The sequence below is a fragment of the Mobula birostris genome, chromosome 11, assembly GCF_030028105.1.
Source record: "Mobula birostris isolate sMobBir1 chromosome 11, sMobBir1.hap1, whole genome shotgun sequence".
In the NCBI taxonomy this organism is placed as follows: domain Eukaryota; kingdom Metazoa; phylum Chordata; class Chondrichthyes; order Myliobatiformes; family Myliobatidae; genus Mobula; species Mobula birostris.
The window spans coordinates 11,091,286-11,163,374 of NC_092380.1; the positions used below are offsets into that span (position 1 = coordinate 11,091,286).

The window sequence follows — 72,089 nt, forward strand, 5'->3', positions numbered from 1 at the left end:
TCTCTGAACTCTCTCCAATATCAGTATATCCTTTCAAAAATAAGGAACCCAAAACTGCACACAATACTCCAAGTGTGGTCTCACGAGTGGCTAAAAGGGCCTCATATTATTGTATTACAGACACAAGAAATTCTGCAGATGCTGGAAATTCTGAGAAACGCCAAATGCTGGAGATACTCAGCAGGTCAGGCAGCATCAATGGAGAGAGATAAACAATCAATGTTTTGGTCTGAGACTGCAACTGTTTATTCCCCTCCATAGAGGCTGGCTGACCTGCTGAGTTCCTCCAACATTTTATGTGTGTTAACCAACAAAGTAATTTCTGAGAGGTAGTCACTGCACAGCAAGATTCCACAAAAAGCATTGTGGAAGTCGCCAGGCGGTTTGTGATGTTGGTTGAATGATATATTGTATATTGGTTGACAATGCAGCCTTTCATCTGAGCGTGTGCCACCCCCTCAGTATTGCTCTGGGAACACTAACCAGAATTACGTTATTTTTCTGAAATGGGGTTCCCAAGAGTTGAGGAGAGACAAACAGACAGACAGACAGACATATAAAGGCAGAGAGAGACACACAGAGATGCAGAGAGACAGAGATACAGGGAGACAGAGACAAAAGAAGCTGCAGAAGGTTGTAAATCTAGTCGGCTCCATCTTGGGTACTAGCCTGCAAAGTACCCAGGATCTTCAGGGAGCGGTGTCTCAGGAAGGCAGCATCCATTATTAAGGACCTCCAGCACCCAAGACTTGCCTTTTTCTCATTGTTACCATCAGGAAGGAGGTGCAGAAGCCTGAAGGCACACACTCAGTGATTCAGGAACAGCTTCTTCCCCTCTGCCATCCGATTCCTAAATGGACGTTGAACCCTTGGACACTACCTCATTTTTTAAAAAATATACAGTATTTCTGTTTTTTGCACATTTTTAATCTATTCAATATACGTATACTGTAATTGATTTACTTATTTATTTATCATTAATTTTGAATATTTTATGTATTATTATTTTTTCTCTCTCTGCTAGATTATGTATTGCATTGAACTGCCACTGCTAAGTTAACAAATTTCACGTCACATGCTGGTGATAATAAACCTGATTCTGATTTTGATTCAGAGAGACAGAGATACAGGGAGATAGACAGAGAGAGAGAGAGAGAGAGAGAGAGAGAGAGATACACACACAGACAGAGAGACACAAAGAGACACATAGAGTCAGAGAGAGAGACAGACAGACAGACAAGAGACACACACACACACACACACACACACAGAGATACATAGAGAGAGACACACAGACAGACATAAAGAGAGACACATAGAGACAGAGAGAGAGAAAGAGAGACACACACACAGAGACAGAGAGACATAAAGAGACACATAGAGTCAGAGAGAGACAGACAGACAGACAGACAGACACACAGACATAGACACATAGAGCCAGAGAGAGGTAGACACAGAGAGACAGAGAGAGAGAGATACAGACACACACACACACACACACACACACACACACACACACACGCAGAGACAGAGAGAGAAAGACACAGAGAGACAAAGACATGGAGACACAGAAAGACAGAGAGAGAGAGAGACAGACAGACAGACAGAGACACGGAGACACAGACAGACAGACAGACAGACAGAAACATGGAGACAGAGAGAGAGAGACAGACAGACAGACAGACAGAGACACGGAGACACAGAGAGACAGACAGACAGACAGAAACACAGAGACACAGAGAGACAGAGGGAGGTCATCAGTCACCCGTATACCCGGATCCTGTGTTAACCTCGGTTTGTGTTCTCCCCACAAGCTCATCAGTCCCCACAGTTTCTACTGCTCACCTGCACTGTCGGGAAAACTTACAGTGGTCAGTTAAAGTTCAAAGTAAATTTATTATCAAAGCACATGTATGCCATCGTACACAACACTGAGATTCCTTTTCTTGTGGGCAAACTCAATAAATCTAGGAAACATAACAGAATCAATGAAAGACCACACCCAACAGGACAGGCAGCGTGCAAAAGACAACAATCTGTGCAAATACAAGAGAAAAATAAGAAATAATAATAATAAATAAATAAGCAATAAGTATTGAGAACATGAGATGAAGAGTCCTTGAAAGTGAGGCCATGGGTTGTGGGAACAGTTCAGTGATGGGACGAGTGAAGTTGAGTGAAGTTATCCCCCTCTGGTTCAAGAGCCTGGTGATTGAGGGGTAAGAACTGTTCCTGAACCTGCTGTTGTGAGCTCTGAGGCTCCTGTACCTCCTTCCCGATGGCAGCAGCGAGAAAAGAGTATGAGCTGGGTGGTTGTGGTTCCTGATGATGTTCCCTTTGGGATACAGACAGAAACCAGAGTAGCAGAGGAAACCCATATGGTCACAGGGAAAATGTGGGAGCTGGACAGATTAGAATGGGCAAAGAAGTGGCAGATGGCAAACAGTGTAAGGAAGGTATGATCATGTGTTTTGGTGAAAAGAATAAAGGTGTAGACTATTTTCTAAATGGAGAGCAAATTCAGAAAGCAGGGATTTGGGAGTCCTCGTGCAGGATTCCCTAAAGATTAAATTGCAGGTTGAGTCGATGGTAAGGAAGACAAATGCAATATCAGCATTCATTTTGAGCGGACTAGAATATGAAAGCAAGGATGTAATGCTGAGGCTTTATAAGACATTGGCCAGACTGCAGCTGGATATTGCGAGTAGATTTGGGCCCCTTCTCTAGGCAAAGATGTGCTGGCTTCGTCGAGGGTCCAGAGAATGATCCTGGGAATGAAAGGGTTAATGTGCGATGAGCTCTGGGTCTGTACTCGCTGGAGTTTAGAAGGATGAGGGGGAATCTTATTGAGACCTGCCAGATATTGAAGGGCCTGGACAGAATGGACGTGGAAAGGATATTTCCGATAGTGAGGGAGTCTAGGACCAGAGGGCACAGTCTCAGAATTGAGGGACATTCCTCTAGAACAGAGATGAGGAGGAATTTCTTCAGCCAGGGGCGGTGAACCCATGGAATTCATTGCCGCAGACATCTGTGGAGGCCGAGTCATTGGGTATATTCAAAGTGGTGGTTAATAGGCTCTCAGTAAGGAAGGGCACCAGAGGTTTTGGGGAGAAAGCAACTGAATGGGGTTGAGAGGGGTTATCAACCAGCTATGATTGAATGATGGCACAGACTCTATGGGCTGAATGGCCTATGTCTTATGGTATGAGAAAGATGAGGGAAGATAGCGACACTGGGGTGGTGAGAGGTAGTCTTTAAAGGCCTTTCTCTGTGCCTTTCTCCCTCAGGTCCTCATACTGCGTCTCATAAATGGAATATCTATCGTTAATCCCTCATTATACAAGAAAGTTCTGCTCCCTGTGTAAAACAGTACTACAGAAGTCTTTGCTGCATTTATTATTGACTTTGTCTACTTGATCCCTGCTGTTAGAGACTCGTAGGAGGGAAAACATTCTCTTTATTTACACCCTTTCACAATCTTTAAGGTCAGTCCATTCCTCAGCCTTCTCTCGCTCAAGAAAAGAAGCCCAGTATTTCCTAAACACAAGGGATTCTGAAGATGCTGGAAGTCTTAAGCAACACACACAACATGCTGGTCAGGTAGCTTCAGGGAAATAAACAGTCGGTGTTTCGGGCTGAGACCCTGCAGAGGAAGGGGGAAGATGAAGGGACGGGGGCTTTTGAGAGTGAAGCTTCAAGCAGGAGTGTTTAGAAAGGGCTAACTTAAACAATGGGTAAATAAAAGTGTAGACATGTCATAAAGGGCTTAGCTTTAAGGTGAGGTGGAGGGAGTTTAAGAGAGATGTGTGGGGCAAGTTATTTTTATACTCAGAGTGTTTGGTGCTGGAACATGTTGCCAGGTATGGTGGTGGAATCAGGATTTTGGCTTTGACCTTGGTTCCTCATATGTAACCACCAGCCTACGCCTTTCCCCAGGCCCAAATCCCACAACTTCCCCGTGGTCAGTCCTTCCTTGCCATTCAATGCAAGAGCTCAGAGAGTCTGGGAATTTCGTCTCGGGTCCTGTAATATGGATGTGTGAGGCCCCTGGCAAAGTGAGGCAGCTGAAACTGACACCAGAAACTTCATCAGGGTCCTACCACGAAGATACCTCAGCAGCCTAGTAAACCCTTCTGATGTTATTTGCTTTTTCATCTTTCTGCAATCATCCATTGAGCCTCCAAAGGATTCATTCTTTCCAAACACGGTCAGATGTTTGTAATGTTATTAAAGAGTGAGATTTCAATCTCATCTGGAATTAAACACAAGAGATTCTGCAGATGCTGGAAATCCAGAGCAACTCACACAAAGTGCATGACCTGCTGCATCTAGGGAGAAAAAAAACAGTCCAGTCCAGTTAATTTAAGACTACACATGAATTAGAATTAGATGTACCCACACCGTAGTTACAACGTTTTACAAAGTAAACATAAGTATTTCACTTAAATACAGTGTACAAACAGCATATACACATTTACACGTTCCCACTACTAAAGAAATGGAATATTTCGCCATGTATGGCAGGAAATTCATCATAAAGCCAACTTGAGCCCATCACACAAAATGCTGGCAGAACACAGCAGGCTGGGCAGCATCTATACGAAGAGGTACAGTCTACGTTTCGGGCCGAGACCCTTCGTCAGGACTAACTGAAAGAAGAGATAGTAAGAGATTTGAAAGTGGGAGGGGGAGGGGGAGATCTGAAATGATAGGAGAAGACAGGAGGGGGAGGGATGGAGCCAAGAGCTGGAAAGTTGATTAGCAAAAGGGATACCAGGCTCGAGAAGGGAGAGACAATAGACAATAGGTGCAGGAGTAGGCCATTCGGCCCTTCGAGCCAGCACCACCATTCACTGTGATCATGGCTGATCATCCACAATCAGTATCCAGTTCCTGCCTTCTCCCCATAACCTTTGATTCCGCTATCTTTAACAGCTCTATCCATCTCTTTCTTGAAAACATCCAGAAACTTGGCCTCCACAGCCTCCACAGAGAGGATCATGGGACGGGAGGCCTAGGGAGAAAGAAAGGGAGAGAGGGAGAAAAAAGAGAGAGAAAGAAGGGGGGGGGGGAAAGAGAATAAATAAATAAATAAATAAATAAATAAGGGATGGGGTAAGAAGGGGAGGAGGGACTTTAACGGAGATTAGAGAAGTCAGTGTTCATGCCATCAGGTTGGAGGCTACCCAGATGGAATATAAGGTGTTGTTCCTCCAACCTGAGTGTGGGTTCATCTTGACAGTAGAGGAGGCCGTGGATGGACATATCAGAATGTGAATGGGATGTGGAATTAAAATGTGTGGCCATTGGGAGATCCTGCTTTCTCTGGCCGACAGAGCGTAGGTGTCCAGCGAAACAGTCTCCCAGTCTGCGTCGGGTCTCGCAAATATATAGAAGGCCGCACCGGGAGCACCGGACGCAGTATATCACCCCAGCCGACTCACAGGCGAAATATCACCTCACCTGGAAGGACTGTCTGGGGCCCTGAATGGTGGTAAGGGAGGAAGTGTAAGGGCACATGTAGCACTTGTTCCACTTACAAGGATAAGTGCTGGGAGGGAGATCAGTGGGGAGGGATGGGGCAGGATGAATGGACAAGGGAGTCGCGTAGGGAGCGATCCCTGCGGAAAGCAGAAAGGGGGAGGGAGGGAAAAATGTGCTTGGTGCTGGGATCCCATTGGAGGTGGCGGAAGTTACAGAGAATTATATGTTGGATCCGGAGGCTGGTGGGGTGGTAGGTGAGAACAAGGGGAACCCTATTCCTAGTGGGGTGGCGGGAGGATGGGGTGAGAGCAGATGTGCGTGAAATGGGGGAGATGCATTTGAGAGCAGAATTGATGGTGGAGGAAGGGAAGCCCCTTTCTTTAAAAAAGGACGACATCTCTGGAGGAGACACTACACTGTGCTTAAAGTGAACAACTTTTAAATTGTGTCAATTGAGTGAGTTTGCATTCAAAAGGCAGTGACTTTTGTCAATGATAGTTGACAAGAAATAGGCAGCAAGACATTCGGAACTGCTTTGCTCACTGCAGTGCCAAGCATTCATGTCTGGAGATGCCAGACATGGCTGGGAGTGAAAAATGAAACCATTTTGCCACTTCAAGTTAGGAACTACAAAGAATTTGAAGGTATCGGCAATAACCTTGAATGTTACAATGAAAACGAAGATTTGGAGGATGCAATTGTCGAAAGCATTGTATGAAGGCAGTCCATTATCTGCAGTTGGTGTCTGTGCTGAATTTGTTCACTTACAGTGAATTAAAAGAACACGGCAGAGTACACTGCATGAATTCGTCAGTTGATATCTATTTAGAACCTATACACAGTCTTATAGTACTGTAGTAGTATTGATAGTGATCTAATTTGTTCTGTATTTCATTTAAATATTAAATTTATTACTCAGTTAAATGCTAGTTTCTTTTTTTATACCTTTTTAACTATTTTCATGAAACTTTGGCTAATTGAGGCAGCCACTTAATTGGGCCAAAATGTATTGGTCCCGATGTTTCCCAATTAACTGGAATCCTCCATATATACATTACTTAGTGAATTTTCCAGTAGTTATGGTGCAATTGCTTCTGAACTTTTCAATATCAAGAGTCACGTCACTGAATCTGACTATTTCATTGGCTAATTGTTATCACTGCAATATTGCTTTTTTAGTCTCAACTGGTTTTTGTGGAAGACATCTGCAATTTCTTTTGTTTTCATGGCTCCTCTAATTTTGTTCCTCGTTTGTCTTGAAATAGTTAATAAAAGAGATTTAAGAAACAAGTTTTTTGCCTCATTCTTAACTTCCAAAGAACCTCTGGAAATGGAAGAGTGGAATGAGGAATTGGAAAGGGAATGACCCCTTAGGAAAGCTATATGAGCAGGGCAGGAACCTTGTGTTTAGTGGTGGGATCTTGTTGAAGGTGAAGAGAATCGTGAAAGATGACTATTGAACAGAGAGTCTCCTGGCAGTAGATGAGGACCAGGGTAGTTCTGTCCTTGTGGTGGGTCAGGGCAAGAAAGCAAGAGCAGAGAGTGCAGACAGTAGCCGAGCTGTTGCCAAGAGCTCTGCCACATATGAGAGTGGCAGAAAAGAAGGGTTAAGGAAGTGAAAAGGATAGAAGGGGTTAATGTTACAAGAAAGGTTAAGATTGTGGACTTCAGGAAGAGGAAGTTGAAGGAACACACACCAGTCCTCATTAAGTGGAAATGGTGAGCACTTTCAATGTCCTAGGTGTCATTATCTCTGAGGCTCTATCCTTGGCTGATTGTGCCATTACAAAGAAGGCATGCCAGTGGCAATATTTCATTAGGAATTTGAGGAAATTTGGCAAGGCACCAAAGACTCTAACAAATTTCTACAGTTGTACCATGGAGATCATTCTAACTGGTTACATCACTGTCTGGTATGGAGGAGCTACTTCACAGACTAGTAAAAACTGCAGAAGTTATAAACTCAACTAGCTCCATCACGGGGCCTAGCCTCCACGGCATCGAGGACATCTTCAAAAGGCAATGCCTCAGAAAGGTGGCACCCATCAGTAAGGATCCCCATCACCCTCTTCTCATTGTTACTATCAGGGAGGAGGTACAGGATCCTGAAGATTGAGTGATTGAGTCACCTGGTACTGTACTCGCTGGAATTCAGAAGAATGAGGGAAGATCTTATAGAAACAAAATGATGGAAGGGATAGATAAGATAGAGGCAAGAACGTTGCTTCCACTGCTAAGTGAGACTAGAACCAGGCAACATAGCCTCAAGATTCGGGGGAGTAGCTTTAGGATGGAGACGAGGAGGAACAGCTTTTCCCAAAGAGTGATGAATCTGTGGAATTCTCTGCCCAAAGAAGCAGTGGAGGTTACCTCAGCAAAGACAAGGTTGGATAGATTTTTACATAGTAGGGGAATTAAGGATTATGGGGGAAAGGGAGTGAGGCAGAGATGAGTCCATGGTCAGATTGGCCATGATCTTATTGAATGGTGGAGCAGGCTCGACGGGCCAGATGGTCGACTACTTCTCCTATTTCTTATGTTCTAAGATACACACTCAACACTTTAGAAGCAGGTTCCTCTGCTCCATCATTATATTTCTGTATGGTCCATGAACCCATGAACACAACCACACTATTTTTGCGCAGCCTATGTATATAAGTTTGTTACTGTACTTTACAATGCATTCTCTGTATTGCACGGTACTGCTGCTGCAAAACAACATATTTTATGACGAAAATCAGTGACAGTAAACCTGATTCTGATGCAAAGTTTGGAATCGTGGGGACTAAGTTGCAGCAGGGAAGGAGGTGAAAGTATAATGAAGCTAGAGGGAAGAGGAGAAGATGTCCAGGAACCAGGAGGAAATCGAAAGGGTTAGTGAAGAAGGGATTAATAAATGAGGGGGAATAAACAGCGTTATGCTTCAACTGTAGAGATTTGAAGCAACAGTCTGAGGAGAGTGTTAACATGAAGCATAAGAGTGAAGGGGTTAAGCACCATGAGGACTGGGCGGCCTGCTGCCTATTTCACAGCCAGCGGGCCTGCGGTTTCCTTTAAGTCGCAGTAAAATTTTATTGTAACTATAACCTTGAAACTCACCATGTTATTTTCAGCTGACTCTCTTTCCACCTTCTAATCAGAAAGAAAAGTCAAACTTCTCATTTAAGACAACAAAAAAAAACACTCAGGAATTTGTTTCTGGACATGGCCAGTACTACATTTGCCAGGTGTAAGAATTGGCCACACAGGTCAAGGCCTCAGGCTTAGGCTCTTGCAAAAGGCAGTACTGAGGGAGTGTCTCACTGTAGGAGGGACAGTACTGAGGGAGTGTCTCACTGTAGGAGGGACAGTACTGAGGGAGTGTCTCACTGTCGGAGGGACAATACTGAGGGAGTGTCTCACTGTCAGAGGGACAGTACTGAGGGAGTGTCTCACTGTCAGAGGGACGGTACTGAGGGACTGTCTCACCGTCGGAGGGACGGGACTGAGGGAGTGTCCCACTGTCTGAGGGATGGGACCGAGGGAGTGTCTCACTGTCAGAGGGACGGTACTGAGGGACTGTCTCACCGTCGGAGGGACGGGACCGAGGGAGTGTCCCACTGTCTGAGGGATGGGACCGAGGGAGTGTCTCACTGTCAGAGGGACAGTACTGAGGGAATGTCTCACTGTTGGAGGGACAGGACTGAGGGAGTGGCTCACTGTCAGAGGGACAGTGCTGAGGGAATGTCTCACTGTCGGAGGGACAGTACTGAGGGAGTGTCTCACTGTCAGAGGGACAGTGCTGAGGGAATGTCTCACTGTCGGAGGGACAGGACTGAGGGAGTGCCTCGCTGTTGGAGGGACAAGACCAAGGGAGTGTCCCGCTGTCGGGGGGACAGGATCGAGGGAGTGCTTCACCGTCAGAGGGACAGTACTGAGGGAGTGCCACACTGTCAGAGAGACATTCATTAGTAAAAATTTTAAAAATTGGGTCCTTTGGATTTCTTGCTCTGTGGCTGCCTGTAAGCAGACAAATCTCAAGGTTGTATTATTTATACATTCTTAGATAATAAATGAACTTTGAACCTTGGTAGTCAGATGCTGTTAGGACAGTGAAGAAACACGGAGAGTACTGTGAATAGTTTCCTTCCTGTGCTTCCGGACACTTCCATCTGTTAACAACAGCTACCAGCCACCACAGACTGAGTGCACTTATTTATAAACAGTCGAGCTCATCCCCAAGCCATGAAGATTTCAACACCACTGCAATAAGAGCCACACATTCACATAGTCCCTTTGGACCAATGAATCTGCCCCAACCATCAAGTAACCTCACAATTAAACTCTTGTATCATATTATCTACCTACACTGCACATGTAGCTGTTACACTCAATTCTGCTTTTGGTCGTTGCTTCAGCTTGCTCTGCCTCAGTGCACTGTGAAATGATATAACGTGTACACACAGTGTGCAAGACAAGCATTTCACTGTATCTTCGTAAAGAAGACAACTATACTCAGTAGCCACTTTATTAGATACCTCCTGTACCTACCAAAGTGGCCTCTGAAGGGTAAGTTCGTGGTCTTCTGCTTCAAGGTTTGATGTGTTGTGTGTTCAGAGATGCTCTTCCAGACACCACTGTTGTAACATGTAGTTATTTGAGTTACTGTCACTACCCTGTCATCTTCAACCAGTTCAGCCATTCTCCTCTGACCTCTCTCATGAAGAAAGCATTTTTGCCCACAGCACGGCTGCTCACTGAATTTTTTTTTTGTATGTTTCAAACTCTAGAGACTGCTGTGCATGAAAAATTCCAGGGGATCAACAGCTTCTGACATACACAAGCCACCCCATCTGGCACCAACAGCCATTCCACAGTCAAAGTCACTTAGATCACATTTCTTCCCCATTCTGATGTTTTGTCTGAAAAACAACTGAGCCTCTCGACCATGTCCGCATGCCTTTATGCAGTGAGTTGCTGTCACATGATTGGATGATTAGATATTTGCATTAATGAGCAGGTATACCCAATAAAGTGTACCCAATAAAGTGGCCACTGAGTGTGAAAACCAATACCAATACTGTGTGCACATTTACTTACCAGTTAATCCTCCCACATTCTCAACAGCTCATCCAGATTCTCTCTTTCACACTCGGGGCAACTTACAGTGGTCAGTTAACCTACCAATCCGCATGTCGTTGGGAAGTTGGTGGGGGGGGGGGGGTACCAGAGCACCCAGAGGAAACCCTCACGGAAACTAGAAGAACGTGACAGCTCAAAACGGACAGTGCCCAAGGTCGGGATTGAACCCAGGCTGATGCAGCTCTGCTTGCTGCAAGGTTGTGCTGACAAACCCGGCTTCTGTCACACTTGGAGAAGTGGTTCTGTTTTAAACCCTCTGGGAGCCAGTGATGTCCCCCCTGCCTGCTCACCTTCAAAGTAATCCCAATGGATATTCTGCTTCCACTGGAGTTAACAGATTGGAAGCTCAAGACTTTCTCTATGTGAACGTGTGTGCATGTGCGTGCGTGTGCGCGCGTGTGTGCATGTGCTTGTGTGTGTGCACACATATGCGGGTACGTAGGTACCGAGCAAAATCTTAGGCATGCTATATTTTTTTATATTGTTTCAGATGGTATGTCCTCCACAAAACCCTGATCTCAATGTCATCGAGGCTGTCTGGGACTCCCTGGAAAGAGAAAAGCAAGTGAGACAGCCAAAGTCTGCCGAAGAACTACAGCCAGTTCTCCAAGATGCCTGGATTAAACTACCAGCCAATTTTCTTCCTAAACTGCATGACAGTGTGCTTATGAGACTTGATGCAGTTTTAAAGGCAAAGTGTGGTCACACCAAATATTGATTCGATTTAGTTTTTCACTGTTTACTCCTCTTAGAGTAATTTTTTTGATAGCTAGAAACTTTTCATTTCATTATTTTTGAAAGCATCTTCACTTTACAGAATTTTATTTTACATGTGCCTAAAACTTTTGCACAGTACTGTATGTGTTTTGATAATAAATTTACTTTGAACATCCCAAAGAGCCTCATGGGTTTTGTGATAACTGTTGTAATGTTGGCATCACAATGGGGAAAAAACTCCAGCAAAGTCCAGCGTGGTGATGGGCAGTTCATCCGAATAAAATGATGCTGAGTGAGGGAAAAAATTAATAATCCCAGAAAATCTCTCCCTCTCAACTATTTTGTTCAAAATACTTGAGAGAGTAGTTGGATACTATACCTGTACACTGAACAATTGCAAGTACGCGCGCGCACACACACACACACACACACACACACACACACGATGTTTTATGCACCATTCTTTGTAAACTCTAGAGATTGTTGTGTGTGTGTGAAAATCTCAAGGTCTCAGTAGTTTCTGAGATACTCAAACCACGCTGTCTGGCACCAGGAATCATTCTACAATCTAAGTCACTTAGATCACATTTCTTCCCCATTCTGATGTTTAGTCTGAACAACAACCAAATTTCTTGACCATGTTTACATGCTTTTAAGCATTGAGTTGCTGCCACATGATTGGCTGATTAGATATTTGCCTTAACAAGCAGGTGTACAGGTGTACCTTAATAAAGTGGCTATTAAGCGTATGATTGAAGAGAGGTTGTCAGACTGCACTTGGAGTATTGTGAGCAGTTTTGGGCCTCTTATCTAAGAAAAGAGAGAATGATCCCAGGAATGAAAGGGTTAACACGTTAGGAGAGTTTGATAACTATGGGCTTGTACTCACTGGAGTTTAGAAGAATGAGGAGAGATCTTATTGAACCTTACTGAATGTTGAAAGGTCTGGATAAAGTGGGTGTGGAGAGGATGTTTCCTATCGTGTGGCACTCTAGGACCCAAGGGCACAGGCTCAGAATTGAAGGATAGTTGTTTAGAACAAGATGAGGAAAAATTTCTTTAGCCAGAGAGTAGTAAATCTGTGGAATTGATTGCTGTGCGGGCCAAGTCATTGGGTAAAGGCAGAGGATGATAGGTTCTTGATTAGCAAGGGTGTTGAGGGTTACTGGGAGAAGACAGGAGAATGGGGTTGAGAGGGATGCTAAGTCAGCCGTGATGGAATGGTGGCAGAGACTCAATGGACTGAAAGGCCTCATTCTACTCCTGTGTCTTATAGTTTCATGGTAAAGGCTGATTTATACTTGTGCGTCAACTCGACGCTGTAACCCACGCAAGTGACTTACGCGCGTTGTGAGCATTTATACTTGTGCGTTGGTGTGTCTGCGTCGCTCTGCAATTCGCACACGTCACACATGCGCACACACCTGCCCACGCAAGACTTCACGGTCATGGTAGTCTTTCTCGGGGTAACAAGAAGCGAGCGTCTTTTTTCGTAAAAGCGAAACCATGTCCTCCATAATTTCAGGGGTCTGTAAAGCTTTATGGAAAGCATTGCAGCCAGAGTTCCTTCCCTGCCCTTCAGTCGCCCAATGGGAAGCTATTGCAGCGTAGGATGAAATGCGATGCTACCAAGCGGACCAATCACAGCTGTTGCGTTCTGTGTTGCCGCGATGCGTAGTTACATTTTGGGAGAAGTGCGCGTCAGGCTACGGCGTAGGGATCCGCGTAGGCTCTGCGTAGGGTTCACGGTGACGCCGTACCTACGGTGTCGAGTTGACGCAGAAGTATAAATCAGCCTTAAGGGATCAAAGGAGCAACATGTCTTTGCTGAGCACGAACCCACAAGCAACAAATCAGGGATTTGTTTTATATTTACAGGGTGTGCCCATTGCTGGCAAGATCGCTGTTGACTCTCAAACCTGTTTTGCCCTGGACAAATTTCTGGTGAGTCACCTTTTGGAATAGCTTGTGTTTTAATCTGATAGTTGTTTATCCAAGTGAATGTCTTGCGATAGGCTCTCTCGGAAGCCATATATATAAATATCGTGGTTCTGCTGTCACACGTGGGAGCCTGAGGGGTCTATGATGGAAGACTTACCTCACCAACGGATCGCTGGTGACCCAGAGAAGTTTCTGCATCACTCTCCCAATTTCACTCTCACCCTGACTGGATCCTTCATCTTTACTCCAGAATTATGTAATCCACCGAAGTTAAAATCTCCAACTGCCATGGTGGGATTTGAACTCATGGCTTGAGATTGTTCAACCACATGCACCGTTTCGAGATTCAAGATTGCTTAATGTCATTTCCAGTACACAAGTGTAAGGGAGAACAAGGTATTTGTTACTCCGGATCCAAAGCAGCACAGAAAAAACCACAAGAAGATAAAAAACACAATAATTAAAAAAAGAACACAATAAATATAAATCCATGAGATAGCTTATATACATACTGTAGATGGGATCCATGACTACCTCGCTTCTTTCTTATTTCTATTTTTGCACTCCTTATTTAATTTAACTACTTTATATACAGTATATATATTTACTGTAATTCATGTTTTTTCTCTATTTTTGTGTATTACATTGTACCGCTGCCGCAAAGACAACAATTTTCACAACATACGCCGGTGATATTAACCCTGATTCTGATTGTGTGTCCGTAAAGTGACGTTAGGCACAGGAGTGTCTGTACGTAAGGAAACTCTGACAGGAAATGACAAAGTAGTAGTGATGGGTGGGGGGGGGGTGGAGGAATGGGTTAATGGGTGGAGGTGTCGATCAGCCTTACTGCTTGGGGAAAGTAACTGTTTTCGAGTCTGGTGGTCCTGACGTGGATGCTTCATAGCCTCCTCCCTGATGGGAGTGGGACAAACTGGGCAAGTAGTCAGTGTTTATGGATATTAGATGAAAACTGAATATTAGATCAATAGATCTTTACTCTCCATCTGCTCTTGCACTGGGAGCTTTTGACAGGACAGTGTCGGAGGAACATCAGTCTGTGTCTAACCCATTTGTACCTGCCCAGGTGTGTCTGATGGGATGGAGCAGGGATATCTTTACTCTATGTTTAACTTTATGTTCCCCGAACTGCAAGTGTTTATGGAATGGCATAGAAAGATTGTTACGTTTAACTTGTATTTCCCTGCGTTGTGATTGTATATCGGACGGTGAAGAGAGATCATTATGTTTAACTTGTACATCCATGCTTTGTTTTTGTTTGGTCAGATGGTGTAGAAAAAGCTTTAATTTGAAGCTTGAATTTTATAGGCCCACCACAGACAGCGCCCTGACAAGTTGCATCTCCATCTGGTATGGGAGCAGCACAACGTTGGACCAGACGTCCATACGAAGGACTATGAGAACAGCTGAGCGATTATAGAGGTCCCCCTACCATCCATCGGGGAAACTTATCAGGAGTGTTGCATGCACAGAGCCCTTAGTATAATTAAAGATCCCTCCCATCCATCCAGCATCCTCTTTGACGTTCTACCATCAGGGAGGAGACTCTGATGCATAAAATCAAGAATGGTCAGGATGAGAAACAGTTTCTTCCCTCAGGCCATTAGGCTTCTGAACTCCTTATCACATTGTATTCAAAGTGTAAACACAAGGAATTCTGCAGATGCTGGAAATTCAAGCAATACACATCAGCCAGGCAGCATCTCTAGGAAGAGGTACAGTCGACGTTTCGGGCCAAGACCCTTTGTCAGGACTAACTGAAGGAAGAGATAGTAAGAGATTTGAAAGTGGGAGGGGGAAGGGGAGATCCAAAATCACAGGAGAAGACAGGAGGGGGAGGGATGGAGCCAAGAGCTAGACAGGTGATTGGCAAAAGGGATACGAGAGGATCATGGGACAGGAGGCCCAGGGAGAAAGAAAAGGGGGAGGGGGGAAAATCCAGAGGATGGGCAAGGGGTATAGTGAAAGGGATAGAGGGAGAAAAAGGAGAGAGAGAGAGAAAGAATGTGTGTATATAAATAAATAACGGATGGGGTACGAGGGGGAGGTGGGGCATTAGTGGAAGTTTGAGAAGGCAATGATCATGCCATCAGGTTGCAGGCTACCCAGACGGAATATAAGATGTTGTTCCTCCAACCTGAGTGTGGCTTCATCTTTACAGTAGAGCAGGCCGTGGATAGACATGTCAGAATGGGAATGGGATGTGGAATTAAAATGTGTGGCCACTGGGAGATTCAAAGTGTCACTGGTTAATCTGTTCTGTACCTTATAGTATTTAATTTATGCACTTTACTTAGTCCATTAATGCATAATTCATTTGTAGATTTTATCCTTACTTTCACAAGTTATTGTGTGTTATGTGTACACTGTGCTTTACACCCTGGTTCGGAGAAACATTGTTGCATTGGACGGTATATATGCATATAGTTAAATGACAATAAACTTGATCGTCTGTGTCTCGCTTGTACAGTCAATGTACTGAGCATGTTTAAAGGGGGAGTACAGAGGGAGATTTATTTTGTGTCCAGCCTGTATATTCCCTGCGCCAGGCCTGTTTGATGGAACAGTGGAGAGGGAATTTTTCTCTGTGTCTAACCCATACTGTTCATGAGCTGTGAGTAGTGGGTGGGACTGTGTAGAGAGGGCTTAAATCTATGTCCAAATTTGGCTTTCAAAAGTTTTTCATAAGTCAGAGTAATGAGTACAGATCACAAAGACAAGAGATTCTGCAGCTGCTGGAAATCTGGAGCAACACACACAAAATGCTGGAGGAGCTCAACAGGTCAGGCAGCATCTGTGGAGAGGAATAAACAGTCAACATTTCAGGCCGAGACCCGTCATCTGGACACTTGAATATAGGAGATGGGATGTTATGTTAAAGTTGTGAGGTCAAATTTGTAGTCTCAACAACATCCAAGTAAACTTTCCCTGTATTTGTTCAACCTTACTGATTGCTTTCTTCTAAGTAGGTAACGAGTACTCGAAGTTCAAAGTTCAAAGTCAATGGTATTATCAAAGTACATATATGTCACCATATACAACCCTGAGATTCATTGTCTCATTTTCTTGTGGGCATTCTCAATAAATCCATAATATAATAATAACCATAACAGAACTATGGATTTATAAGGATGTTGCTGGGACTTGAGGATGTGTGTCACAGGGAAAGGTTGAAAGGGTTCGGACTTTATTTCCTGGAATGCAGGCGAATAAGAGGAGATTTGATGGAGGAATGTAAAATTATGAGGGGTGTTGATAGGGTAAATGCAAGCAGGCTTTTTCCTCTGTGGTTGAGTGAGACTAGAGCTAGAGGTCATAGACGAAAGGTGAAAGGTGAAATATTTAAGGGGAACCTGAGGGGGAACACCTTAAGGGGGCTGCGAGTGTGGAACAAGCTGCCAGTGGAAATGGTGGCTGTGGGTTCAATTGCAACATTAAATGTAAGTTCGGGTAAGTACTTGGATGGGAGGGGAATGGAGGGGATTGGCCCAGGTGTGAGCCGATGGGACGAGGCAGAATAATAGTTTGTCACATAGTAGATGGGCCAAAGGACTTGTTTTTGTGCTGTAGTGCACGGCGACTCTATGTTTCTAACCTATGTCCTTGTGCTCGGAGTGCGGTCATGGTGTGGAGGGATTTTCACTCCATCTAACCCATACAGTTCATGTGCCGGGGGTGTTTGATGGGACAGTGCAGAGGGTGCTAGATGCAAACAAATGTGTTACAGCCATCCCAGTTCTTCTAAATATGAACTAAACGTTGAGTACTGAACATTGCCCACTGCACATGAACAGAACTCCCCAACTTTCCTCCATTTGGCTAGGAATCTTTTACGTCCACTCAAGACATTGGACAGAACCTCTGTTTTGTTACTGAGGAGAGTGAAGCACTCCCTCAGTACTGTCCCTCTGACAGTGAGACACTCCCTCAATACTGTCCCTCTGACAGTGAGACACTCCCTCAATACTGTCCCTCTGACAGTGTGACACTCCCTCGGTACTGTCCCTCTGACAGTGAGGCACTCCCTCAGTCTCACATCAATGACTGTATGTCTGATGGTTTCTGTCTCTGTCAGCACTGGCACCGGGGGGCACCTGCCTGGATTACACACGTCACGCTCTCTGCTAATGGACGGGGTTGCATTGGAGCAAAGTGAATCGAAGCATCAGTATGCAACATCCCCTCTGACGGAGGAGGCAGGGACAAGTGAATGAGATAAACAACTTGAGATGAAGTCTGAATTTAAAACAATAGTGACTGTCATAAGTTCCACAAGATGCAGAAGCGATAATTAGTAAGTCTTCTCCACTTTCCGCCTTGTTTTCCTTATTGCTGCTTGCTGCTCTGGTAGGTGTTGGCAGCCTTCACAAAACTGTAATTACGATCTAGAGATTGGGGTTTTCTGGAATTACTGGTGGTGTGGGAAACCACAATCCTTCCGTCTTCCAGGCCTACTTGGCCACAGTCGCCATGTGATCCTACCGCCTTCAATGGGGCATCTGTGACTGGGCAGAGTATAAAAGGCGGGAGCTCTGCTCCACACCATTAGAGATCACACAAGTGTCCCACTCAGAAAAGGAGAGATAGAGGCAGAAGAACATGAAGATCTTGCTGTTCGTCGCCCTGCTGGGGCTGCTGTCCGTGAGCCACGGTAGACGTGAGTACGACCTACTACCATTCCTTCCGGTCCCCGGGATCCCCACGACCGGGGCCTGACCCGTTGGCGGGTTACCGCCCGGTGCCGGGAGGCAGTGGGCGGGGAGGACACTGTTGCAGCCCTCCATCTGTGCATTGCCAGTGCTCTGGGTGGGTTTGGGACGGGCCGGGTGTCGGAGGACGGGTGAATGCCAACTTTTGCGGCCTTTGTGCCCCGGCTCAAAGTGGAGCCCGGGCTAAGGTCTTGGGACTGCTGCATCAATCTAGACTGCAACGGATAAATCAAAGGATTGTAGGTGGTGGTAGGGTGAAGGGAGCACATCTTGGGATGTAAAAATGTATTCATTTACACTCAGTGGTCTCTTTAATAGGTACACCTGTACACCTGCTTGTTAATGCAAATATCTAATCAGCCAATCCCGTGGCAGCAACTCAATGCTTAAAAGTATGCAGGCACGGTCAAGAGGTTCAGTTGTTGTTCAGACCAATCATCAGACTGGGGAAGAAATGTGATCCAAGTGACTTTGACCATGGAGTGATTGTTGGTGCCAGATGGGGTGGTTTGCGTATCTCAGAAGCTGCTGATATCTTGGGATTTTCATGCACAACTGTCTCTAGAGTTTACAGAGAATGGTGCGAAAAACAAAAAAACATCCAGTGAGTGGCAGTTCTGGGGGCAAAAATGCCTTGTTAATGGGAGAGGTCAGAGGAGAATGGCCAGACTGGTTCAAGCTGACAGGAAGGTGACAGTAACTCAGATAACCACACGTTACAACAGTGGTGTGCAGAAGAGCATCTCTGAATGCACAACATGTCGAATCTCTAAACAGATGAGCAATGGCAGCAGAGGACCATAAACATACACTCAGAGCCCAATTTATTAGCTACAGGAGGTTTGTCATTTCTATAAAATACTGGGCTACTGCTGCTAAAAGCCTAATTTTTATGATAAGAGGTAGAGACAGAGTGGACAGGCAGTGACTTTTACCCAGTTTGTTAATGGCCAATACTAGAGGACATACTATTAAGGTGATTAGAGGAAAGTATAGAGGGATGTCAGAGATAGGTTTGGGAAACAGAGAGTGGTAGGTGCATGGATTGAACTGCCAAGGGTAGTGGTAGAGGCAGACACATTAGGGACATTAGATAGACACACGGTGAAAAAAAAGTGGAAGGTTATGTGGGAGGAAAGGGTTAGATTGATCTTGAAATAGGTTAAGAGGTCAGCACAACGTCGTTGGCCAAGAGGTCCGTACTGTGGTTCTGTTTTTTTGGCAAGAGATGAGAAGGAATTTCTTCAGCCAGAGAGTGGGGAAACTGTGGAATTCCTTGCCGCAGACAGCCAAGCCAGAGGGTATATTTAAAGCAGAGATTGACAGCTTCTTCGTCAGTCAGGGCGTCAAAGGTTGCAGAGAGAAGGCAGGAGAACGGGGTTGAGGGGGATAATAAATCAGCCATGGTCAAATGGTGAAGCAGGCTCAATGGGCTGAATGGCCTCAGTTTGCTCCTATACCTTACGGTTTAACGCCTAAGGGAAGAAAAAGGTTCCTGGACCAATGCCAGTACTCATTCCCAGTTTCCATTTGATGGCAACTGAAGACCAATATGTGAGACTGGCATTTGGGACGAAGTTCACATTATACCCAAGAAAATCTCAATGGCATCTAGGCATCTGTTGAGTAGGTATATTCAATGAGGATTACAGTTCCATTTGGAGTCCAAAATAAGTTGGCGTTTGTCAATAAACGGGCCCACTCTTTGTTGGAGAAAGCTAAGAGAGTCCGTGCTCAACAACAGCCCAAAAGACCTTGTCCAGTGAGTCCACATTATCCCTGTGTTCCATCTCCAAGTTAGCACAACACACTCCATGAACTTCCTGGGATATTAAAAAAAATCCCAAATCCTATTTCCATCATGGGCACTATCCTCCCCAGTATCGGGGACATCTTCAAAAGGCAATGTCTCAAAAAAGGTGGCAACCATTATTAAGGACTCCCATCACCCAGGGTACGCCCTCCTCTTATTACTACCATCAGGATGGACGTAGAGGAGCCTGAACATACACACACAAAGCTTTAGGAACAGCCTCTTCCCCTCTGCCATCAAGCTTCTGAATGGACAATGGACCAATGCACAAGCATTACGTCATTCTCTTTTCCTAATACTTATTTAATTTAATTTTTATAAACACATATTTTATATTGTAATTTATAGCTTTTTTAAAATGTATTGCACTGTACTGCTGCCACAAAGCTACAATCTTACAGTGATATTAAACCTGATTTTGATTCTTATTCCCACACTCTTCCTGAAAGACACCAATTCTTATTCGAAGTCAGCTCGCCCAGTAAGGGAGACCTTCAGGAACCATTACTTTCTGAGTGTGTGGCGCTCCAGATGGGGCATTTGGGTGGGCTATTTATTCGCAAAGTGCACCATGGCCAGTTCTAGCCCTTCCCACTTTCCAGGTGGACAGCAAAGAGGAGCAGGAATGGAGAATAATTAGGGGTTAGGACGGATGAAGATCAGTAGAGGGAATATATGTGAATCGGAAAAGAAAGGGACAGAGATTGGCGATCAGAAGAAATAGATAGATTGGGAGAGGGGTGAAAGAGGGAAAGAAGGATAGGAAGTCATTCCTGCCTGTGGCCATCAAACTTTACGACTCCTCCCACTCTGAACCAATAGGCTGGTCCTGGACTTATTTTCAGCTGGCATAACTTACATGCTATTATTTAATTATTTATGGTTTTATATTGCTATATTTAATCAAATCAAATCAAAAAACTTTATTGTCATTCTGACCGTACATCAGCTCTGCAGGGCAGAATGAGACAGCATTTCTCAGGAGCAGTGCAATCATAACATAACAAACGCAACACTAAATAATAAACATAACAATAACTAGTAAAACACAACAGCCACATGTCAGTTAAAATCAAGTTATAAGTGTCCAGTGCAAGTTAAAAGTGTCCAAAGCAGAGTCAGGTGGAGCAGCTATTTAGCAGTCTGACTGCCTGTGGGAGGAAGCTGTTTAGTAGCCTTGTGGTTTTAGTTTTGATGCTCCTGTAACGTTTGCCTGATGGCAGAAGAACAAACAGTTCATGGAGAGGGTGTGAGGGGTCTTTAATGATGTACCGTGTCCTCTGGAGGCATCGACTCTGAAAGAGGTCTTGGACAGAAGGTAGGGAGACCCCAATAACCTTCTCTGCTCCCCTAACCACCCTCTGCAAGGCTTTATACTCTGTTCTTGGTTAATGCAACTGTAACGAAATCCAATTTCCCTCGGGATCAATAAAGTATGTCTATCTATATATCTAAAGGATGGAGAGGTGGTGTTGTGATTAGTGCAACGCTATTACAGCTTGGGTAGTCAGAGTTTGGAGTTCGATTCCAGCTTCTTCTCCAAGAGGTCTCTGCATGTCCTTCTTGTGGTTTTCTCCAGGTGCTCCTGTTTCCTCCTGCAGTCCAAAGTCAAGTCAAGTTTACTGTCACTTAACTGTATAGGTGTACAACCCTAAACTAGACAACGTTTCTCCAGAGCAGGGTGTGAAGCACAATAGTACACATAACACACAATAACTTAAGAAAGTAAGAATTACGCATAGATAAACAAAGTAAAGAGCCAAATTAAAATTGTAGGGTACGGTACAAATTATCCGAGTAGGTTCATTGGTCACTGTAAATCGTACCGTGATTAGGTTAGGGTTAATTCAGGGTTTTCAGGGGTGGCTGGTCAAAGGTCTGGAAGGGCCAATTCCACGCTGTATCTCTAAGTAAACACGTGGATGGATGAGAGAATAGGAATGACAGGAGATTGGTTGGGAGAAGGAGGGAGATGGGTGGAAGTGGGGCAGATGGAATTCAGAAGGGTAGGTAGATAGAGACTGGGAGAAGGGAAGATGGAGAGTAGATTGCGAGAGGGAATTGACGTTTGGGAGAGTGACTGGAGCTAGGTGAAGGATGGTGGAGAGGAAGTTGTCAGAAATTCCACTCTCCAGTATGTACCAAGGCTTGTGTGTACTCTGTGGCTGGTCTGGAGACTGTATTCCCTTTGTGGATCAGTGGAAGGTTGTAGAGTGCACTTCATTACAGAACTGACTGATGTATTTAGTGAGTCACTGTTGATTCAGTAAAGAGGTTTACATACTAGTTCGGCTACGGGAAAGTTTTGAAACTTTCTCAATTTACGCCCACATCAGAACAGCCCTTCTTAGCAGAAAGGAAATGGACATTTAACATGAATAATTCTTGCTACCTCCCTGTCTCTGTTCCTTCTCTTAACCTTCCTCCCAGCAAGGTTTAATCACCTCCAACTCTGCTACTCTGCATGTCTGACTAGCTTCACCACTGTTGACCTTCTACAATCTCCTGAGAGCTCCGTGCTCCTCTAGTTCTGCACTCTCCATCATTCTTTCTGACCTACAGCAGCCATGCCTTCAGCTGGGGAGACCTGTAGCTCTGGAATTTATTCCAGAAGCCTCTGTCTCTCCACCCCCACCAGCATCCCCTTTAAACCTCACTCAGATGACCAGGATTTCAGATTTGACCCAAAATGGATGGCTTGTCCATAAGACCATAAGACATGGGAGCAGAGCGAGGCCATTTGGTCCATCGAGTCTGCTCCACCATTCCAACATGGCTGATTTATTTTCCCTCTCAACCCCATTCCCTAGCCTTCTCCCCATAACCTTTGATTCCCTTACCAATCAAGATCCGATCAACCTTCGCTTTGAATATACCCAATGACTAAGCCTCCTCAGCTGACTGCGGTAATGAGTTGTACAGATACAACACCCTCTAGCTAAAGAAATTCCTCCTCACGTCTGTTCTGAAGGGACGTCCTTGCATTCTGAGGTTGTGCCTTCTGGTCCTAGACTCCCCCACTAGAGGAAACATTCTCTCCACGTCCACTCTATCTAGGCCTTTCATTATTTCAATTGTGTTGTCACTTATTCTTCTAAACTCCACTGACCACAGGCCCAAAGCCGTCAAACGCTCCTCGTGCATTAACCCTTTCATTCCCAGGATCGTGCTCCTGAACCTCCTCTGGACGGTCGCCAACACAGGCTAAGGACGAGTCATAAGGAACTACAGTAGACCCTTTGGCCCATCTAGTCCATGCTGAGCTATTATTCTGCCTCATCTTATCAACCTGGACCTGGACCATATCCCTCCGTACACCTCCCCCATCCATGTACCTAACCAAATTTCTCTTCAATGTTGAAATCGAACTTGCATCCACCACTCCCACTGCCAGTTTGTTCCACAACCTCACCATCCCCTGAGTGAAGATGTTCCCCTTAAATATTTCACCTTTCACCCTTAACCCATGACCTTCAGCTCTTGAATAAATAAATAGATAGATAAACAAGCAAACAAACAAACAAATGAATAAATAAATAGATAAAATTCCCATGTTTACATGCAGCAAGTGACTTTAACACTCCATAACACACAGGGGCCATTGGCAAGCCAGGGTGTGGCATTACTTGGCTGCACAACAGCCCTCGGAAAGAAGCTGTTTTTCAGTCTTATTGGCTTCGCTAATATGTTTCTGTGCCTCTTACCCGATGACGGGAGATTGAACAGACAGAGTCTGGGGCGGGATGGGTCTTTAATACCGTTGCGAGCTCACTGTAGTCTTCGAGAGTTGAAGATTGTTTCCAAATCTGGTAGTTGGGTCCCCATGATGAGCTGAGCCTTCCCAGCCTAATCACCTGCTGGAGTACTTTGTGATCTGGCAATTACAAGGTGGCATAATTTTAAGGTGATTGGAGGAACGTATAGGGAGGGATGTCAGAGGTAGTCTCTTTTCACACAGAGAATTGTCACTGGGTTCGGATATGGCCCAAGTGCGGAGTGAGAGACACTGAAGCTTCAGAGTCTCCAGAGTCAGTTGACTTGACAGTCCAATTTCTCAGGCAAGACGGAATGCAAGCAGGCAGTGAAGTGTTGCTGTGTCCAAGTCTCGACAAATACTACGACGGAATGAATGGAGTTAAATACGATCACTATGAAATAATAATTAGCTCACATGTACATATCCATGAGTGCAATTGCCGTATCTACAGTGCTGCCGAATCCGTGGTTGTGACAGAGAATGACGTGTGCGTGGAATGCATGCCGAGGATAGTGGTAGAGGCAGAAATACTAGAGAGATTTATGAGACTTTTAGGTGGATCAGAGACAAATGGAGGACTATGTGGGAGGAAAGGGTTAGATTGATCTTAGGGTAGGTTAAAAGGTCAGCACAGTCTTGCTGTGTTGTACTGTTCTGTGTTCTATGTTAGACCGGGAATGATTTCACCAGAGATGTATAAAACAGCAGCAAGACTTTCCTAAGAATTCCAACCCTCTTGCAATAGAGAGAGCCATGTAAACTACTTGTGGTGTTCATGTTATATCGGTGTGTTGTGCCTACAAAGACACCCACTGTCATATAGAATTGTAGAGCACAGAAACTGGCCTTTGGATCACTGTGTCCATGTTGATCTTTTCCACTAATTGATGTAAAGCCCATTTACTCACTTTAGGATATATCCACCTGTGCCCTCCCTATTTATATTCTAGGTTCAAAGTTCGAAGTAAATTTATTATCCAAGTACATATACGTCATCATATTCAACCCTGAGATTCATTTTCTTACGGGCATTCATAGTAAGTCCACGAAACATAATAGAATCAATGAAAGATGGCACCCAATGGGATGGACAAACATCCAATGTGCAAAAGACAAGCAACTGTGCAAGTAACAAAAATAATAAATAAATAATAATAAATAAGCAATAAATACCAAGACCGGGCACATGGCCAAGTGGTTAAGGCATTGGACTAGCGACCTGAAGGTCGTGAGTTCAAGCCTCAGCCGAGGGAATGTGTTGTGTCCTTGAGCAAGGCACTTAACCACACATTGCTCTGCGACGACACCGGTGCCAAGCTGTATGGGTCCTAATGCCCTTCCCTTGGACAACATCGGTGTCGTGGAGAGGGGAGACTTGCAGCATGGGCAACTGCTGGTCTTCCATACAACCTTGCCCAGGCCTGCGCCCTGGAGAGTGAAGACTTTCCAGGCGCAGATCCATGGTCTTGCAAGACTAGCGGATGCCTTAAATATCGAGAACATGAGGTGAAGAGTCCTTGAAAGTGAGTCCATGGGTTGTGGCAACAGTTCAGTGATGGGGTGAGTGAAGTTACCCCCTCTAGATCAGGACCTGATGGTTGAGGGGTAGTAACTATTCCTGGACTTGGTGATGTAAGTCCCGAGGCTCCTGTACATTCTTCCTGATGGCAGCAGTAGAAAGGGACCAGAGCCTGGGTAATGGGGGTCCCTGCTTTCCTGTGACAGGGGTTCCTAATGGCAGCAGCAAATAAAGTGAAAGAGCCTCAGGGCCCACACCACCTGATCCAGGAACAGTTATTATTCTGTTATCCTATCCAAATGTAATAACTGTAATTGAATCCACCACCTCCTCTTTCAGCGTGTTCCAACTATCAACCACTCTGTAAAAAAACTGACCCCCTCAGACGGCCTTTTAAACTCCTTACCCTCTCTTGCGCCTATACCTCTTGGGCAACGCATGCAAAATACTGAGGAACCCCGCAGGTCAGGCAGCGTCCGTGGAAAAGTAAAGACAGTCGATGTTTTGGGCTGAAACCCTTCTTCAGGACTGAGAAGGAAGGGGGAAAATGCCAAAATAAAAAAAAAGATTGGGAGAGGCGAAAGAGGCTCTCGTTCTTAATAAGCTCTTCCACAGACTGGGGTTTCAGGCAGATTTGAATAAATATGTTTGACAGCTATAGAAGGAAACCAAAGGGTAAATAGAGGGTATTCTGAATGGCTAGCCTCCAACCTGACAACATTTTCATTAAGTTCTCTAACTTCCAGTCATGTTCCGGCTGTTTGGAAAATAATCTATGCTTTTATTCCTACTACCAGAGTGCACGATCATACACTTCCTGACACTGCCACCTCCTTGTCCATTCTCCTAGTCTAGTCCTCCTGCAGCCTCTCTGCTTCCTCAACACTATCTACTCCTCCACCTATCTTTACATTGTCCCTAAACTTAGCCAGGAAGTCATCAGTTTCACCCCACTTCTCTCCCGCCTTCTGATCCTGCATTCTTCTCCTCTTCTTTCCATTCTTGGTGAAGGGTCTCAGCCTGAAATGTCGACTCTTTATTCCTCCCCATGGACACTGCCTGACCTGCTGAGTTCCTCCAGCGTTTTGTGTATGTTACCGTGCGTTTTCCATTTCTCATCATAAAACTTCCCGAGTTACTCTCGGATGGACTGCAGGATTCAGGCGATGGTGGAGCTCCATCCCAGTCAGTTCACCTGAGATTGACTAGACTAATTGCTTCTTCTGACCTTTTCCAAAGAAGGTTTATTCTGTGATTATGGCATCATTATTGGAGAAGGTTCAAAAGAAGTTCACAAAAATGATCCGGGAATTGAAAGGCATATAAAGAGTGTTTGATGGCTCTAGGCCTGTTTTCATTAGAATTCAGAAGGGGGGGCGGAATCTCATTGAAATCCATCGAATGTTGAAAGGCCTTGATAGAGTGGATGTAAAGAGGAAGTTTCCTATGGTGGGGGGAGTCCAAGACCAGAAGACACAGCCTCAGAATTAGGGACGTCCATTTAGAATGGAGGTGAGGATGAATTTCTTTAGCCAGAGAGCGGTGAACCTGTGGAATTCATTGCCACAGGCTGCTGTGGAGGCCAAGTCATTGTGTATATTTAAGGCAGAGGCTGACAAATTCTTGATTGGTCAGGGCATGTAGGGATACAGGGAGAAGGCAGGAGATTGGGGCTGAGAGGGAAAATGGATCAGCCATGATGAAATAGCAGAGCAGAGCTGATGGGCCAAATGGCCTATTTCTGCTCCTATATCTTATGGTCTTATCGTCTTACATTTTTACAAAGCTACATTCAAATCCAAATCCAAAGCTAAATTCAAACCCACGTTCAAACTAAAAGTAAAAAAAAAAGCTTAATAACTTCAAATTACAACTCTTTCATCGATATCGAAACCAGACTCAAACCCATGTGATGCCCACTGGTCCTGGAAGACCCCAGTGTCACAGTGGATACCACGTGCTCCTTCCCCAGGGGCACTCAGGCACAAACATAACCACAGATGTGAGGCAGGCAACTGGCGTAGGCTGTGTTCTTGACTGCCTGCCACCTGGGCCCCTGGATGGTCACCAAGGCCAGGCCCAGGAGATCCCCCAACTGAGCCAGTCAGTCTAGTGGCCCAGGGACAGGCTGGGCTCACCCCGCATTTTATCTTCTCTCAGTTCGATGGGTCTCATGTAAGAGCCAAATCAGGGAATCATGAATGAAAAGCTACTTGCTATCATTTTTTACGTATTTACCATCAGACTCTTGAACAGACCTCATGGACAATAAGGTGAACTCTTGACCTCACAATCCTCCTCGTTATGATCTTGCATTTTATTGTTTACCTGCACTGTGCTTTCTCCGATTTACCAGATTTACCTCGATATACTGTGCAATGATTTGATCGGTATGATAAGTATGCAAGACAAGCTTCTCGTTGAACCCAGGTACATGTGACAGCAGTAAACCTATATCAATACCATCAGGCATTGAGGTCCCTGTCAGTCATTGGCTTGCACCAATCACTGAGGAGCTTCAGGCCATGGCGTCACTGATTGGTTGAAATTTACTAGCGCCTGGTTGACGGTGACAGCGTTGCAGAATAGTCACATGGTGCGTACCGTATTCAATGGATGCCAAGTGTGCCACCCTCCCCATCCTAACGTCCCTTCTCTCTGATTCCAGACCTTGGCCATGCTTTGGCACGGCGCAGTGCTGAGAGTGACAGTAATGAAAGCAATGGAGGTAATTACGGCTACGGCTACGGCAACGGGTATGACAATGGCTACGGCTATGGCAACGGGTATGACAATGGCTACGGCTATGGCAACGGATACAGTGCCAAAAACAGCGATAGCGGAGATAACAATAGCCACGGTGACGACAGCGGAGATAGTGACAGCGGTGGTGAGTGTCCAACCTCTCTTCTCTCACAGTGAGTTGGCAGCTTCATGATTCAGCTAATGCTTGCCAGGGGCGGAGATTTCAGAGCCCAGCGAGCTGGAATCATGGAGTCCTACAGCATGGCAACAGGCCTTTCGGCCTGACCCGTCCGTGCCGGTTGTCAGCTCACCCCATCTGCCTGCACGTGTCCCATAATCCTCCAGACACTTTCTATCCAGCTCCCAGTGGCCAACGCTTTGCCCATGATATACGTACGTGGCAGCTCGGTCAGTTTCCACCCCTCCCCTATTTCAATGAATCGCTTCTTTTTCAGAGTCCACCGAGAACGGGGCTGGACATGGATATGGACATGGCACAGGCGCAGGAAAAGGAGACTACAATGGGAATGGGTACGACGTCGGGACTGGCCACTGGCACGGAGGCTGGGGCGGGAGCGTGAAAGGACAGGGATACGGCGATGGGCACGGAGGTAGGTCACCTGACTCCTCTCCTCTGGTCTCACCAGCCACTTCCCGCCGTGTTACACTCTGAGTGGGCCCGAGTTCCAGAGGTAGCTCATTCTCAATCTCTCCGGAAGAGTTGTCCCAAATGGGGAAATATTCCGCTGCAAAAGCTCAAACGATGGGGTAGGTAGGGCCAGTAATGTGGGCAAGGACCACCATGAGAGAAACAAGTTTTCTGAGGGACCAAGCGACCAAGTGGAGAACCACAGGATGTGTTGGTGAATAGAGATTTAGATACAGCATAGACCAGGCCCTTCGGCCCATCAAATCCATGCTGATTAATCAAGCACTTGTTTCTACATACTCCTATGTGAAACAATTTGTTATTCTCCCCATTTCCCATCAACTCACTGCAGATTCTATCACTCTCCTTCACGCTAGAGACTGGTTACAGTGGCCAATTAACCTACCAACCTGCACCACCTTGAGGTATAGGAGCAAACTCACCTGGTCACAGGGGAGAACGCGCAAACTCCACACGAACAGATCCTGCGGTCAGGATTGAACCCGTGTCTCTGGAGCTCTGAAGCAATGGCTCTACCAGCTGCTCCAGTTTTTCTGCTGCTGACGTCCTGAATACTCAGAATGGTCATCAGGAAGGATAATTGGGACCTTGAGGGTATCTCATAGAACATGGAACAGTACAGCACAGAAACAGGCCCCTTGGCTCATAATATTGTGTCAAACCAGCCAAAAAGTAAATGAGGAGGGATTTCTTCAGTCAGGGGGTGGTGAATCTGAGGAATTCTTTGTCACAGACAGTTGTGGAGGCCAAGTCACTGGGAATGTACTGGGTGGGCACAGGAGTACATTCAGCCAGAGACTCATTCCACCGAGATGCAACACAGAGCGTCATAGGAAGTCATTCCTGCCTGTGGCCATCAAACTTTACAACTCCTCCCTCGGAGGGTCAGACACCCTGAGCCTATAGGCTGGTCCTGGACTTATTTCCATCTGGCATAATTTACATATTATTATTTAATTATTTATGGTTTTATATTGCTATATTTATACTCTATTCTTGGTTGGTGCAACTGTAACGAAACCCAATTTCCCTCGGGATCAGTAAAGTATGTTTATCTATCTACCTATCTATGTTTAAAGCGGAGGTTGATGGATTCACAATTAGTAAGTGTGTCAAAGGTTATGGAGAGAAGACAGGAGGACAGGGTTGTGGGGGAAAATAAGTCAGCTGTGATCGAAGGGATGTCAGAGGTAAGGGAGTGGTGGGTGCCGGGAGCACACTGCCGGGGAAGGCAGTAGAGGCAGATACGTTAGGGATATTTGAGAGACTTCTAGGTAGACACAGAGATGAAAGGCAAATGGAGAGCTTTGGGCGATGCAGGAGGGAAGTGTAAGGTTGACCTTGGAGTAGGTTAAAAGGCTGGCACAACATCATGGACCGAAAGGCCTGTACTGTGCTCTCATGTTCATGTTCCATGCTGACATGCTGGAAACATTCAGTCACCTGCTGGGGGGAGAGAGGCATGGTTAATGACTCTGGTCCAGGACTGCAGGTGGCTTCCATGCTCTGTCGTGCTGCCTGCTGTGACGTGCGATGCTCTGTTGCACTGGACGCTGCGGCGAGTGATGCCTTGCTGCACTGGAGGTTGACGATGACAGGATTTGCTGCATTATGTGCTGGTGCCATTGTGGCAGTGCCTGGCAACAAATGTGGCCACGAACTTCTGGGCCTTGACTGGATCGATGATGACAATCAGGAAGGTGAACCACCACTGGACAGGCGATTCAAAGGTCACATGTAATTCCTGTATGCTCCATCAGATCAAACATATTTAATGCCACTGTTATGTCAGCTGTGCAAAACGGCTTATTCATAAATTGAACCTAAATTTTGTTATTTTCTATTCCAGGCACCGGAGAGGGAGATTCTAGTGATTCCAGCGATAGCAGTGATTCCAGTGATAGCAGTGACTCCAGTGACTCTGGTGACAGCAGTGATTCCGATGACTCCAGTGACAGCAGTGACTCTAGCGATAGCAGTGATTCTGATGGCTCCAGTGGCAGCAGTGATTCCGATGACTCCAGTGACAGCAGTGATTCCGATGACTCCAGTGACAGCAGTGATTCCGATGACTCCAGTGACAGCAGTGATTCCAATGACTCCAGTAATAGTAGTGACTCTGATGACTCCAATGACAGCAGTGATTCCGATGACTCCAGTGACAGCAGTGATTCCGATGACTCCAGTGATAGCAGTGATTCCGATGACTCCAGTGATAGCAGTGACTCTGATGACTCCAATGACAGCAGTGATTCCGATGACTCCAGTGATAGCAGTGACTCTGATGACTCCAGTGATAGCAGTGACTCTGATGACTCCAGTGACAGCAGTGATTCAGGTGACTCCAGTGACAGCAGTGATTCAGGTGACTCCAGTGACAGCAGCGATTCCAATGACTCCAGTGACAGCAGCAATTCAGGTGACTCCAGTGACAGCAGCGATTCAGGTGACTCCAGTGACAGCAGAGATTCCGATGACTCCAGTGATGGCAGTGATTCCGATGACTCCAGTGACAGCAGCAATTCTGATGACTCCAGTGATGGCAGTGATTCTGATGACTCCAGTGATAACAGTGATTCTGATGACTCTGGTGACAGCAGTGATTCTAATGATTCCAGTGATGGCAGTGATTCAGATGATTCCAGTGACAGCAGTGATTCTGGAGTTGATGGTGATAGCAGTGACTCTAATGATTCTGCAGATAGCAGTGATTCTGGAGACTCCAATGATTCCAGTGACTCAAATGACTCTGATGATAACAATGACTCCAGTGGAGGCAAAGGTTCAAGTGATTCTGGTGACTCAAGCGATTCCAGTAACTCCAATGAAAGCAGTGGCTCCAAAGATTCCAGTGCCTCCAGTGATTCCAATGACTCTAATGATTCAGATGACTCAAATGGATCCAATGAATCCAGTGAAAACAGTGAGTCTAATGATTCTAGTGATTCCAGTGACAGTAGTAATTCAGGGTGAGTAATATTTTCTGTTTACTACTTTGATTTCATCATTACACATGTTTAACGAGATGTACAAATCAGGTACATTGAAAACTATATTAATTTGTTGATCACCTATCAGTAGAACATAGAATATTACTTCCCCAGGAAAATGGGTTACATAAAACCTGTGTCTCGCTTGGTATGGGTTCCAGAGGTACCCAATTACAGATGGGAATCGGACTACAATCACTGATGTCCCGGAATCCCACACTCTTAATATCACTGGGGTACAGCCCTAGCGATACTGAATCCTACCTGGGTGCCAGGTCCATAGACATTGAGTACAGCTGTGCAGGGATTCCACAGGTATTGCTTCACACTAGGGTGATGGGTTCCACAAACACACTGACACTCACTGGGGGACAAGGTCCCACACACACACTGACCCTCAATGGAGGAACAGCTCACACACACACTGAACCTCACTGGGGGAACAGGTCACACACACACACTGATCCTCACTGGGGGAACGGGTCACACACACACACACACAGACCCTCACTGGGGGAATGTGTCACACACACACTGACCCTCACTGGGGGAAGAGATCCCACACACACTGACCCTCACTGGGGGAACAGGTCACACACACACACACTGACCCTCACTGGGAGAACAGGTCACACACACATACTGACCCTCACTGGGGGAACAGGTCACACACACACACTGCCACTCACGGGGGTAACAGATCACACACACACACTGACCCTCAATGGGGGAACAGGTCTCACACACACACTGACCCTCACTGGGAGAACAGGTCACACACACACTGACCCTCACTGGGGGAACAAGTCACACACACACACTGACCCTCACTGGGGTAACAGGTTCCACACACACACTGACCCTCACTAGGGGAACAGGTACCACACACACACTAACCCTCACTGGGGGAACAGGTCACACACACACACTGACCCTCACTGGGGTAACAGGTCCCACACACACACTGACCCTCAATGGGGGAACAGGTCATACACACACACTGACCCTCACTGGGGGAACAGGTCACACACCCACACACACACACTCACTGGGGGAACGTGTCACACACACACTGACCCTCACTGGGGGAAGAGATCCCACACACACTGACCCTCACTGGGGGAACAGGTCACACACACACACACACTGACCCTCACTTGGGGAACAGGTCACACACACACACTGACCCTCACTGGGGTAACAGATCACACACACACACTGACCCTCACTGGGGTAACAGGTTCCACACACACACTGACCCTCACTGGGGGAACAGGTCACACACACACACACTGACCCTCACTGGGGGAACAGGTCATACACACACACTGACCCTCACTGGGGGAACAGGTCACACACACACTGACCCTCACTGGGGGAACAGGTCACACACACACACTGACCCTCACTGGGGTAACAGATCACACACACACACTGACCCTCACTGGGGGAACAGGTCACACACACACACTGACTCTCACTGGGGTAACAGGTTCCACACACACACTGACCCTCACTGGGGGAACAGGTACCACACACACACTAACCCTCACTGGGGTAACAGGTCCCACACACACACTGACCCTCACTGGGGTAACAGGTCCCACACACACTGACCCTCACTGGGAGAACAGGTCACACACACACACACTGACCCTCACTGGGGGAACAGGTCATACACACACACTGACCCTCACTGGGGTAACAGGTCACACACACACTGACCCTCACTGGGGGAACAGGTCACACACACACTGACCCTCACTGGGGGAACAGGTCACACACACACACTGACCCTCACTGGGGGAACAGGTCACACACACACTGACCCTCACTGGGGGAACAGGTCACACACACACACTGACCCTCACTGGGGTAACAGGTCACACACACACTGACCCTCACTGGGAGAAGAGATCCCACACACACACTGACCCTCACTGGGGGAACAGGTCACACACACACACACTGACCCTCACTGGGGGAACAGGTCCCACACACACTGACCCTCACTGGGGGAACAGGTCACACACACACACACTGACCCTCACTGGGGGAACAGGTCACACACACACACACTGACCCTCACTGGGGGAACAGGTCACACACACACACACTGACCCTCACTGGGGGAACAGGTCCCACACACACTGACCCTCAATGGGGGAACAGGTCATACACACACACTGACCCTAACTGGGAGAACAGGTCACACACCCACACACACACCCTCACTGGGGGAACGTGTCACACACACACTGACCCTCACTGGGGGAAGAGATCCCACACACACTGACCCTCACTGGGGGAACAGGTCACACACACACACACTGACCCTCACTTGGGGAACAGGTCACACACACACACTGACCCTCACTGGGGTAACAGATCACACACACACACACTGACCCTCACTGGGGTAACAGGTTCCACACACACACTGACCCTCACTGGGGGAACGGGTCACACACACACACTGACCCTCAATGGGGGAACAGGTCATACACACACACTGACCCTCACTGGGGGAACAGGTCACACACACACTGACCCTCACTGGGGTAACAGATCACACACACACACTGACCCTCACTGGGGGAACAGGTCACACACACACTGACCCTCACTGGGGGAACAGGTCACACACACACACTGACCCTCACTGGGGGAACAGGTCACACACACACTGACCCTCACTGGGGGAACAGGTCACACACACACACTGACCCTCACTGGGGTAACAGATCACACACACACACTGACCCTCACTGGGGGAACAGGTCAAACACACACACTGACCCTCACTGGGGTAACAGGTTCCACACACACACTGACCCTCACTGGGGGAACAGGTACCACACACACACTAACCCTCACTGGGGTAACAGGTCCCACACACACACTGACCCTCACTGGGGTAACAGGTCACACACACACACTGACCCTCACTGGGAGAACAGGTCACAAACACACACACTGACCCTCACTGGGGGAACAGGTCATACACACACACTGACCCTCACTGGGGGAACAGGTCACACACACACACTGACCCTCACTGGGGGAACAGGTCACACACACACTTACCCTCACTGGGGGAACAGGTCACACACACACACTGACCCTCACTGGGGTAACAGGTCACACACACACTGACCCTCACTGGGGGAACAGGTCACACACACACTGACCCTCACTGGGGGAAAGATCCCACACACACACTGACCCTCACTGGGGGAACAGGTCACACACACACACACTGACCCTCACTGGGGGAACAGGTCCCACACACACTGACCCTCACTGGGGGAACAGGTCACACACACACACACTGACCATCACTGGGGGAACAGGTCACACACACACACACTGATCCTCACTGGGGAAACAGGTCACACACACACACTGACCCTCACTGGGAGAACAGGTCACACACACACACTGACCCTCACTGGGAGAACAGGTCACACACACACACTGACCCTCACTGGGGGAACGTCCCCCCCAAACACTGACCCTCACTGGGGGAACAGGTCACACACACACACTGACCCTCACTGGGGGAACAGGTCACACACACACACTGACCCTCACTGGGGTAACAGGTCACACACACACACACTGACCCTCAGTGGGGGAACAGGTCACACACACACACTGCCCCTCACTGGGGTAACAGGTCACACACACACACACTGACCCTCACTGGGGGAACAGGTAACACACACACACTGACCCTCACTGGGAGAACAGGTCACACACACACTGACCCTCACTGGGGGAACAGGTCACACACACACTGACCCTCACTGGGGTAACAGGTCACACACACACACTGCCCCTCACTGGGGGAACAGGTCACACACACACTGACCCTCACTGGGGTAACAGGTCACACACACACACACTGACCCTCACTGGGGGAACAGGTCACACACACACACTGACCCTCACTGGGGGAACAGGTCACACACACACACACACTGACCCTCACTGGGGAAACAGGTCACACACACAATGACCCTCACTGGGGGAACAGGTCACACACACACTGACCCTCACTGGGGGAACAGGTCACACACACACAATGACCCTCACTGGGGGAACAGGTCAAACACACACTGACCCTCACTGGGGTAACAGGTCACACACACACACTGACCCTCAATGGAGGAACATGTCACACACACACTGACCCTCACTAGGGGAACAGGTCACACACACACACTGACCCTCACTGGGGGAACAGGTCACACACACACTGACCCTCACTGGGGTAACAGGTCACACATACACACTGACCCTCACTGGGGGAACAGGTCACACACACACACTGACCCTCACTGGGGGAACAGGTCACACACACACTGACCCTCACTGGGGGAACAGGTCACACACACACACTGACCCTCACTGGGGGAACAGGTCACACACACACTGACCCTCACTGGGGTAACAGGTCACACACACACACTGACCCTCACTGGGGGGACAGGTCATACACACACACTGACCCTCACTGGGGGAACAGGTCACACACACACACACTGACTCTCACTGGGGGAACAGGTCACACACACACTGACCCTCACTGGTGGAACAGATCACACACACACACTGACCCTCACTGGGAGAACAGGTCACACACACTCTGACCCTCACTGGGAGAACAGGTCACACACACTCTAACACTCACTGGGGGAACAGGTCACACACACACACTGACCCTCACTGGGGTAACAGGTCACACACACACTGACCCTCACTGGGGGAACAGGTCACACACACACACACTGACCCTCACTGGGGTAACAGGTCACACACACACACTGACCCTCACTGGGGGTACAGGTTCCACACACACACTGACCCTCACTGGGGGAACAGGTCACACACACACACTGACCCTCACTGGGGGAACAGGTCTCACACACACACACTGACCCTCACTGGGGGAACAGGTCACACACACACACTGACCCTCACTGGGGGAACAGGTCAAACACACACACTGACCCTCACTGGGGGAACAGGTCACACACACACACTGACCCTCACTGGGGGAACAGGTCACACACACACTGACCCTCACTGGGGGAACAGGTCACACACACACACTGACCCTCACTGGGGTAACAGGTCACACACACACACACTGACCCTCACTGGGGGAACAGGTCACACATACACTGACCCTCACTGGGGGAACAGGTCCCACACACACACTGACCCTCACTGGGGTAACAGGTCACACACACACACTGACCCTCACTGGGGGAACAGGCCACACACACACTGACCCTCACTGGGGGAACAGGTCACACACACACACTGACCCTCACTGGGGGAACAGATCACACACACACTGACCCTCACTGGGGGAACAGGTCACACACACACACTGACCCTCACTGGGGGAACAGGTCACACACACGCACTGACCCTCACTGGGGGAACAGGTCACACACACTCTGACCCTCACTGGGAGAACAGGTCACACACACTCTAACACTCACTGGGGGAACAGGTCACACACACACACTGACCCTCACTGGGGTAACAGGTCACACACACACTGACCCTCACTGGGGGAACAGGTCACACACACACACACTGACCCTCACTGGGGTAACAGGTCACACACACACACTGACCCTCACTGGGGGTACAGGTTCCACACACACACTGACCCTCACTGGGGGAACAGGTCACACACACACACTGACCCTCACTGGGGGAACAGGTCTCACACACACACACTGACCCTCACTGGGGGAACAGGTCACACACACACACTGACCCTCACTGGGGGAACAGGTCAAACACACACACTGACCCTCACTGGGGGAACAGGTCACACACACACACTGACCCTCACTGGGGGAACAGGTCACACACACACTGACCCTCACTGGGGGAACAGGTCACACACACACACTGACCCTCACTGGGGTAACAGGTCACACACACACACACTGACCCTCACTGGGGGAACAGGTCACACATACACTGACCCTCACTGGGGGAACAGGTCCCACACACACACTGACCCTCACTGGGGTAACAGGTCACACACACACACTGACCCTCACTGGGGGAACAGGCCACACACACACTGACCCTCACTGGGGGAACAGGTCACACACACACACTGACCCTCACTGGGGGAACAGATCACACACACACTGACCCTCACTGGGGGAACAGGTCACACACACACACTGACCCTCACTGGGGGAACAGGTCACACACACGCACTGACCCTCACTGGGGGAACAGGTCACAAACACACTGACCCTCACTGGGGGAACAGGTCACACACGCACACTGACCCTCACTGGGGTAACAGGTCACACACACACTGACCCTCACTGGGGGAACAGGTCACACACACACTGACCCTCACTGGGGTAACAGGTCACACACACACACTGACCCTCACTGGGGGGACAGGTCATACACACACACTGACCCTCACTGGGGGAACAGGTCACACACACACACTGACCCTCACTGGGGGAACAGGTCTCACACACACACTGACCCTCACTGGGGGAACAGGTCACACACACACTGACCCTCACTGGGGTAATAGGTCACACACACACACTGACACTCACTGGGGGAACAGGTCACACACACACACTGACCCTCACTGGGGGGACAGGTCATACACACACACTGACCCTCACTGGGGGAACAGGTCACACACACACACTGACCCTCACTGGGGGAACAGGTCACACACACACTGACACTCACTGGGGTAATAGGTCACACACACACACTGACCCTCACTGGGGGATCAGGTCACACACACACTGACCCTCACTGGGGGGACAGGTCACACACACACTGACCCTCACTGGGGTAATAGGTCACACACACACACTGACCCTCACTGGGGGAACAGGTCACACACACTCTGACCCTCACTGGGGGAACAGGTCACACACACACTGACCCTCACTGGGGGAACAGGTCACACACACACACACTGACCCTCACTGGGGTAACAGGTCACACACACACACTGACCCTCACTGGGGGAACAGGTTCCACACACACACTGACCCTCACTGGGGGAACAGGTCACACACACACACTGACCCTCACTGGGGGAACAGGTCTCACACACACACACTGACCCTCACTGGGGGAACAGGTCACACACACACACTGACCCTCACTGGGGGAACAGGTCAAACACACACACTGACCCTCACTGGGGGAACAGGTCACACACACACTGATCCTCACTGGGGGAACAGGTCACACACACACACACTGACCCTCACTGGGGGAACAGGTCACACACACACTAACCCTCACTGGGGGAACAGGTCACACACACACACTGACCCTCACTGGGGTAACAGGTCACACACACACACACTGACCCTCACTGGGGGAACAGGTCACACACACAGTGACCCTCAATGGGCAACCAGTCACACACACATACACTGACCCTCACTGGGGGACGTGCCTCACACACACTGACCCTCACTGGGGGAACAGGTCACACACACACACACTGACCCTCACTGGGGGAACAGGGCACACACACACACACTGACCCTCACTGGGGGGACAGGTCACACACACACTGACCCTCACTGGGGGAACAGGTCACACACACACACTGACCCTCACTGGGGGAACAAGTCACACACACACTGACCCTCACTGGGGTAACAGGTCACACACACACTGACGCTCACTGGGGGAACAGGTCACACACACACTGACCCTCACTGGGGGAACAGGTCACACACACACACTGACCCTCACTGGGGGAACAGGTCACACACACACACTGACGCTCACTGGGGTAACAGGTCACACACACACTGACCCTCACTGGGGGAACAGGTCACACACACACACTGACCCTCACTGGGGGAACAGGTCACACACACACACTGACCCTCACTGGGGTAACAGGTCACACACACACTGACCCTCACTGGGGGAACAGGCCACACACACACTGACCCTCACTGGGGGAACAGGTCACACACACACACTGACCCTCACTGGGGGAACAGGTCACACACACACACTGACCCTCACTGGGGGAACAGGTCACACACACACTGACCCTCACTGGGGGAACAGGTCACACACACACACTGACCCTCACTGGGGTAACAGGTCACACACACACACTGACCCTCACTGGGGTAACAGGTCACACACACACTGACCCTCACTGGGGGAACAGGTCACACACACACACTGACCCTCACTGGGGGAACAGGTCACACACACACACTGACCCTCACTGGGGGAACAGGTCACACACACACTAACCCTCACTGGGGGAACAGGTCACACACACACACTGACCCTCACTGGGGTAACAGGTCATACACACACACACTGACCCTCACTGGGGTAACAGGTCACACACACAGTGACCCTCAATGGGCAACCAGTCACACACACATACACTGACCCTCACTGGGGGACGTCCCTCACACACACTGACCCTCACTGGGGGAACAGGTCACACACACACACACTGACCCTCACCGGGAGAACAGGGCACACACACACACACTGACCCTCACTGGGGGGACAGGTCACACACACACTGACCCTCACTGGGGGAACAGGTCACACACACACACTGACCCTCACTGGGGGAACAGGTCACACACACACTGACCCTCACTGGGGGAACAGGTCACACACACACACTGACCCTCACTGGGGGAACAGGTCACACACACACACTGACCCTCACTGGGGGAACAGGTCACACACACACTGACCCTCACTGGGGAAACAGGTCACACACACACACACTGACCCTCACTGGGGGAACAGGTCACACACACACACTGACCCTCACTGGGGGAACAGGTCACACACACACTGACCCTCACTGGGGTAACAGGTCACACACACACTGACCCTCACTGGGGGAACAGGTCACACACACACTGACCCTCACTGGGGGAACAGGTCACACACACACACTGACCCTCACTGGGGGAACAGGTCACACACACGCACTGACCCTCACTGGGGGAACAGGTCACAAACACACTGACCCTCACTGGGGGAACAGGTCACACACGCACACTGACCCTCACTGGGGTAACAGGTCACACACACACTGACCCTCACTGGGGGAACAGGTCACACACACACTGACCTTCACTGGGGTAACAGGTCACACACACACACTGACCCTCACTGGGGGGACAGGTCATACACGCACACTGACCCTCACTGGGGTAACAGGTCCCACACACACACTGACCCTCACTGGGGGAACAGGTCACACACACACTGACCCTCACTGGGGTAATAGGTCACACACACACACTGACACTCACTGGGGGAACAGGTCACACACACACACACTGACCCTCACTGGGGGGACAGGTCATACACACACACTGACCCTCACTGGGGGAACAGGTCACACACACACACTGACCCTCACTGGGGGAACAGGTCACACACACACACTGACCCTCACTGGGGGAACAGGTCACACACACACTGACCCTCACTGGGGGATCAGGTCACACACACACTGACCCTCACTGGGGGGGACAGGTCACACACACACTGACCCTCACTGGGGTAATAGGTCACACACACACACTGACCCTCACTGGGGGAACAGGTCACACACACTCTGACCCTCACTGGGGGAACAGGTCACACACACACTGACCCTCACTGGGGGAACAGGTCACACACACACACACTGACCCTCACTGGGGTAACAGGTCACACACACACACTGACCCTCACTGGGGGAACAGGTTCCACACACACACTGACCCTCACTGGGGGAACAGGTCACACACACACACTGACCCTCACTGGGGGAACAGGTCTCACACACACACACTGACCCTCACTGGGGGAACAGGTCACACACACACATTGACCCTCACTGGGGGAACAGGTCACACACACACTAACCCTCACTGGGGGAACAGGTCACACACACACACTGACCCTCACTGGGGGAACAGGTCACACACACACACACTGACCCTCACTGGGGGAACAGGTCACACACACAGTGACCCTGAATGGGCAACCAGTCACACACACGTACACTGACCCTCACTGGGGGACGTGCCTCACACACACTGACCCTCACTGGGGGAACAGGTCACACACACACACACTGACCCTCACTGGGGGAACAGGGCACACACACACACACTGACCCTCACTGGGGGGACAGGTCACACACACACTGACCCTCACTGGGGGAACAGGTCACACACGCACACTGACCCTCACTGGGGGAACAGGTCACACACACACACTGACCCTCACTGGGGGAACAGGTCACACACACACACTGACCCTCACTGGGGGAACAGGTCACACACACACTGACCCTCACTGGGGTAATAGGTCACACACACACACTGACCCTCACTGGGGGATCAGGTCACACACACACTGACCCTCACTGGGGGGGACAGGTCACACACACACTGACCCTCACTGGGGTAATAGGTCACACACACACACTGACCCTCACTGGGGGAACAGGTCACACACACTCTGACCCTCACTGGGGGAACAGGTCACACACACACACACTGACCCTCACTGGGGTAACAGGTCACACACACACACTGACCCTCACTGGGGGAACAGGTTCCACACACACACTGACCCTCACTGGGGGAACAGGTCACACACACACACTGACCCTCACTGGGGGAACAGGTCTCACACACACACACTGACCCTCACTGGGGGAACAGGTCACACACACACACTGACCCTCACTGGGGGAACAGGTCCCACACACACACTCACCCTCACTGGGGGAACAGGTCAAACACACACACTGACCCTCACTGGGGGAACAGGTCACACACACACACTGACCCTCACTGGGGGAACAGGTCACACACACACTAACCCTCACTGGGGGAACAGGTCACACACACACACTGACCCTCACTGGGGTAACAGGTCACACACACACACACTGACCCTCACTGGGGGAACAGGTCACACACACAGTGACCCTGAATGGGCAACCAGTCACACACACGTACACTGACCCTCACTGGGGGACTTGCCTCACACACACTGACCCTCACTGGGGGAACAGGTCACACACACACACACTGACCCTCACTGGGGGAACAGGGCACACACACACACACTGACCCTCACTGGGGGGACAGGTCACACACACACTGACCCTCACTGGGGGAACAGGTCACACACACACACTGACCCTCACTGGGGGAACAGGTCACACACACACTGACCCTCACTGGGGGAACAGGTCACACACACACACTGACCCTCACTGGGGGAACAGGTCACACACACACACTGACCCTCACTGGGGGAACAGGTCACACACACACTGACCCTCACTGGGGTAACAGGTCACACACACACTGACCCTCACTGGGGGAACAGGTCACACACACACTGACCCTCACTGGGGGAACAGGTCACACACACACACTGACCCTCACTGGGGGAACAGGTCACACACACACACTGACGCTCACTGGGGTAACAGGTCACACACACACTGACCCTCACTGGGGGAACAGGTCACACACACACACTGACCCTCACTGGGGGAACAGGTCACACACACACACTGACCCTCACTGGGGTAACAGGTCACACACACACTGACCCTCACTGGGGGAACAGGCCACACACACACTGACCCTCACTGGGGGAACAGGTCACACACACACACTGACCCTCACTGGGGGAACAGCTCAAACACACACACTGACCCTCACTGGGGGAACAGGTCACACACACACTGACCCTCACTGGGGGAACAGGTCACACACACACACTGACCCTCACTGGGGTAACAGGTCACACACACACACTGACCCTCACTGGGGTAACAGGTCACACACACACTGACCCTCACTGGGGGAACAGGTCACACACACACACTGACCCTCACTGGGGGAACAGGTCACACACACACACTGACCCTCACTGGGGGAACAGGTCACACACACACTGACCCTCACTGGGGGAACAGGTCACACACACACACTGACCCTCACTGGGGTAACAGGTCATACACACACACACTGACCCTCACTGGGGTAACAGGTCACACACACAGTGACCCTCAATGGGCAACCAGTCACACACACATACACTGACCCTCACTGGGGGACGTCCCTCACACACACTGACCCTCACTGGGGGAACAGGTCACACACACACACACTGACCCTCACTGGGGGAACAGGGCACACACACACACACTGACCCTCACTGGGGGGACAGGTCACACACACACTGACCCTCACTGGGGGAACAGGTCACACACACACACTGACCCTCACTGGGGGAACAGGTCACACACACACTGACCCTCACTGGGGGAACAGGTCACACACACACACTGACCCTCACTGGGGGAACAGGTCACACACACACACTGACCCTCACTGGGGGAACAGGTCACACACACACTGACCCTCACTGGGGGAACAGGTCACAAACACACTGACCCTCACTGGGGGAACAGGTCACACACGCACACTGACCCTCACTGGGGTAACAGGTCACACACACACTGACCCTCACTGGGGGAACAGGTCACACACACACTGACCTTCACTGGGGTAACAGGTCACACACACACACTGACCCTCACTGGGGGGACAGGTCATACACACACACTGACCCTCACTGGGGGAACAGGTCAGACACACACACTGACCCTCACTGGGGGAACAGGTCCCACACACACACTGACCTTCACTGGGGGAACAGGTCACACACACACTGACCCTCACTGGGGTAATAGGTGACACACACACACTGACCCTCACTGGGGTAACAGGTCACACACACACACTGACCCTCACTGGGGTAACAGGTCACACACACACTGACCCTCACTGGGGGAACAGGTCACACACACACACTGACCCTCACTGGGGGAACAGGTCACACACACACACTGACCCTCACTGGGGGAACAGGTCACACACACACTGACCCTCACTGGGGGAACAGGTCACACACACACACTGACCCTCACTGGGGTAACAGGTCATACACACACACACTGACCCTCACTGGGGTAACAGGTCACACACACAGTGACCCTCAATGGGCAACCAGTCACACACACATACACTGACCCTCACTGGGGGACGTCCCTCACACACACTGACCCTCACTGGGGGAACAGGTCACACACACACACACTGACCCTCACTGGGGGAACAGGGCACACACACACACACTGACCCTCACTGGGGGGACAGGTCACACACACACTGACCCTCACTGGGGGAACAGGTCACACACACACACTGACCCTCACTGGGGGAACAGGTCACACACACACTGACCCTCACTGGGGTAACAGGTCACACACACACACTGACCCTCACTGGGGAAACAGGTCACACACACACACTGACCCTCACTGGGGGAACAGGTCACACACACACTGACCCTCACTGGGGGAACAGGTCACAAACACACTGACCCTCACTGGGGGAACAGGTCACACACGCACACTGACCCTCACTGGGGTAACAGGTCACACACACACTGACCCTCACTGGGGGAACAGGTCACACACACACTGACCTTCACTGGGGTAACAGGTCACACACACACACTGACCCTCACTGGGGGGACAGGTCATACACACACACTGACCCTCACTGGGGGAACAGGTCACACACACACACTGACCCTCACTGGGGGAACAGGTCCCACACACACACTGACCTTCACTGGGGGAACAGGTCACACACACACTGACCCTCACGGGGGTAATAGGTCACACACACACACTGACAGTCACTGGGGGAACAGGTCACACACACACACTGACCCGCACTGGGGGGACAGGTCATACACACACACTGACCCTCACTGGGGGAACAGGTCACACACACACACTGACCCTCACTGGGGGAACAGGTCACACACACACACTGACCCTCACTGGGGGAACAGGTCACACACACACTGACCCTCACTGGGGGAACAGGTCACACACACACACTGACCCTCACTGGGGTAACAGGTCACACACACACTGACCCTCACTGGGGGAACAGGTCACACACACACACACTGACCCTCACTGGGGGAACAGGTCACACACACACACTGACCCTCACTGGGGGAACAGGTCACACACACACTGACCCTCACTGGGGGAACAGGTCACACACACACACTGACCCTCACTGGGGTAACAGGTCATACACACACACACTGACCCTCACTGGGGTAACAGGTCACACACACAGTGACCCTCAATGGGCAACCAGTCACACACACATACACTGACCCTCACTGGGGGACGTCCCTCACACACACTGACCCTCACTGGGGGAACAGGTCACACACACACACACTGACCCTCACTGGGGGAACAGGGCACACACACACACACTGACCCTCACTGGGGGGACAGGTCACACACACACTGACCCTCACTGGGGGAACAGGTCACACACACACACTGACCCTCACTGGGGGAACAGGTCACACACACACTGACCCTCACTGGGGGAACAGGTCACACACACACACTGACCCTCACTGGGGGAACAGGTCACACACACACACTGACCCTCACTGGGGGAACAGGTCACACACACACTGACCCTCACTGGGGGAACAGGTCACAAACACACTGACCCTCACTGGGGGAACAGGTCACACACACACACTGACCCTCACTGGGGTAACAGGTCATACACACACACACTGACCCTCACTGGGGTAACAGGTCACACACACAGTGACCCTCAATGGGCAACCAGTCACACACACATACACTGACCCTCACTGGGGGACGTCCCTCACACACACTGACCCTCACTGGGGGAACAGGTCACACACACACACACTGACCCTCACTGGGGGAACAGGGCACACACACACACACTGACCCTCACTGGGGGGACAGGTCACACACACACTGACCCTCACTGGGGGAACAGGTCACACACACACACTGACCCTCACTGGGGGAACAGGTCACACACACACTGACCCTCACTGGGGTAACAGGTCACACACACACACTGACCCTCACTGGGGGAACAGGTCACACACACACACTGACCCTCACTGGGGGAACAGGTCACAAACACACTGACCCTCACTGGGGGAACAGGTCACACACGCACACTGACCCTCACTGGGGTAACAGGTCACACACACACTGACCCTCACTGGGGGAACAGGTCACACACACACTGACCTTCACTGGGGTAACAGGTCACACACACACACTGACCCTCACTGGGGGGACAGGTCATACACACACACTGACCCTCACTGGGGGAACAGGTCACACACACACACTGACCCTCACTGGGGGAACAGGTCCCACACACACACTGACCTTCACTGGGGGAACAGGTCACACACACACTGACCCTCACTGGGGTAATAGGTCACACACACACACTGACAGTCACTGGGGGAACAGGTCACACACACACACTGACCCTCACTGGGGGGACAGGTCATACACACACACAGACCCTCACTGGGGGAACAGGTCACACACACACACTGACCCTCACTGGGGGAACAGGTCACACACACACACTGACCCTCACTGGGGGAACAGGTCACACACACACTGACCCTCACTGGGGTAATAGGTCACACACACACACTGACCCTCACTGGGGGATCAGGTCACACACACACTGACCCTCACTGGGGGGACAGGTCACACACACACTGACCCTCACTGGGGTAATAGGTCACACACACACACTGACCCTCACTGGGGGAACAGGTCACACACACTCTGACCCTCACTGGGGGAACAGGTCACACACACACTGACCCTCACTGGGGGAACAGGTCACACACACACACACTGACCCTCACTGGGGTAACAGGTCACACACACACACTGACCCTCACTGGGGGAACAGGTTCCACACACACACTGACCCTCACTGGGGGAACAGGTCACACACGCACACTGACCCTCACTGGGGGAACAGGTCTCACACACACACACTGACCCTCACTGGGGGAACAGGTCACACACACACACTGACCCTCACTGGGGGAACAGGTCCCACACACACACTCACCCTCACTGGGGGAACAGGTCAAACACACACACTGACCCTCACTGGGGGAACAGGTCACACACACACACTGACCCTCACTGGGGGAACAGGTCACACACACACTAACCCTCACTGGGGGAACAGGTCACACACACACACTGACCCTCACTGGGGTAACAGGTCACACACACACACACTGACCCTCACTGGGGGAACAGGTCACACACACAGTGACCCTGAATGGGCAACCAGTCACACACACGTACACTGACCCTCACTGGGGGACGTGCCTCACACACACTGACCCTCACTGGGGGAACAGGTCACACACACACACACTGACCCTCACTGGGGGAACAGGGCACACACACACACACTGACCCTCACTGGGGGGACAGGTCACACACACACTGACCCTCACTGGGGGAACAGGTCACACACACACACTGACCCTCACTGGGGGAACAAGTCACACACACACTGACCCTCACTGGGGGAACAGGTCACACACACACACTGACCCTCACTGGGGGAACAGGTCACACACACACACTGACCCTCACTGGGGGAACAGGTCACACACACACTGACCCTCACTGAGGGAACAGGTCACACACACACACTGACCCTCACTGGGGGAACAGGTCACACACACACTGACCCTCACTGGGGGAACAGGTCACACACACACTGACCCTCACTGGGGGAACAGGTCACACACACACACTGACCCTCACTGGGGGAACAGGTCACACACACACACTGACGCTCACTGGGGTAACAGGTCACACACACACTGACCCTCACTGGGGGAACAGGTCACACACACACACTGACCCTCACTGGGGGAACAGGTCACACACACACACTGACCCTCACTGGGGTAACAGGTCACACACACACTGACCCTCACTGGGGGAACAGGCCACACACACACTGACCCTCACTGGGGGAACAGGTCACACACACACACTGACCCTCACTGGGGGAACAGGTCACACACACACTGACCCTCACTGGGGGAACAGGTCACACACACACACTGACCCTCACTGGGGGAACAGGTCACACACACACACTGACCCTCACTGGGGGAACAGGTCACACACACACACTGACCCTCACTGGGGGAACAGGTCACACACACACTAACCCTCACTGGGGGAACAGGTCACACACACACACTGACCCTCACTGGGGTAACAGGTCATACACACACACACTGACCCTCACTGGGGGAACAGGTCACACACACAGTGACCCTCAATGGGCAACCAGTCACACACACATACACTGACCCTCACTGGGGGACGTCCCTCACACACACTGACCCTCACTGGGGGAACAGGTCACACACACACACACTGACCCTCACTGGGGTAACAGGTCACACACACACTGACCCTCACTGGGGGGACAGGTCACACACACACTGACCCTCACTGGGGGAACAGGTCACACACACACACTGACCCTCACTGGGGAACAGGTCACACACACACTGACCCTCACTGGGGGAACAGGTCACACACACACTGACCCTCACTGGGGGAACAGGTCACACACACACACACTGACCCTCACTGGGGGAACAGGTCACACACACACACTGACCCTCACTGGGGGAACAGGTCACACACACACTGACCCTCACTGGGGTAACAGGTCACACACACACTGACCCTCACTGGGGGAACAGGTCACACACACACACTGACCCTCACTGGGGGAACAGGTCACACACACACACTGACGCTCACTGGGGTAACAGGTCACACACACACTGACCCTCACTGGGGGAACAGGTCACACACACACACTGACCCTCACTGGGGGAACAGGTCACACACACACACTGACCCTCACTGGGGTAACAGGTCACACACACACTGACCCTCACTGGGGGAACAGGCCACACACACACTGACCCTCACTGGGGGAACAGGTCAAACACACACACTGACCCTCACTGGGGGAACAGGTCACACACACACTGAACCTCACTGGGGGAACAGGTCACACACACACACTGACCCTCACTGGGGGAACAGGTCACACACACACACTGACCCTCACTGGGGTAACAGGTCACACACACACTGACCCTCACTGGGGGAACAGGTCACACACACACAGTGACCCTCACTGGGGGAACAGGTCACACACACACACACTGACCCTCACTGGGGAAACAGGTCACACACACACACTGACCCTCACTGGGGGAACAGGTCACACACACACTGACCCTCACTGGGGTAACAGGTCACACACACACACACTGACCCTCACTGGGGGAACAGGTCACACACACACACTGACCCTCACTGGGGTAACAGGTCACACACGCACTGACCCTCACTGGGGGAACAGGTCACACACACACACTGACCCTCACTGGGGGAACAGGTCCCACACACACACTGACCCTCACTGGGGGAGCAGGTCACACATACACTGACCCTCACTGGGGAAACAGGTCCCACACACACACTGACCCTCACTGGGGGAACAGGTCCCACACACACACTGACCCTCACTGGGGGAACAGGTCACACACACAGTGACCCTGAATGGGCAACCAGTCACACACACGTACACTGACCCTCACTGGGGGACGTGCCTCACACACACTGACCCTCACTGGGGGAACAGGTCACACACACACACACTGACCCTCACTGGGGGAACAGGGCACACACACACACACTGACCCTCACTGGGGGGACAGGTCACACACACACTGACCCTCACTGGGGGAACAGGTCACACACACACACTGACCCTCACTGGGGGAACAAGTCACACACACACTGACCCTCACTGGGGGAACAGGTCACACACACACACTGACCCTCACTGGGGGAACAGGTCACACACACACACTGACCCTCACTGGGGGAACAGGTCACACACACACTGACCCTCACTGAGGGAACAGGTCACACACACACACTGACCCTCACTGGGGGAACAGGTCACACACACACTGACCCTCACTGGGGGAACAGGTCACACACACACTGACCCTCACTGGGGGAACAGGTCACACACACACACTGACCCTCACTGGGGGAACAGGTCACACACACACACTGACGCTCACTGGGGTAACAGGTCACACACACACTGACCCTCACTGGGGGAACAGGTCACACACACACACTGACCCTCACTGGGGGAACAGGTCACACACACACACTGACCCTCACTGGGGTAACAGGTCACACACACACTGACCCTCACTGGGGGAACAGGCCACACACACACTGACCCTCACTGGGGGAACAGGTCACACACACACACTGACCCTCACTGGGGGAACAGGTCACACACACACTGACCCTCACTGGGGGAACAGGTCACACACACACACTGACCCTCACTGGGGGAACAGGTCACACACACACACTGACCCTCACTGGGGGAACAGGTCACACACACACACTGACCCTCACTGGGGGAACAGGTCACACACACACTAACCCTCACTGGGGGAACAGGTCACACACACACACTGACCCTCACTGGGGTAACAGGTCATACACACACACACTGACCCTCACTGGGGGAACAGGTCACACACACAGTGACCCTCAATGGGCAACCAGTCACACACACATACACTGACCCTCACTGGGGGACGTCCCTCACACACACTGACCCTCACTGGGGGAACAGGTCACACACACACACACTGACCCTCACTGGGGTAACAGGTCACACACACACTGACCCTCACTGGGGGGACAGGTCACACACACACTGACCCTCACTGGGGGAACAGGTCACACACACACACTGACCCTCACTGGGGAACAGGTCACACACACACTGACCCTCACTGGGGGAACAGGTCACACACACACTGACCCTCACTGGGGGAACAGGTCACACACACACACACTGACCCTCACTGGGGGAACAGGTCACACACACACACTGACCCTCACTGGGGGAACAGGTCACACACACACTGACCCTCACTGGGGTAACAGGTCACACACACACTGACCCTCACTGGGGGAACAGGTCACACACACACACTGACCCTCACTGGGGGAACAGGTCACACACACACACTGACGCTCACTGGGGTAACAGGTCACACACACACTGACCCTCACTGGGGGAACAGGTCACACACACACACTGACCCTCACTGGGGGAACAGGTCACACACACACACTGACCCTCACTGGGGTAACAGGTCACACACACACTGACCCTCACTGGGGGAACAGGCCACACACACACTGACCCTCACTGGGGGAACAGGTCACACACACACACTGACCCTCACTGGGGGAACAGGTCAAACACACACACTGACCCTCACTGGGGGAACAGGTCACACACACACTGAACCTCACTGGGGGAACAGGTCACACACACACACTGACCCTCACTGGGGGAACAGGTCACACACACACACTGACCCTCACTGGGGTAACAGGTCACACACACACTGACCCTCACTGGGGGAACAGGTCACACACACACAGTGACCCTCACTGGGGGAACAGGTCACACACACACACACTGACCCTCACTGGGGAAACAGGTCACACACACACACTGACCCTCACTGGGGGAACAGGTCACACACACACTGACCCTCACTGGGGTAACAGGTCACACACACACACACTGACCCTCACTGGGGGAACAGGTCACACACACACACTGACCCTCACTGGGGTAACAGGTCACACACGCACTGACCCTCACTGGGGGAACAGGTCACACACACACACTGACCCTCACTGGGGGAACAGGTCCCACACACACACTGACCCTCACTGGGGGAGCAGGTCACACATACACTGACCCTCACTGGGGAAACAGGTCCCACACACACACTGACCCTCACTGGGGGAACAGGTCCCACACACACACTGACCCTCACTGGGGGAACAGGTCACACACACACACTGACCCTCACTGGGGTAACAGGTCACACACACACTGACCCTCACTGGGGGAACAGGCCACACACACACTGACCCTCACTGGGGGAACAGGTCACACACACACACAGTGACCCTCACTGGGGTAACAGGTCACACACACACACACTGACCCTCACTGGGGTAACAGGTGACACACACACACACTGACCCTCACTGGGGGAACAGGTCCCACAGACACACTGACCCTCACTGGGCAACCGGTCACACACAAACACACTGACCCTCACTGGGGGACGGTCCCTCACACACACTGACCCTCACTGGGGGAACAGGTCACACACACACACACTGACCCTCACTGGGGGAACAGGTCACACACACACGGACCTTCACTGGGGGAACAGGTCACAGACTGACACACACTTGCCCTCACTGGGGTAACATGTCACACATACACTGACCCTCACTGGGGAATGGTCCCCCACACGCACACTGCCCCGCACTGTGTGGGCCAGTGCTTATCAGCATGTTTTAGGAGCAATTTATAGAGGATTAGTTCCAGGCAGCTGTGGCTGGAGCTGGCAGAGTGGGGAGTGATTCAGTCAAGGAATAAATGAGAGGCAATAGTTGGGTGGATGACCGGGAGTTGTCGGGTTACTGGGACGTGGAGTGTGAGAAGTTAAAGACTGTGGTGTTCCTGGGAGAGCAACCCGAGTGGGACAACAGGACCTTTGCGTGAACGCTGGTCTCATGATTCCAACCCTGATTATCTCAGTTCCAGACTGGGATCAAATCCCGAACTCGGCCAGTGCCGGGTCCTACGCTCTGTCTCAACATCTCTGGCAGATTAGCTCAAAGGTTCTGATGGGGAAGATGTACCCTGATGAGAATGGCTGTTTGAGACACTGGCCTGTTATCACAGGTGTCTGGTATCCTGGTCTGAGCCTCCCACCTGTTTCACACTGGTCTGTGATAGTATATGATCTTCTGATATCACGTGATGTCACATGCTTTAAACCATAGCCTCACTGCTAAAATGACTCGGCCCTGACTTCCTGCCAAAATTACCTTCAGTGGCTGAGCCTAAACCAACAGGCCGGGCCTGGGCCTTTTATCCCAGGCCAGGGGAAACAGTTAGTGACTCCATGTGCAGCACAAGCCCCTCGTTGTCCAGGAAGGACTGAAGAAGCCTGATCCTCTCTCCACCCCGGACAGAGCTGTGGCGTCTCCGGCGACTGGCTCTGGTGGGAGGATTCAGAAATACTGACGATACCCCCGGACCGAACACTCAGCACCAGTCTGACTCGATGCGGTGACCCGAAACTCGGTGGTGGATGCTGCCTTTACGCAGCACCTATCCCATGGCAATCCACCCCTAGGCACAGGGTGGGAGCATCATTAGAGTTCTGGTCACCTTGTTACAGGAAAGACATTGTCAAGCTGGAGCAGGTGCAGAAAAGATCTTACGAGGATGCTGCCTGGGTTCAAGGGAGGTTAGAGGTTGGCCACTCTGGATCTTTATTCCCTGCAGTGCAGGGGAATGAGGGGTGACCTCAAAGGGAAGAAGGAAAGGAAAGGTACGTCGCATCCGGGGTTTCTCCGGTTAGTGGACGATTTCCCTCCACGCCTCTCTGACATAGTGAGGAACCGCGTACGAGGCAAGTTACATCAGTGGTTTGCCATTTCCTTCTGCCGGGTGAGTTTCCAAAGAGATCACCAGCCCGTAACCCAGCACGGACAGAAAGCGTGCAGAGGAGCCGGCTGGATTCGAACTCGGGACCTCTCGTCCCGAAGTCCGGCACTGATGCCACTACGCCACCAGCCGGGTCACAATGATAAGGAGGTTATAAAATCACGAGTTTATTGATACGGTTAACAGTGCTTTTTGCAAGGTCGGGGGGGGGCGTTCAAAATAGGAGGGGCAGCATGGGAGTTACTGTACGGCTATTATTTCGTTGGCAACGCGGGTTCAATTCCCAACGCTGTCTATCAGGAGTCTGCACATTCTCCAAAGTCTGCAGGCGCTGGAAATCCAGAGCAACACACACAAAATGCTGGAGGAGCTCGGGGGGGTCGGGCAGCGTCCTGGCCTGGCCTGTTGAGTTCCTCCAGCATTGTGTGTGTGCGTGAGTGTGTGTACATGTACGTGTGTGTGTGTGTGTGTGTGTGTGTGTGTGTGTGTGTGTGTGTGTGTACATGTACGTGTGTGTGTGTGTGTGTGTGTGTGTGTGTGTGTGTGTGTGTATGTGTGTATGTGTGTGTGTGTATGTGTGTATACGTGTGTGTGCATGAGTGTGTGTGTATGTGTGTACGTGTGTGTGTACGTGTGTGTGTGCGTGAGTGTGTGTGTGTGTACGTGTGTGTGTGTACGTGTGTATGTGTGTGTATGTGTGTATGTGTGTGTGTGTATGTGTGTATACGTGTGTGTGCATGAGTGTGTGTGTATGTGTGTATATGTGTGTGTGTACGTGTGTGTGTGTATGTGTGTGTACGTGTGTGTGTACGTGTGTGTGTACGTGTGTGTGTATGTGTGTGTGTGTACATGTGTGTGTGTACGTGCGTATGTATGTGTGTGTATGTGTGTGTGTGTGTGCTTGTACGTGTGTGTGTACGTGTGTGTGTATGTGTGTGCGTACGTGTGTGTGTGTGTACGTGTGTGTGTACGTGTGTGTGTATGTGTGTGTACGTGTGTGTGTGTGTGTGATGTGTGTGTGTGTGTGCGAGTGTTTGCGTGAGTCTGTGTGTGTATGTGTGCGTGTGTGTGTGTGTGATGTGTGTGTGTGTGTGTGTGTGTGTGTGTGTGTGTGTGTTTGCGTGAGTGTGCGTGTTGCTTGTACATTCTCCAGGGGACCACACGTGTTCTCTACAGCTTCCCCCCCATGTTCAGGAACGTATAGGTTGGTGGGTTGACTGGCCACGTGGCTGCAATTGGACAGCACAGGCTCGTCGGGCCGGACATGCGCTGCAAAGTGAGTAAACACGAGATTTAAAAGAGACCCTTGGCACAGAGGGTAGTGGAATGAGCTTCCAGCCGAAGTGTTTGAGGTGGGTTCGTTGCAACACTTAAGAGGAAGCTGGATAGGAACATGGAGGGGGGAGGCTTGGACGTTTACAGGCCAAGTGCAGGCAACTGGGTATGGCAGGGGTGACGCTGTGGTCAGCACAGGCCAGTTGGGCCGAAGGGCCTGTTTCCCTGCTGTCTTGTTCGGTGACTAAAAGAGGCCAAACATTGTGAGGCCAACTGCGTGAGAGCGTAGAGCACAGGACAGCTCAGTGCAAGAACAAGTCCTTCAGTCTTCCGTGTTTGTGCTGACCATGATGACAATTTAAACTGGACGTCTGCCTGCGCACGGTCTGTATCCTCCCAGTCCCGGGCTGTCTAACTGCTTCCTGAACAATGACATGGTATCTGGTTTCACCACCTCCCCTGGCAGCGCCTATTGGGTACCCACTGCTCTGAGTGTTTAAAAAAAACTCGCCAAATAAATCTCCTCTGAACTCTTTCTCTCTCCCCTTAAACTTTTGCCCGCTAGTATTTGACATTTCTAATCTGGGGCTAAAAAGCCTCTATCTGTCCTTTGTTTAAATACAAGAGATTCTGCAGATGCTGGAAATCTAGAGCAACATGCAGAAAATGTTGGAGGAACTCAGCAGTCAGGCAGCGTCAATACCTAAGGTGTCTCAGTGGTGTAGTGGTTAGCACAACAGTTCACAGTACAGGCGGCCTGGGTTCGATTCCCATCACTGCCTGTGAGGAACTACCCTTGATTACATAGCCTTCCTCTGGGTATTCTGGTTTCCTGGAAAGGACTATACTTCTGTAAAGACTCTGTAAAGGATGGGGGAAGGTGCCAGAATAGAAAGGAGAGGGGAGGGGAAGGAGGCTAGCTGGATGGTAATAGGTGAAACCAGGTGGGTGGGAAAGGGAAAGAGCTAGAGATGGAGGAATCTGATAGGAGACGAGAGTGGACCATGGGAGAAAGGGGAGGAGGAGGGGACCCAGAGGGACTGATAAGCAGGTTAGAGTAGGGAATAAAGGAAGGAAGGAGGGGCGGATTTATTTACCGGAAGGAGAAATGATCACCACATGTTGAACTCCATGTTGTATCTGCTTCCACCACCACTCCTGGCAGCCTGTTCCAGTACTTATCACACTCTGAATAAAAAAAAAAACTTGCCCCATACATCTCCTGTAAACACTCCCCCTCTCACCTCTCTCAATTCGCCCCTTCGTACTTGACTGGGAGAAAATATTCTGACTCTCGACGTCACCTATCCCTCTGGCAATCATTCTCAAGTCTCCCCTCTGCCTCCTGTGCTTCTGGGAAAGCAAGCCAAGTTTTTCCAGCCCCTCCTTACGGTTCAGGTTGTGGCATCCTGTGAACCTCTTCTGCAGTCTCTCCAAAGCCCCCACATCTTTGCTGTATGATGGAATTGATGGCTTTGTGGCCAAGTATGTGGACAATGCAAAGACAGCTGGAGGAGCAGGTCATGTCGAAGGAGCAGAAGGATTTGGATAGATCAGGAGAATGGGCAAAGAACGGAATATGTGGAACATGATATAGGGAAGCATATGGCCATGCACTTTGGTAGAAAGAATGAAAATGTAGACTATTTCTAAACAGGGAGTGAATTCAAAAATTGGAGCTGCAAAGGGACATGGAAGTCCAAGTGCAGGATGCAGGCTGAGTCAGTGGTAAGGAAGGCAAATACAATGTTAGCATTCAATTTGAGAGCACTGGAATGTAAAAGCAAAGACGTAATACTTTTATAAGGCATTGGCCAGAATGATTTTGGAGTATTGTGAGCAGTATTGGGCCCCTTTTCTAAGAAAGGATGCGTTGGCATTGAAGAGGGTCCAGATAAGACTCATGAGGATGATCCTGGGAATAAAAGGGTTAACATACGAGGAGTGTTTGATGGCTCTGGGCCTGTACTCGTTGGAATTTATAAGCACTGTGTTGAGGGGGGGAAAGTTAACCAAATATTGAGAGGCCTAGGTAGAGTGGATGTGGAGAGTATGTTTTCAATAGTGCCAGTGTTTAGGACCAACCCGAGTGTACAGCCTTGGAATAAACGCTTGCCGCTTTAGAAGAGAAGTGAGGAGGAATTTCTTTGGCCAGAGCTGTGAGATTCATTGCCTCAAAGGCTGTGGAGACCAAGTTATTGAGTACTGTATACTCAAAGCGGAAGTTGATAGGTTCTTAAATAGCAGGGTGCCGAAGGAAAGAAGGCAAGAGAACCTTGATCAGGGAGATAACAAATCGTGGAATGCTGTTGCAAATTTGATGGGCCAAATGGCCTAATTATGATCCTGTCTTATGTTATATTGTAATGAGGAGATCAAAACCTCACACGATATTCAAATCTGGCTTGATCAAAGTTTTAAATAGATGCAACAAGCAATATACTATTTTGCAATATACCACAGCCCTTTAATACACAGCCCACTGATCTACCAAAGCCCATTGTTATAACCAGGCACAGGCAATGAAAGATGTGCTCTTAGATCTCAACAGGCAGTAAAATGCAATTGTTTGCAAAGAAATTTGTTCAGCTGGCTGAAAATATTTTTAATCTATAATAATGAATATGCACAGATTTAAATCAATCTTAAATCTAAATCAAGGAAAATGGAGAAGTTTGGGGCCTCTCTGGGCTGTGGTAGGTCAATGGGTTGTGTATCAATGTTGTTCAAGGCTGGAGGTTGTAGAAGAGGCTTTTCAAAATGCTTCACTTTCACTCAGAATTGGAGTGGAAACACTTAGAACCCAGGTTTAGGAAGGAATAAAATAAAACGACTTCTTCCTCTTTCGTGGTTTAAAAATGAGCTTTCAAACCAATGGCTCAACATAAGGAATTGCCAGAGGAGACGGTTGAAGCAGATTACGATTACAGTGCTTAAAGGGCACGTGGGCACGAATTTGGATGGGGAAGCAGTGGAGGGATATACGCCTAATGCAGGAAAATGCTGTTAGAATAGACAGATGTCTTGACTGATAACTGTACACCTAACTAAACAAATCCTCACTAATACTCACCCTTTCCTATCTGTGGTCAAACGAGGCCTGGTTAGCTTTCTGCTCCGTCCCACGTGGAATTAACTTCTCTCTTCCTTCACTTGCAGGTAAAGCAAGGAAGGGGAAACACTGGAGAGGCAAGAATTGAGAGAAGGTGAGCTGGCGAGAGCCCGGCCCCAGCGGAGGTCGCCGCCACTCCTGTGTGCAGCTGTAACTAGTTTTGTGGTCATCCTGTTGACTAGAAGCTTTACTGTTTGCTTCGTGTCTGTCTGTGCAGGGAGCCTGATGGCACCCTGTCCATGTTGTGGTTCTTCAATCTGTGTAATATGCAATAAATCGATGTTGTGTGAACTGTGATCTCCGTCCTCTGTCTTGGTGACATCTCCGTATCACTCACTGCCTCAGCTCTGGTCCCTTCTGTACTTGACACTCCCCAGTTCCCGGACAGAGGTGAGTGGTTGTGTTACCATAGAACAGGACCAGGCCCTTCGGCCCATCATGACAGCAGCACACTAGCGCAGCCTTAAGTGCAATCGTTTTACAGCGCCAGCAACCTTGGTTCGATTCCCGCCGCTGCCCGTAATGAGTTTGTACGTTCTCCCCCTGGCCGCATGGGTTTCCTCCGGGTGCTCCTGTTTCCTCCCACAGTCCAATGGGTTAATGAGCTCTGGGCATGCTGTGTTGACTCCAGAAGCACAGCAAATCTTGAGGGCTGCTCAGCATTATGCCCGCTGATTTGACCTAAACAATGCCTATCACTGTACGCTTTGAAGTGTACATTTTTGGTCTCCAAATTTGAGGAAGGACATTCTTGCTATTGAGGGAGTGCAGCGTAGGTTCACTGGGTTAATTCCCGGGATGGCGGGAATGTCATATGTTGAAAGATTGGAGCGACTGGGCTTGTATACACTGGAATTTAGAAGGATGAGAGGGGATCTGATTGAAACATATAAGATTATTAAGGGATTAGACATGCTAGAGGCAGGAAACGTTCCCAATGTTGGGGGGGGGGTCAGAACCAGAGGCCACAATTTAAGAATAAGGGGTAGACAATTTAGAATGGAGTTGAAAAACTTTTTCACACAGAGGGTTGTGGTTCTGTGGAATGCTCTGCCTCAGAAGGCAGTGGAGGCCAATTCTCTGGATTCTTTCAAAAAAGAGTTAGATAGAGCTCTTAAAGATAGCGGAGTGAAGGGATATGGGGAGAAGGCAGGAAAAGGGTACTGATTGTGGATGATCAGCCATGATCACAGTGAATGGTGGTGCTGGCTCGAAGGGCTGAATGGCCTACTCCTGCACCTATTGTCTATTGTCTATTGACAGATAAAGCTAATCTTATTATCTCAAGCAACACACACAATGTGCTGGCGGAACTCAGCAGGTCAGGTTGCATCTGTGGAAATGAATAAACAGTCGACGTTTCAGGCTGAGACCCCAATGGAGGGTCTTGGCACAAAACGTTATTCACTTTCATAGATGCTGCCTCACCTGCTGAGCTTCTCCAGCATTTTGTGTGTGTGTGTGCGCGCTGCTGCTTTGGATTTTAAGCGTCTGCAGACTTTCTTGTGTTTTTAATCTTTTATCTGTATCCTTTATGCCTGTGCTGAACATAACCCTAAATTAAACTCAGTCCCCTCTGCCTGTACAATTTCACCCTGTTCCCTGCATTTTTATGTGTCTGTCTAACATCCTATTCAGTATCCCTGGCAGCCCAGTCCAGAACTCGCCTCCCTCTAAGAAAATTTGCGCCTCAGATCCCCCTTAATCCTTCCCCCTCTCACCCTGAATGAACACCCTCAGAATATGACATTTTTACCCTGGGAGAGAGATCCTGTCAATCTTATCAAAGCCTACTGATCATAGTTTTATAAACTTCTAGCATGCCTCTCCTCAGCCTTCGACGCTTCAGAAAAAAGATCAGTTCTGGTTTAGATTAGATTAGATTAGATTATGAGGACACGCAGTCCTCTTTTATTGTCATTTAGTAATGCATGCATTAAGAAATGATGGTGTGATATCACAGAAACACAGGACAGACCAAGACTGAAAAACTGACAAAAACCACATAATTATAACATATAGTTACAACAGTGCAACAATACCATAACTTGATGAAGAACAGGCCATGGGCACAGTAAAAAAAGGTTCAAAGTCTCTTGAAAGTCCCACATCTCACGCAGACGGAAGAAGGAAGAAAACTCTCCCTGCTGTGCCCGACCACAGTCCGACTCTGAGTCGTCCGAAAACTTCGAGCCTCCGACACCGAGCACCGAGCACCATCTCTGCTTTTGTCCAATCTCTCCTTATACCTCAGACCCTCTAATCCAGACAGCATGTTAGTGAACATCTTCTGCACCCTCTCCAAAACCTCCTGTGATGGGGCAACCACAGATTCGTGCTATATTCTAAAAGCGGCCCAAACAAAGTTTTATATAGATGCAACTAACTTCTTTACTCTTATACTGAATGCCCCAACCGCTGATGGCCACCATGCACTATATCTTCTTCACCATGTTTTCTGCCTGTGTAGACACTTTCAGGGAGCTCTGGGCTTGGACCACGAGATCCCTCTTTACATGCTGGATAAAATTCCCTCTCTGATGTCTTCTGAAGTGCTGTGACCAAATCCGGGAGTCACTAAGGAAGGCTTTGGAGAGAGTGGAACAGTGACTAAGTTAATAGAGCCGTTGCCTCAGTCCTGACCTTCAGAAGCTGTCTTGTGTGGAACTTGCAGGTCCTCCCTGTGGTGGTGTGGGGTTTCCTCCGGGTGCTCCTGCTTTCTTCCACATCCCAAAAGCGTGAGGGTCGTGGGTTAATTGTCCACTGTAAGTTGCCCCTGCGGGGTGGATGATGGGGTAGGACTGATAGGAGCATAGATACAAGGAAATTAGTGCAGAAATCAGATTGTTCTGTGAGCCGGCATAAACACAATGGGCTGAAAGGCCTCCTTTTCTATATAAGAAGCTATGGTGGCACTTTCTAACCATGTGGACCTCCAGGACCTCTGAAAAGTCCTAAGGTTCAAACATACCACAGAAACTGATACTAAATTATTGCTGCCCTCTGCTGGCACCTACGGTGATGGGCTGGTGCTGCCCCCTGGTGGCACCTACAGTGATGGGCTGGTGCTGCCCTCTGCTGGCATCTACAGTGATGGGCTGGTGCTGCCCCCTGGTGGCACCTACAGTGATGGGCTGGTGCTGCCCTCTGCTGGCATCTACAGTGATGGGCTGGTGCTGCCCCCTGGTGGCACCTTCAGTGATGGGCTGGTGCTGCCACCTGCTGGCACCTACTGCGATGGCTGGTGCTGCCCCCTGGTGGCACCCACAGTGATGGGCTGGTGCTGCCCCCTGCTGGCACCTACTGCGATGGCTGGTGCTGCTCTCTGGTGCTACCTTCAGTGATGGGCTGGTCACAAGGAAATCTGCAGATGCTGGAAATTCAAACCACACACATCAAAGTTGCTGGTGAATGCAGCAGGCCAGGCAGCATCTCTAGGAAGAGGTACAGTCGATGTTTCGGGCCAAGACCCTTCGTCAGGACTCATGAGCTGGTATTGCCCCCTGGTACCCCTCCCGTCCGTGGTATCTCTCCCTCTTCGTGCCTGATTTAAAAAATTCAGATTTTGGGTAAGAGAGCTCCAAAAACCAACCAACACTGGAAAGTAAACCCAAGAGCTCTGCAGATGCTGCAAAATCCAGAGCAACACACAGGTCCTGGTGAAGGGTCTCAACCCAAAACGTTGACTGTTTATTCCTCTCCATAGATGCTGCCTGACCTGCTGAGTCCCTCTAGTATTTTGTATCTGTTGCTCTGGAGAATAAAGATAAGCTTCATCTCTGTCATAAGTGGGTGACACTTATTTTTAAACACAAAATAATCTGCAGATGCTGGGGTCAAAGCAACATGCACAACATGCTGGAGGAACTCAGCAGGTCGGGCAACATCCGTGGAAACGATCAGTCAACGTTTTGGGCCGAGACCCTTCGTCAGGACGGAAGAGGGAGAGGGCAGAGGCCCTATAAAGAAGGTGGGGGGAGGGTGGGAAGGAGAAGGCTGGTAGGTTCCAGGTGAAAACCAGTAAGGAGAAAGATAAAGGGATGGGAGAGGAGAGGCAGGGAGGTGATAGGCAGGAAAGGTGAAGAAGGAATAGGGGAAAACACAATGGGTAGTAGAAGGAGGTGGAACCATGAGGGAGGTGATAGGCAGCTGGTGGAGGGGGCAGAGTGACATAGGGATAGGGGAAGGGAGGGGGAAGGAATTACCAGAAGTTGGAGAATTCTATGTTCATACCAAGGGGCTGGAGACTACCCAGATGGTATATGAGATGTTGCTCCTCCAACCTGAGTTTAGCCTCATCATGGCAGTAGAGGAGGCCATGTATGGACCTATCCGAATGGGAATGTGAGGCAGAGTTGAAGTGGGTGGCAACCGGGAGATCCTGTCTGTTGTGGCGGACGGAGCGGAGGTGCTCTACTTAACTTTAAGCAACACACATCAAAGTTGCTGGTGAACACAGCAGGCCAGGCAGCATCTCTAGGAAGAGGTACAGTCGACATTTCGGGCTGAGACCCTTCGTCAGGACTAACTGAAGGAAGAGCTAGTAAGAGATTTGAAAGTGGGAGGGGGAGGGAGAGATCCGAAATGATAGGAGAAGACAGGAGGGGGAGGGATGGAGCCAAGAGCTGGACAGGTGATTGGCAAAAGGGGCATGAGAGGATCATGGGACAGGAGGCCCAGGGAGAAAGAAAAGGGGGAGGGAGGGGAAAACCCAGAGGATGGGCAAGGGGTATAGTGAGAGGGACAGAGAAAAAGGAGAGAGAGAAAGAATGTGTGTATATAAATAAATAACTTTACTGTAATTTACAATAACAATAATATTTTATTACTACGTATTGCACTGATTCTGATACGTGAGCCGTGAAACTTTGTCTCCTTGCTGAGTGGACAATCCTTCCTGTTCCTGTCATGAACAACACAGGAACATCTCTGGCAGGCTGATAGTTTCCGTCGGTGAGGGGCCTCTGGAGAGGGGGCTTTGGCACTTTGTTCTCTGGCCAGCTCACTGGAACGTTTCAGCGCCACTGACTGAACACAGCCAGGAGAGGGCGACAGAGGCTTAAAATTCAGATCCACCAGAGCGATCTGGATTTCAGCCCTTCGCCAGTCTCTCATCTCTCATCAATCAACTTCCCAGCTCTTTACTTCACCTCTCTTCCTCTCCCAGTTTCACCTAGCACCTGCCACCTCATACCTCTTCCTCCCCTGCCCCCACCTTCTTCTTCTGACTTCTCCCCTACCTGTCCAGTCCTGATGAAGGGTCTCGGCCCAAAACATCGATCGACTGCTTACTCTTCTCCATAGACGCTGCCTGGCCTGCTGAGTTCCTCCTGCATTCTGTGTGTGTTGCTCGGATTTCCAGCGTCTGCAGGTTTTCTCTTGTTTCTGCCAGACAGAAGCAGAGTGAGTGGGAGGAGACCATAGGAGCAGAATTAGGCCATTTGGCCCATCAAGTCTGTGCCACCATTCCATCACCAGATTGATTCCTGGGATGGCAGGACTTTCATATGATGAAAGACTGGATCGACTAGGCTTATACTCACTGGAATTTAGAAGATTGAGGGGGGATCTGATTGAAACATATAAAATCCTAAAGGGATTGGACAGGCTAGATGCAGGAAGATTGATCCCGATGTTGGGGAAGTCCAGAACGAGGGGTCACAGTTTAAGGATAAAGGGGAAGCCTTTTAGGACCGGGATGTGGAAAAACTTCTTCACACAGAGAGTGGTGAATCTATGGAATTCTCTGCCACAGGAAACAGTTGAGGCCAGTTCATTGGCTATATTTAAGAGGGAGTTAGATATGGCCCTTGTGGCTAAAGGGATCAGGGGGTATGGACAGAAGGCAGGTACGGGGTTCTGAGTTGGGTGATCAGCCATGATCATACTGAATGGCGGTGCAGGCTCGAAGGGCCGAATGGCCTACTCCTGCACCTATTTTCTATGTATCTATGTTTCTATGGCTGATTTATTATCCCACTAAAGCCCATTCTCCTGCCTTCTCCCCATAACCTTAGACACCCTGAATAATCAAGAACCTATCAACCTCTGCTTCAAATATACTCAGGGGTTTGGCCTCCTCAGCCAGCTGAGGTAATGAATTCCTCAGATTCACTACTCTCTGGTTAAAGAAACTCCTTTCATCTCTGCTCTAACTGGATATCCCTCTGTTCTAAGGATGTGGTCCTAGACTCCCCCACTATAGGAAACATTCACCCTATCTAGGTCTTTCAATATTCGATAGGTTTCAATGAGATCCCCTTCATTCTTCTAAACCCCAGTGAGTACAGGCCCAGAGCCACCATATGGTCCTCGTTCATGAACTCCTTCACCCTCTCCAATACCAGCATATCTTTTCTTCGATAAAACTGCTCACAATACTCCAAGTGTGGTCTGATCAATGCCTTACAAAGCCTCAGCATGACAACCCTGCGCTTAGATTTTAGTCCTCTTGAGATGAACGTTAACATTGCATTTGGCTTCCTTACCATTGACTCAACCTGCAAGTTAACCTGTAGTGAACCATGCACAAGGACTTCCAAGTTCTTCTGCACCTCTGATTTTTGGATTTTCTCCCCATTTCGAAATTAGTCTACGACTTTGTTCCTTCTACCAAACCACATGACCTACCCTACATTCCATCTGCCACTTCTTCACCCATTCCTCCAATCTGTCTAAGTCCCCCTGCTTTCCAACACTACCTGTCCCCGGACCTGTCCTCGTATCATCCGCACATTTGGCCACAAAGGATGGGAGAGAGACTGGGGAGGGAGGCGTGGGAGAGAGAGAGGGGGAATGGGAAGGGGCTGTGGGTGGGAGAGGCAGAGGGGATAGAGTAAGTGGAATGGGAGGGAGGAGGACAGAAAGTGTATGATTGGAGAGATAGAGGGATGGAGACAGAGAGAGAGATAAAACAGTAATACAGGCAGAGAGAGAGATAGAGAGAGAGAGAGAAAGACAGATTGAGAGAAAGAGAGACAGAGAGATAGATAGACAGAAAGAGGGAGAGAGAGATATTCATAGACACACACAGGGGGAGCCAGAATGAGAGATCGACCGAGAGAGAGAGATGCAGAGCGAGACACGGACACAGACACACACAGAGAAACAGAGAAAGAGGCACAGAGAGCGAGAGAAAGTCAGAGACAAATACCCACACATGCAGAAACACACACACATAAAGTCAGAGAGAAAGAGAGGCAGAGAGACTAAGAAAAAGAGAGGCAGACAGAGAGAGAGAGAGAGAGAGGGATACAAAAGGGAATGTGTGTATCAGTGAGAAAGAAGGATAAAGTGAGAGGGATAGTTGGACTGGAGATGGTGAGGGGCACAGATGGGGTCTGAAAGTGGGCTGGTATCCTTTGATGTGAGAGTCCGTTAGATACAAGACATTCATAGAATTTTGCAAGCAACGCCCACCCTAAGTTACACTTCCGTGCACCTGTGTCCCAGACACCAAGGAAACCCTTTTGTCTTTCAACTCCCCCATCCCAAGTAAAACTCCTGAATATGACCATTGGATCTCTACCTGCCCCAACCCCCTGAATGTAAACATTGGACCACCATCGGTCCCAACCCCCTGTATGTGTACACACACTCCTATAGTACAGACAGGGACACAAACACCCCCACAGTACAGGCAGGGACATACACACACTCCTATAGTACAGACAGGACACAGTACAGGCAGGAAGAACACTAACAGGGCCTTGCCATCAGTCAGAAACATTCTCTCAGAAAAAAACAAGTAACTGCAGCTCTGGAATTGGGGAAATTTGTGTCACAATTTATTAAGATAATTAATAAAATTATCTTAATAAATTAATAAATTAATGAGGCTCAACTTTACAGTGAATTAGTAAGTCTATTAGGATAAATCAGGTAATAATGTTTCTATCATTTAGGTGATGGTTTTATGGGGCACCAGCATTAAGGTAAATAAGGTAACAATAATGATAAGAGAATGCTACAATTAGGCTAATTAAGGTAATTAATTTGTGTGATGTTCCCATATTTATGTTAGGTAAGATAGTGGATTATGTGACGGGATAATTGAGAAATAAGGTAACATTTATTCAAGCAGAGTGCTATAATTTAGGGTACATAAATTAATATACATTAACAGTATTAATAATTGGGTTGATAGTGCAAAGCAACTCGAATAAGAATAAGAAGGGTTCTATAATTAAAGTGTCTATCAGTGGAAGTCAGTCAATGGTCAGTCGAGACCTGTACTGGAGTAGAATTCTCTGGAGGGGTGTTGTCTCCACAGCTCCTGACAATACCTCTGCTTGGGTGGCTGAAGCCAAGGACTGTCCCCAGTAATCGTCTCCCTCCCCCGGCATCTCTCACGCCTCTTGTACCCTCTGGATCACTCACTCATCTGCCCCTCTCCGCCTCGCACGCCTCACGCAACCACGAATCCGCTTGGCGCCTACTGAATACGCATCGGAATCCGGTTTATCGTCACTGACAGACAGTGTATCATGAACCCTGTTTGTTTTTGAGGCGGAGGTACAGTGCAGCAGGGAGTTCAGGGAGGGGTAGCACCTCTGGTGAAGGGGCTTGACGTGTCCATTCCGGGGCGGCTCACCCGGCTTTGGTCCCCGCCGGACACGCGGCTCTGAGTACCTGTCTGCGTGGGGACGACGGCCACACCCCGGCACACCGCTTCCACAGGCGGGCTAAATCAGCTGAGGGTAGCCGGCGGCCTCATACCCCGGTGAGACAGGGATATACCTGTCCCAGCATGTGAAGTCAGCTCTGGCGGGCTGGATGGACGAGATCTTACGCCGAGGAAGGCGGTTCTGCCGCGCTCCGTGGAGAGCGGAGAGCACGACAAGGCACAGAAGACATCGTGGTCGTCCACTGCAAGACCCCAGTTTGTGGCGTTTGTTCGTACCCCTGGACCCGGACTTCTGAGGTTGAGAGAGTGGAACTGCTGTACAGTGCAAGGGCTTTCGCTCTTTAAAAACTCTCCGGCATAGGAGGGAACGTCGGCTCAGAACATGAGAAGCCTGCAGAGGGCATTTTACTGCCTTACAAGACGCAGATTGGAAGTCTGTGTGGGGCCCCACTCGTCGCACAGACTAGAGCAATGTGTGGTTGCTGAAGGACACAAACACACTGCCACATCTAGACAAACGCCTTAACCACTTGGCCACGGGCCCAACACTCCCGTAGAGGTCTCCTGTCATTGTTGGATAGGACGGACAGCCAATATAAGTTACAATAAGTAAATAAATAAACGAGATACAAACAAATAATTAGTGCAAAAAGAAATCAGAATGGTGAGGTACTGCCCATGGGTTCATGGACCATCCAGAAGTCTGATGGTGGAGGGAAAGAAGCTGTTTCTAAACCGTAGAGTGAAGGTTTTCAGGCTCCTGTACCTCCTCCTCGATGGTAGTTTTGAGAAGAGGGCATTGCCCAGATGGTGAGGGTCCCAGATGGCGAACGCCAACTTTTTCAGGCACCACCTTTTGGACATGTCGTCGATGGTGGGAGGGTTCAGCTCACTAGGAAGCTAGCTGACTCCACGTCCCAGTGGCACCTGTCAGGATGCTCTCCCCGGTATGTTTGTAGGAATGGCCGTGTCCCTGGGAGTGAGGTGGGCAGTGGATATCCATTACCCACCTCGGCACTTGCCCGGGTTCTCTTCCAGGCCGGCTCAGCCTCCGAGGCTGGGGAACACGCGGGTGTGAGTGGACGCGTAAGCGGAGGGGAACTTGCATCTTCCGTGGTCTGTCCGGCAGTGTGGAATCCCGCATGGTGAAGGAGTCACACATCTCCACCACACGGGAAGACCCAGGAGTCTGCAGATGCTGGAATCTGAAGTAACATAAGAAATGCTAGAGCAGGATGTCCCAACCTTCTTCATGCCATGGACCCCTACTATTAACTGAGGGGAGAGTCTAGGACAAGAGGGCACAGCCTCAGGATAGAAGGGCGCCCTTTCAAAACAGAGATGTGGAGAAATTTCCTTAGCCAAAGGGTGGTGAATTTGTTGCCACATGCAGTTGTGGAGGCCAGGTCGTTGGGTGTATTTAAGGCAGAAATTGATAGGTTCTTGATTGGACACGGTATCAAAGGTTACAGGGAACTGGGGTTGAGGAGGAAGGAAAAAAAGGACCAGCAATGGTGACACAGTGACATCAGCGCCGGACTCCGGAATGGAGGTTCCCGGGTTCGAATCCAGTCGGGCCGCTCCCAAGTACGCTTTCCATCCGTGCTGAGCTGAGTGTGGAGCTCGCAACTCGACCTCGTAAAATAAAGAAAAACACTGCAAAATGTCTGTGCATGGAGTAGCGCCCCACACAGCCTTCTGATCCGTGCCTTGCAAGGCATGAAAATGCCTGACGCTGGCCTCTCAGGCCTGAGTTGACGGCATCATCATCATCATCATCATCACCACCATCATCATCATCATCACCATCATCATCATCATCATCATCATCATCATCTTCGTCATCATCATCATCATTGTGGTCATCATCATCATCACCATCATCGTCGCTGTCATCATCATCGTCATCATTATCATTGTGATCATCATCGTCATCATCATCATGAAATGGCGGAGCAGACTCAATGGTTCAAATGGCCTAATTTTGCTCCTATGTCTTGTGGCCTTATGGGTCCATGGAGCCCAGGTTAGTTGGGGACCCCTGTGCTAGAGGAACTCAGGCAGCATCCATGAAAGGATATGGACAGTCGATATTTTGGTTCAAGGTCCTTCTGAATGAAGTTTTCCAACTTGAAATAGCAACAGTTTATTTTCCTCCACAGATGCTGCCTGACCCATTGAGTTTCTCAGCATCTTGTGGGTTCCACCACGAAAGAAAACTGCTCTGCTGGTGAAAAGCTCTGGTTCCAAAGGGGAGCGCACGAGTCTGTGAACTTCTGCCTCACAACTCCAGGGACCCAGGTTCGATCCTGACCTCCGAGGCTGTCCAGGCGGAGTCTGCAGGCTCCCCCTGCCGCCACTTGGGTTTCCTCCGGGTGCTCCGGCTTCTGCCCACGTTCCAGAGATGGAGGAATGAGTCGGACAATCAGGCCGCTGCAAGTTGCTCCTAGCATGCGGGGGAGGGGTGGGACCTGGGGGTGGGGAGGTGGGGATGACGGGTTCGCGGGCAGCACAGTCACATAGCGGTTAGAGTAATGCTTCGTAGTGCCAGCGACCCGGGCTCGATTCCCATCGCGGTTGGTAAGGAGTTTGTGTGGTCTCCCCATGAACGTGTGGGTTTCCACCGGGTGTTACAGTTTCCTCCCAGAGTCCAAAGACGTACAAGTTTGGGTCCGTGAGTTGTGGGCATGCTACGTTGGCACCGGAAGCCTGGCGACACCTGCGGGCTGCCCCCACCCCCCGGTCATCCTTGGTCATTGAAGCAAATGACACATTTCCCTGCTTTGATGTTTTCACGTCGACGTGACAAATAAAGCGAATGTAATCTAGGGCGCCACGGTAGCGTAGCGGTTAGTGCGACGTTCTTACAGCCTGAGGCGCCAGAGCTCTGAGTTCTGTCAGAAGTTTGTACGTCCTTCCCTTGAGCGCGTGGGTTTCCTCCGGGTGCCCCGGTTTCCTCCCAGAGGGCAAAGACGCACCGTTTAATTGGTAAATTGTCCCGTGACTGCGCTGGAAGTAAATATATGAGTTGCTGGGTGGTGTGTGCATGGTCTCCTCAAACTCACTCCGCTTCAAAATCTGCAGACGCTGGAAATCCAAAGCAACGCACTCAAAATCTTTTCGTGATTTTTATTAACGACCTGGATGTGGGGGTAGAAGGCTGGGTTGGCAAGTTTGCAGACGACACAAAGGTTGGTGGTGTTGTAGATAGTGTAGAAGATTGTTGAGACATTGATAGGATGCAGAAGTGGGCTGAGAAGTGGCAGATGGAGTTCAACCCGGAGAAGTGTGAGGTGGTAAACTTTGGAAGGACAAACTCCAGGGCAGAGTACAAAGTAAATGGCAGGATACTTGGTAGAGTGGAGGAGCAGAGGGATCTCGGGGTACATGTCCACAGATCCCTGAAAGTTGCCTCACAGGTAGATAGGGTAGTTAAGAAAGCTTATGGGGTGTTAGCTTTCATAAGTCGAGGGATAGAGTTTAAGGGTCGTGATGTAATGATGCAGCTCTATAAAACTCTGGTTAGGCCACACTTGGAGTACTCTGTCCAGTTCTGGTCACCTCACTACAGGAAGAATGTGGAAGCATTGGAAAGGGTACAGAGGAGATTTACCAGGATGCTGCCTGGTTTAGAAAGTATGCATTATGATCAGAGATTAAGGGAGCTAGGGCTTTAAACTTTGGAGAGAAGGAGGATGAGAGGAGACATGATAGAGGTGTACAAGATAATAAGAGGAATAGATAGAGTGGATAGCCAGCGCCTCTTCCCCAGGGTACCACTGCTCAATACAAGAGGACATGGCTTTAAGGTAAGGGGTGGGAAGTTCAAGGGGGATATTAGAGGAAGGTTTTTTACTCAGAGAGTGGTTGGTGCGTGGAATGCACTGCCTGAGTCAGTAGTGGACGCAGATACACTAGTGAAGTTTAAGAGACTACTAGACAGGTATATGGAGGAATCTAAGGTGGGGGCTTATATGGGAGGCAGGGTTTGAGGGTTGGCACAACATTGTGGGCCGGAGGGCCTGTACTGTGCTGTACTATTCTATGTTCTATGTTCTAAAATGCTGGAGGAACTCAGCAGGCCGGGCAACGTCTATGGAGAAGAGTAAACAGTCGATCGACGTTTCGGGCTGAGACTCTTCCTCAGGACTGGACAGGAAGGGGAGAAGTCAGAGTGTGAAGGTGGGGGGAGGGGAGGAAGAAGTGTGAGGTGGCAGGTGCTAGGTGAAACCGGGAGAGGGAGGATGGGTGAAGTAGAGCTGGGGGTGGGGGGTGTGAAATAGACAAGGGGCTGAAATCGAGATCGCTGGTGAATCCGGATTTGAAGCCTCTGTCGCCCTCTGCTGGTTGTGTTCAGTCAGTGGCGCTGAAACGTTCCAGTGAGCTGGCCAGAGAGCTTGAGGTATTGAACTTCCTCTCTCTCAAGAGACCCCTCGCCGATGGAAACAATCAGCCTGGCAGAGATGTTCGCTTGTGTCGTATCTTCTTTGTTCATGACAGGAACAGGAGGGATTGTCTGCTCAGCAAGGAGATGAAGTTTCAAGGCTCACGTATCAGAATCGGGATCAGGTCTAGTATCACCGGCATATGTCGTGAAATATGTTGTTATGCAGGAGCAGTACAATGCAATACGTAATCATAAAAACATTACTGTTGTTGTAAATTACAGTAAGTATATACATATTTTAAACATTAAATTAAATGAGTAGTGCAAAAAGAGGGGGGCAAGTATTGAGGTAGTGTTTGTGGATTCAGTGTCCATTCAGAACTCAGACGGCAGAGGGGAAGGAGCTGTTCCTGAATCGCTGAGTGTGTGCCTTCAGGCTTCTGTACCTCCTTCCTGATGGTAGCAATGAGAAGAGCATGACCTAGGTGACGGGGGTGCTTAATGATGGACGCCA

The 72,089-nt window shown here is 49.9% G+C and overlaps 1 protein-coding gene across 1 annotated transcript; it reads left to right on the plus strand.

The window, feature by feature from the left end:
• The first annotated feature begins 17,886 nt into the window (after positions 1-17,886).
• Positions 17,887-31,473, plus strand: LOC140205365 (uncharacterized). The gene is made up of 5 exons (XM_072272960.1): positions 17,887-17,944; positions 27,754-27,975; positions 28,286-28,441; positions 29,940-30,200; positions 30,350-31,473. Exons 1-5 carry the CDS (start codon positions 17,887-17,889, stop codon positions 31,471-31,473), a joined length of 1,821 nt encoding a protein of 606 aa, XP_072129061.1.
• Positions 31,474-72,089: the final 40,616 nt, after the last annotated feature.

Coding starts and splice junctions, on each gene's coding strand:
- LOC140205365 (XM_072272960.1), top strand. CDS start 17,887: ATGAAGATCTTGCTGTTCGTCGCCCTGCTGGGGCTGCTGTCCGTGAGC. Junction 17,945..27,753: donor GTCCGTGAGCCACGGTAGAC/GTGAGTACGACC, acceptor CTCTGATTCCAG/ACCTTGGCCATGCTTTGGCA. Junction 27,976..28,285: donor CGGAGATAGTGACAGCGGTG/GTGAGTGTCCAA, acceptor CTTCTTTTTCAG/AGTCCACCGAGAACGGGGCT.